The sequence below is a fragment of the Cibotium barometz genome, chromosome 55 (assembly GCF_041138505.1).
Source record: "Cibotium barometz isolate CiBa-2024 chromosome 55, ASM4113850v1, whole genome shotgun sequence".
Classification (NCBI taxonomy): domain Eukaryota; kingdom Viridiplantae; phylum Streptophyta; class Polypodiopsida; order Cyatheales; family Cibotiaceae; genus Cibotium; species Cibotium barometz.
In genome coordinates, this window is record NC_141100.1 from 38,209,273 (window position 1) to 38,281,361 (window position 72,089).

The 72,089-nt window shown below is 43.7% G+C and overlaps 1 protein-coding gene across 1 annotated transcript; it reads right to left on the reverse strand.

The window, feature by feature from the left end:
* Nucleotides 1-3,260: 3,260 nt before the first annotated feature.
* On the reverse strand, nt 3,261-56,210 carry LOC147607723 (serpin-ZXA-like). Its single transcript, XM_086790362.1, has 2 exons — nt 55,689-56,210; nt 3,261-4,256 (listed from the first exon to the last, which is right to left on the reverse strand). The coding sequence occupies exons 1-2, from the start codon at nt 56,085-56,087 to the stop codon at nt 3,477-3,479; spliced, it is 1,179 nt and encodes a 392-aa protein (XP_086646488.1). The 5' UTR covers nt 56,088-56,210; the 3' UTR covers nt 3,261-3,476.
* Nucleotides 56,211-72,089: the final 15,879 nt, after the last annotated feature.

A 72,089-nucleotide genomic window follows, 5' to 3' on the forward strand; every position in this document is an offset into this window, starting at 1 on the left:
TTGTACTTCGTGACTTTCATTGATGATTACTCAAGGCATGCATGGGTATATCCACTGAAGGCAAAGTCTGAAGTGTTTTTATGTTTCAATGCTTATGGTTGAAAATGTATCCAATTGTAATGTGGGCACCCTCCATTCTGATCGAGGGAGGAAGTACATGTCTAAAGAGTTTGATGCATTTCGGGCTAGTAGTGGGATAAAACACCAATGTACAATGCCGTATACCCCTCAGCAAAATGGTGTTGCTGAGAGGAAAAATAGGTCACTTATGGAGATGGCACGATGTATGGTCAAGAGCCAAGCTTTGCCACATGCGTTTTGGCTTGAGGCTGTCATGTGTGCTGCATATGTACTCAATAGGTGTCCCACTAAGGCCTTGCAATCTGTTACTCCATACGAAGCTTGGCATGGCGGGAAGCCTTCTATTGATCACTTGCGTGTCTTTGGTTCCTTGCCCTATCCTTTAGTGCCTGTGCAACAACGTAGAAAATTGGATGACAAGGCTGTCAAATGCAGTTTTGTTGGTTACAGTGTTGAGAGCAAGGGTTACAGATTGTATCATCTGCAGTCAAAGCGTATCTTGATTAGTCGAGATGTTGTTTTTGTGGAAGATGCTGTGTAGCCTTTGTTATCATGTACCAAAGAGACAGGTGTGAGCTCACGGGATGTATTTGATACGTTGTTGCCTCTGTTAAAAGGTGGGAATTCAAATGTAAGTCCTAATGAGGTAAATATTCAGCCTATGCAGATTTCAAACGATATCATAGATCAGCCTATTTCTGATGCAGATTTACAGGATGCAATTTATGAGGATAGGGCAAAAAATGAGCAAGCTAGAGGTATGCCTAAATGGCTGGTGTAAACCTTGCGTGATAGTAAAATTGATGCACCTATTTCTAGTCGTACTCGTTCAGGTTTTTAGCATGCCTCTTATGCATCAAATTGTTATGCTTTGGCTGTATCTAGTATGTGTGAAGAGAAAGAACCTCTTTCATTTGATGAGGCACAAAAATCAAAAAATTGGTTGGCTGCAATGCAAAGTGAATATGATGCTATAATGAAGAATGGTACATGGTCTTTGTGTGATTTGCCTATTGGTAAAAAGGTGATTGAATGTAAGTGGATTTTTAAGTTGAAACGAAAGCCAGATGAAAGTGTTGATCGCCATAAGGCTAGACTTGTTGTTGCAAAGGGTTATGCTCATGAAAAGGGCATTGATTTTGATGAGACCTTTACTCCCACTTGTCGTAAGACTACCATTCGTAGCATTTGTGCATTGGTAGCTCATAATGGTTGGAATGTACATCAGTTGGACATAAAGACTGCGTTCTTAAATGGAGATTTGCATGAGGAGGTGTATGTATCGCAGCCTCGTGGTTTTGTTCAAAGAGGGCAAGAAAACAAAGTGTGCAGGTTGAAAAAAGCTTTGTATGGTTTAAAGCAAGCTCCACGAGCTTGGTATGAAAAGATACATGCATATTTGACTACACATGGTTTTCAGAATAGTCCAACAGAAAGCACTATGTATGTTAAACGTGTGGATGATATACATCTAATCATTGCTCTCCATGTTGATGACATGCTGCTCACAGGACCAAATGAAAGTCATATTGCTGATTTTAAGGTTGATTTGAATACCTCTTTTGAGATGTCAGATTTGGGGCATTTGCATCATTATTTGGGGATACAATTTAAGCAGTGTGATGGAGGTATTGCTTTGTGTCAGACAAAGTATATTGAGACATTGTTGCGGAGATTTGGCCTTGAAGACTGCAAGCCTATTGCTACTCCAATGGAGATAGGTTTGAAGTTGAGTCTTCATGATACTGGAGATCACTTTGATGTCACACTCTATCAGACAGCTGTTGGTTGCCTCATTTATGTATGCATTACGAGGCCGGACATTCAGTTTGCACTCACAGGTGAGCAGGTTTATGCATAGCCCAGGGTCTCAGCATTGGAAGGCAGTTAAACGCATCTTTCGCTACTTGAGTGGCACCATACATCTTGGGCTGTTTTATCCCAAGGGAGATCATTGCCGCCAGATTTACATGCTTTTTCGGACTCAGATTGGGCTGGTTGCTATGACACAAGAGTGTCCACAAGTGGTTTTTGTTTCATGCTCGATAGCTCATGCATATCTTGGTTGAGCAAGAAGCAACCTACTGTGGCCACTTCTAGTTGTGAAGCTGAGTACATGTGGCAGCTTTCACAGCTACGGTTGAGTGTGTGTGGCTCAGATGGCTTATGGTGGCTGACTTGGGTGTTGGACAGGAGTCTGCCATCTCTATCTACACTGACAGTCACAGCGCATTGGTAGTTCCGAGAAACCCAGTTTTTTATGCTCGCACAAAGCACATTGAGGTGCATCATCACTATGTCAGGGAGAGACTCTTAGCAGGAGAGATTAGCTTGGCATATGTGCCAACACACGACAACCTCACCGATCTTTTCACAAAGGCGCTTCCTCGTCGTGAGAAGTTTGAAGCTTTCCACAAAGCTTTGGGCTTGCTCCCCTTTGTGGACTGATCTACTTCGGGCATGGCACTTCCCCATACATGAGTGCCAGCTCTCGTTCACACCATCACTCCTAGGGGAGATTTGTTGCCATATATATAGGCAGTGATGTGTGTGAACACACTTAGGACCGCCGGGACACTTTTTCCCTCTTTAGCACGTTTTTTTCCCCCGGCTTGTATATATCCATTATTCTATCTATTTTCGAGCTTTTCCCCGCCTTCCTACGCTACCCAAATAAAAACACTAAGCACAACATCCTTCTCTTGAGACATTTCACATGTGTGTATGAGAGAGAGAGAGAGAGAGAGAGAGAGAAAGCGGGAGGGGAGGGTAGGGAAGAGGAGGGGGAAGGTATGCAGAATTCTACACATCCAAAAATGAAATTTCCTTGTATCCTTTGAAAGGAAAGGACTCGAGGAAGAAGAGAACACGAAGACAATACTAAGGAGATGCCAAACCATAAAAGGATTTGAAAAAAAAGAAATGGAAATTTTGCAAAGCCAAAAATGCCCTTTTAAAAAGCACGACAAATAAGTTGACTTGGGTTTGAGTTGTAAGTTCATAAGCCCTATACAATATATTAAGTTGTACTCCCACTTGATGACCTTGTGGAGCAGATTAATCCTCCAAATCAAGACAATTTTAATCAAAATCTTCTTTGGCTAAAATTTGTCATAAGATGCAAACCATCAAATACACAATTCTTAGAGATATTACATGAGAGATCAGAGAGCCCAACATGCCGAGAACAACTAAGTGCGCTCTTTTCTTAATTATGTTAGGACTTTACACACCATGTTACCGAGTTTTTAGGCATACAATCACTTAGGGCAAGTAAACTTTGTACGACACAAGGCCTTGAAAGGCTCTTGTAAGTCTATCAAGGGTTTTTGCAAAGAAGATAATAGCCAGCTCTACAGATGTTGTAGGGCCAGCAGTGTAGCAGCAGTTAATGTCTAATTAACAAGAGGATTCACAACATGCCCAATAAATACAACAATTCCTGTCATATCTTCCTTTAAGACGAAGAGAAAGGGATGATCAACTATGAAATCTTCAGGTGATCCGAGGTTAATGGACCTAAGCATGACAACAGCCGCAGTTGCAGCTGCCGCCTCTGTTCCTTCCTCATTGACTTCCACAAATGCCTTGTGAAATACATTGCTGATAGAAAGCGACTGACCCCCAGGTAAATCCGCCATGTCAGAAAAGTCCGCTTGATTTGAAAATGGTAGCTCGAGGCCAAGCTTTGAGAGCGCTTTTGGCACTTCATACCCTGCTGACACTTTGAACCTTGGGAGCTTGAATGAACCTACCTCTACCTCATTCCTCTTCACCAAGGTCCGTTCAAGAAAATTAGAACTCAAGGTTCTTTCTAGGTCGACAAGGCCTGTCCTGTTATTGGGTAGGACAACATACATAGAAAAGGACCTTCCATCCTCTCCCTTGCTGTATGGTAATCGGAGAACTTTGAAAGAATCATGAGTAGAAATTTCTTGTTTCTTCTTAGTGGTCATCATGGGGATGCTAACAGTCCCCCCATTCAAAAGATAAAAATTCCCCTGCGATGTATCAGAGACTTTAAACTTTTTCTGCCAAGCACCTTTAAAGTACAGGGCATTTGCAAGGACCAGTTTGCTGTGCTGATCTAGTACACCCACAGGAAGGATTTCCTCGATTTTGCCCTTTGTTTCATCCGTCACCCATGTGTTGATCTCCACTCTAGCATTTTCTGCCTGCATGGAAGCCAAACAAATAGATTGTATTGGTAAGTTCATACAGTTCCCTTATTTTCTGCTCATCATTAGATTTGATTTTAACCAATATCATGTTTTACAGTACCAAACTCCCTCAAAGATAACGTCATCATGAATTTTCCAATGCTTTATACTCAGCATTTTTTAATCTGATCTATCTATTCATGGTCAGTGTTTGAGCTATATATTAAATGATGGAAGATTGCTCATGAGGTTGATGGCAACATGGTAGGCTTGTATGTGAAGCTGATGGCTTATCTTCAACAATTTAGTAGTGATTCGACCCTACATACCTTGTTTTACATGAAGGATCCCAAGGAAATATATGTACTAAATATGTATTGGTTGTGAGAATGAAATGTTACAATGTAATACCATTTGTATGTATGATAAATACCTTAATATGGAAGATAATGTTACTGCTTTATGAACTTAGTGAATGCGAGTGCTCAGTGAACCTTATGCCTACATGGGTTGGTAACTATTGCTTAATAACATGACAAACACATGCCAAGGGTGAAGACTTGTGGATGTGAAGAGCATGTGAAAGAGAGTGCAAAATTCGATACTCAGTGGGAACATGCATTGGACGCCACAAGACCATGTCATTTCTTGATACGGAATGGTTGGCTTTACTACAAAAGTCGACTCTCTGTCTTGAAGTAGTTAAGGGCCATGATTCTCCATGACACCATCATTGGTGGCCATAGGAGCATGAACTCAACATTGGAGAAGACCGAGAAGTAATTTTACTGGCCCAAAATGAGGCGGAAAGTGTTCACGTATGTGCAACATTGTCCAATTTGTCAAAAGGTGAAAGCGTCACATGGAAAGAAAGCAGGTTTGTTACAACCATTGCCAATTCTCGATGGCCCTTTCCAAGATATCTTCATGGATTTTGTGACAAATTTGCCTCCTAGTCGAACGTGGTTGATCGTTTTAGCAAATTCATTATGCTTATTCCTTGCACAGCTAATGTGACTACCGAAGATGTTGCAGAACTGTTTATCCACCATTAGTACCCAATTGGTGGCATACCTAGAACCATTTTATCAAATCACGATACCAAGTTTACCTATCGTTTTTTACAACCATTGTTAGACAATTTTGGAATTAAGATTAATTTTTCCAGTGCATTCATTCCACTCCTAGACGAACGGCCAAACAAAGATTTACAATCGATTGGCATTCGACGTGCTGAAGTTGTTACAAGTATGAAATTTATTATATTTTTTATGCTCAATATTTTAGAAAGAATATATGCTCGAGTAATATTTATGTAGGAACCAACCCTTAAATCGAATGTGCGGACAACTTAATTAAAGGTTGCACCTTAATTAAAGGTTGCACAAGGTGCAAATGGTAAATGTGCACAAGGAGCACTTTAGTTTGATTAATTTATTTAAAGGTTACACAAGGTGCAAATGGTGAGTGTGTGTGTGTGTGTGTGTGTGTGTGTGATAATTATTGAGGTGTGATAATTAATTGGAACAACTAATATGTTTACATTTGTGAGATAGGTGATGAGCAATGCAAGTGTGTCGCACGTGGAGGATCCTATTTTGTGCCATCTCAAATGTTTATGATGGAAGCCACAAAAGTATAAATAGGATAAGTGTCTTGCCAATTTTAGTAAAAGCAAATCCCAATTATATATGTGCACTCTATTATTGGCTCAAGGACTAAATTTTCAAATATGATTAAAATATTCATGTTGTGAAGAGAGCCTCATGCATGGGAGGGAGATTGAACCCAATCTTGTGTCGTATTCTTATGGTTTCTGTCTCTTATTTCCATCTATGGCAATTGGCAATTGAAAGGTATTTATTAAGCTAAACTATATGGCAAATTGACTTGAAATAAAGATCCGTTTCAGTGGTATCAGTGCACAAGGCCAAGTACAAAGGAAGGACAAGCTTGGACAAATAAACAAGCCTACAAGCTTGCCAAAGCCAACCATGAGGAGCACTTGAAAATCACTATCAAAGCAAGGAAAAAGCCCACGCTGAAGCCTGGTGAAGCCTGGAGGCTTAAGGAATTTAAGACTATATATACCTAGATAAATCCAAGAACATGTCCAAATTTAAGACTATGTTCTTTTAACCATTGGATAATACCCAAAGGTCAAAACTAGGTGGAAAACTACTAGTTGTTTTCGAAAACTATAAAACCACTTTCTTCATCACTAATCCTCTCCCAAATCAAAGACCATAGATGCAATTAGCATAAGGAGCAACTCAAGTTCGACCTTCAGGGTTTTCAAAGGCTTTAATCCATCTCTCTCCATACGAACGGCGACGGGAGATTTTCTTCTTTTCTCTCTTCTTCTTTCTCACAGTTGGCGGCGACGGTAGCTTTTGATTAAAATCGTCATTTAGTTTGATTTTTTTTTAGTGTAAGCTATAAGGCTTTAAGCTTTTAATAGCTTCAAACTTAAAAGCTTAGAGCTTAACAAGATAAAAGCTTTAAAAAGCTTAATACCCAACTTTGAATTTTATTGCCGTACGCAGCAGCAATGACGGCCAATCCAAAAAAAAAAACTTACTACACTTTAAACTTTACATAATGAAGCTTATTTATATATATATGTGTATATATATATATATATATATATATATATATATATATATACTTTCCAAAGCTTATAAACAAGCTTAAATTTTTTAATCTTTATTATTATTATTATTTTATATTTTAAGATAATAATAGTAATAATAATAATCACCATCATGGATTTTTTGTCACATGCAATCTGCACTGTAGTGCAGATTATTATTTTAAGATAATAATAGTAATAATAATAATCACCATCATGGATTTTTTGTCACATGCAATCTGCACTGTAGTGCATGGTGACAAGCTAGCTCATCATCATCAGTGCAACATTATACAGTATTAGTACCTTTCAAGATGATATTTGTCATACCCCGTAACCCCATTGTAATCCTCAATGCAAGATAAGTCAGGCACAAGCTACGTAGGTCATCCTCAACCTTGAACAGTCAGTCAATCAATCCAAGTCCCTTAACCCACTTGAAGAGATGCATTCATGCATGTAGAGTCAATAGAAACCTTAGGGTTTGCATTAGAAAGCACTCTACATATTGCATATCATTCATCCATTTCATCTAGACCATTGCATAACCCCTTAGATATCATCTAGTATTTATTAGAATATTTATTAGGATTTATCTAGTATTTTTCCCACAATTTTCAACATTTCAATACCATTTATCAATCGTGTAGCATTTTATGTCCAGTCGACCAACATTTAATGCCAACCGACCAGCCCTTAGTGTAGTATAAATAGGCATGCTTTGCTCATTCCTGCATATCATCTCATATCTCAACAATCAGCCTCAAGCGCTTCAACGTTTCAATCTTCAGCCCATAGTTCACTTCAGCAACCTGCGTTTTGGAGAAGCGTTTCATCCTACAGCCATAGGAGCATCAATGCATGTGCATCCAGCCCTCCACCAGCAAAACGCAACAGTTTTCAGCATTCAGCCATCAGTAAACCTTGCATTTTCTGCATACATACAGTTTTCAATATTCATATCTTCATCGTTTTGCTACAGCCACTTAGTGAACGTAAAACTCAGCATTCATATTCATTTACAGCATTCATACATAGCCTAGAACAGTCCCAAACAGCCCCTATCTCAATCTCAGATTTGCAGTGATGGGAGAGAATTAGGGTTTCATGTGGGAGACACACACACACAGAGAAGAAGGGAGAGAGAGAGAGAGAGAGAGAGAGAGAGAGACATGTGGGGATAAGTCAACTCATAGTGTGAGTGTGTGACTCCTCTATCACACATGTATATTTGCACTAGTACACATAGTGCACTTAGTACATTAAGAGTACTAAGTATACTATGTACTATAAAACACATGGGCTTGAACACACTATAAGGGTGGGCATAATGCCTTTACCCCAACAACCTCCCACTTAAAGGCAAAGTACCCTTAAATGAAGGAAAAGAAAAATCAGCATGTACATGATAATATACAAGGCCATATCAAGGCTGAAACTGGCCTCATCCAATGCCCATCAAGTGTCTGCAATGAGCAAACCGCTCTGGAGGCAAACTCTTTGTCAACAGATCAGCCAGGTTGTCATCCGTATGAATCTTGACAAGCTGAATTTGCTTGTTCTCTATCACACCTCTGATGAAGTGATACTTCACATCCACATGCTTCGTCTTTGCATGAAAGACAGGGTTCTTTGCCAACTGGATGGCACTCTGACTGTCACAATGCAACAATGGAATATCCCCTGTATAACCCAAATCAACCACTAACCGAGATAGCCATAATGCCTACTTGCAAGCCTCTGTGGCTGCAATATACTTGGCCTCCGTAGTAGATAAAGCAGTGCACTTCTGCATCCTGGATATCCATGACACAGCACCTCCTGTGAATGTAAACACATAACCGGTAGTAGACTTCCGGTTATCTGGATGACCGGCATAATCCGAATCCGTGTAACCATGCACTAATGCATCCTGTTTGCCAAAGCATATGCACATATCCTGTGTGCCCTTCAAGTATCTCATGACACCTTTCACTGCTTCCCAATGCTTCTTGCCAGGTTTGGCCATGTATCTAGAAACCACTCCCACTGCAAATGCAATGTCCGGCCTGGTAGCACCATGGCATACATAAGACTGCCATAAGCTGAAGCATACGGAATCTTGGCCATATCAGCCCTGTCATTATCCGACTGTGGGCTGTCCATAGCACTGAGTTTTACCTATGGAGGCAAAGTACTAAGTGTACTATGTACTATAAAACACATGGACTTGTACACACTATAAGGGTGGGCATAATGCCTTTACCCCAACATGCAGCCCTTCCTCATTCCATTGGGAAGAGTGCATAGGCTCGAGATTGGACATCATTGGTGTTTCTACAGCCGTGTACAATTCAGCCCGACTCTTGGTCTTCCGGGATCTTGCGTTTGGCTTATCGTCAGTCTCTTCAAAGTAATAAAGCAAATACTATTCCGGTAACGAGATAGGGAGCCCTTCAGTGGGTAATTCGAGACCCCGTACGGTGTACAGTTTCCATCTCTCTCTCTCTCTCTCTCTCTCTCTCTCTCTCTCAAATCTCTTAAAGTTTGAAGTCTTAAAGTGGATTGCTAAACTCATGAAACTCAGGATACAGAAGATGGTGTGAGCATTTGTGTGACACGATCCTCAATTACGAATACTTCCACTGCATGTTACATGTTTACACTGTCAATGACTTCTTTTTTGAAAAAGAGCTTAGATTAAGCTTAGTTTTCTAATGCTTAATTATTATTATTATTACTATTTTCTCCTTCTCCCTTGGGCTCCAATGAAACAATCGAAGTCGACGAAGTTCCAACTTAAATTAGTAAAGTCTTACCTCAAAGATTACAAGAACTTATAGCCCTCAAAGATTACTTATGAACTTACAAATATTATAATCTCAAAGGTTTTAAATTTTGAAGCTTTTAAAGCTTACAAACTTCAAAAGGAATTCCTTTTAATGCTTAATACCTTTTAAACCTAATAATTTTAAAAGCTTAAGCAAGTTTAATTGATTAATAGATTAAGCTTCATTTACTTACTCTCAATTGAAAGTACAAGTCACATTCAAGAATTTAAACTTCCCTTTTGACTATTTGATTTTAAAAAATGATAATTTTTAGTCTCATCATTTGGCCATTTATATGGTTTTCCCTAGTTTCTCGTGCCCAAATGTGGCCAGTTTCTCGTGCCCAAATGTGGCCAGTTTCTCGCACCCAAATGTGGCCAATGTGTGGATTCGAGAGTTCTGGATCCGAGTTATGTGCTTTCCGATGTGCCAGATTCCTGCACAGATATGCCAGTGTTGTACATGTTCCATGACCGGGAGATTTGTCCATAAATCAAGTGCACATGCACACATGTTCGCATGCATGACATTGTTTTCGCATGATGTGTATTCGTGTGTTTGCTTGCTATGAATGTCCAGTTCATGGGTAGGCATCGAGTGCCTTGTATTCTAACGTGTTTTGTGGCCTGTGAACAGGTGATAAGTACGTCCGAAACCTTTGTTTATTTCATTAAATTTTATATGTACACCCTCTTGTTTACCTAGGTGACCATAGGGAGTGGGCTGGGCACCTAGTAAGTAGCCCAAGCCCACCCATGTGGCACAAGGTTGGTGTGGAGACTAGCAAGCTCATGCATGCTTCCTTCTCTCTCACGTATCATTTTCAAGCGCCCATCCTTGTGCAAGCTCTCTTCATCATTTTTGCTTGTACCAGCATCCTTTTGCAAAACAGAGCACATCTGAAGGCGTCTCATCTCATCCCTTGCGGCTGCAAATCGTCATCTTTCATTGCTACCCACCTTATCATCGTTTTTTCTCATGGAGGGCTGAATTTTCATCTATTGGTGAAACTAAGCATATATAGTCAGATCAGGGAAAAAGACTGTACTTGGATCATAGAGACCAATGCTTTTTTCCTCATTGTTGAGAGGCACAGCCGTTGATTCTTTTCCATAGAACAATTTTTGTCCGGAATTTACTTCATCTATCGAACTAAACAGAAATTGAGTTCTCAATTTACGGATCCATCGGTCCAACCTAAACCCATCCAGTCCCATGGGTTAGCCAATCGCCTAACCACTGTAGTGATGGGATCCAATTAGGAATTTGGCTAGGTTTTGTCCCGGGTACCAGGGAAAAGACTTCCCTGGCCCCCTAGTTGGATGTTCATGCAAACATAAACTAGTAACACCACTTACCCACCCAATATGAAATTGCCTTTTTCTCAGCATCAGCTATCTTTAAAACATTCCTTCTATAGGCTGGGGGCATCCCATTCCATGCCTCAAACATCAGTTTTTTGCAAACCCTAAATTTGGTCATGTGCAAGCTGCCACATCAGCAACCAGCCTGTAGGGGCTGTCCATTCAGCTTGTGTGAAGAGTCTGTTGTGGCTGGAGGGTGTATTGCTGCTGGTCGACGACATCTACAGTGCTGAATTCTATTTTGGTGCTGTTTCGGGCAGCCAACGTGCCCGATTGAGTCTGTGAGCGGCGCCGGTGACAGCCAGGGAGACTCTAGCGTGGTCGGAATAGTCTAAGGACTAGCTGCTATTGGAAATTGGTCCCATGAATGTTCTCCGGTGTCAAGAATTGAGCTTTCAGCCTAGATCTCGTTGTGTGGAGCGTAGGTTGTGCTAGTACGGGCACACCAGACCAGTGTGTGGACCCGGAACACCAGGGAAACTTGAAAGGCTAGCATCACTTCCGGAATTGACAAGGTCTGCTGGAAGGTGGCTATGACTATGGAAACCATCTCCGACAAACTCTGGTTTGATGATTATTGCATTATGACAAATCTGGCTTAAAAGCCTGTGGACCATTGTACCACTAAAATACTCCAATAATATACTTAGTATTGAGGGGGGGGGGGGGGGTCGGCCTAGGATTCCGGCCCCGGTGTAGTGTTACTGAGCATTTTCTCTTTCCAGTTTCGTCTATGTCTTGCACGTATCATTTTCAGGTGACCATCCTTGTGCAGGCTCTCTTCATATCGTTTTTGTTCCTACCAAGTGCTACAGGCATCCTTTTGCAAAACTGAGCACATTGGTCCCTTGCGGGGGCGATAAATCCGACAGAGGAAGCTTTTACTTGGAGAGATAGCCGAGTAGATACCTAGGGGATAGCCAGCTATTCATTAGCGTTCCAAAATACGGTACACCATGGGTAGAATCCGTGTGGAATAAAAGACGCAGTAGTAGATAGCATGTTTCAATGAGTTCTTGCCAGTAACCACGCCTCATTTCATCCCTTGCTGGTGCAAATCATCGTCTTTCACTGCTACCCAGCTGATCATCATTTTTGCTCATGGGGGGCTGAATTTTCATCTGTTGGTGAAACCGAGCATACACAGACTGAGGGCGTCCCATTCCATGTCTCAAACATCAGTTTTTTGCAAACCCTGAATTTGGTCCTACGCAGGCTGCCACATCAGCAACCAGCATGTAGGGGCTGTCCAGGCAGCTTGTGTGAAGAATCTGTTCCGGCCGGAAGGTGTATTGCTGCTGGTCAACGACATCTACAGTGCTGAATTCTGTTTTGGAGCTGTTTCAGGCGGCCAAAGTGCCAAATTGAGTCCTTGAGTGGCGCCCGTGATAGCCAGGGAGACTCTAGCATGGTCGGAATAGTCTAAGGACTAGCTACTCCCGGGAATGTTCTCCAGTACCAAGAATTGAGCTTTCAGCCAAGATTTGGTTGTGAGGCGTGTAGGTTGTGCTAGTACAGGCACACCAAACTAGTGTGTAGATGCAGAACACCAAGGAAAGGCTTGCATCACTCCAGGAACTGACGAGGTTTGTTGGAAGGCACAAATACGGAAATCATCTCCGACAAACTCTAGTTTGATGATTATTTCATTATGGCAAATCTGGCTTAAAAGCCCGTGGAACATTGTACCACTAAAATACTCCACTAATATACTTGATATTGATGGGAGAGTTGACCCGAGATTCCGGCCCCGGTGTGGTGTTACTGAGCATTTTCTCTTTTCACTTTCGTCTATGTTTTGAGCTGTCATAAAGATCTTAAGTGTCTAAGTGTTGCTAAACCACGATACGGTGCCCAATACGAGCTTACACATTGAAGGGTTTATAACATTTTCACCCTCCTTCCTCATGGTGTCTTGGGAAAAGAGAAAGCTTAATTAAGCTTATGAGATAAGAATTTGTTACATTTTTTTTCCATAAAGACCCTTAAGTTGTCACATCACTTCTCTTACAAAACCAACATTTGAAATAGGTTCTCGCCTCTCAAGTTTCACATGAATTTATGGACTTAAAATATGAGACCCATAAAGTAAACTTGACTATCAATGAACTACTAGTCAAAGTAAACTTAACTATCAATGAACTACTAGTCAAAGTACCCCTTGGGCATTTTCTTGTATATATATTATATATATACCTAGATGAATCCAAGAACATGCCCAAATTCACCTTTCAGGAACGTGCATGTTAATTAATTAATTCAAGGACAATCTTCTTGCTTTATTTTTGCTCGACAAATATACTTTTAGTGTATTAAGCTAATTTGGCAAGAAGTTTCGGTCAGGAATAGTTTTTTCCATGGAGTTATCATACCACACGACACGTAACTTTTACTCTCTCTTTCTATTTTAGTCTTTCTTTTTGGTTCAAAACCTCAAGCATAGGTGAATATCTACTCCATCCATGATCCTACTGTCTAGCAACAATTTGATTCCCTTCGTGTGCTCCCGAATCAAGAACGACAGTATTGAGAGGACTTTGAGAGACAAGTTTTCGACGTCTTCTTGACATAATTTGGCTTTGACTGTAACTACAATGGCTAACCAGTCTTCAATCCAACCACTCCTCTTGGCTCTTAGAAACACTTCAAGGCCACACATTCATAACTTGGGGGAAAAGCTCATCGACTATGAACCTTCTCCCAGATATTTTCTTGACAGATGGAGACCCTTCATGCTTTGGGTTCATGGAACTATTTGGGACTCGGCAACAAAAGTGATGGACTTTGACAACACTTCCCTAACTCGAAATGCCTACCCAGACACCTTATCTAAACTTTAGATTTTGTTTTTCTCCAACATGGTTACGGAAATACGACTCCATATCCCAAAGACCAAAGATGAATTTCCGATTGTAACCATTACCCTTCTCATGAATACTTTTCCTTGCCAACTCTTTTAAATGTATGAATGTGGCGTATGACATCCTTGACCATAGACAACTTCTTTGTGCATTTCTCACTTCAAAAAATTATACTATTCTATAGCTTCATGTACCTTTTATATGTTTTGTACTACGTCTATTTTCAAACCAATTAGTTACTATAAGTTTAAATTTACTAATTTGGAATCATAATTCGACATCGACCAAGATTAATTGAATTTTAAAGGCAAGGTTCCCCTCATTTAATACTGTTTCGATTTCACACCGCATAATATTTTTAAACATTATTCTTTTACCAATTATTAATATTTGTGTCACGTGCACATCTGAATCCAGTGCCACATAGACATGACTATTCCTTACAACCGCCGTAAGGGCAAAGTTAGAGGTCATATATGGGTAGTTTGGAGCCAATTTGGTGGCCCTATAGGTGCCCGGAGGTGCCCAAGACATGCACCAATGGTTGGGACATATTATGGACACAATATGAACACATTTTTTATGACTTTTAATGGCCTGAAAAGTGAAAACTGACTTGATTACGACTTGTTATCACTTTACTATATGAAGGCAGCTCACGGGTCATTTATAATCGACAAAGATTGCAGAGCCAACATGCAGTCTAACAGTTTGGATCAACCAAGTACATCTCCAAATCAGCATTTTCCATTAACGACAGTAAGCATAAGTTCATTCATATGGGTCCACGCAATGGGCTAGCGCATGGATAGTGCACACTTCCACCTATATGACCTCATTGGGCGCCTGTGGCCGGAACTCAAGCATACCAGAGTCAAGCTCGCACATAGAGAGGATTGACGCCTCGGAGTGTGGGCTAGATCCGCCAAAATAGACAATTACAATCGATAAGATGGCATGACCAATTAAAGTCTATGTTAGAGTGATTGCTTGATTTTCATTTTACATGAGTTAGATGCATCAGATTGAAAATCCATTACTGTTTTGTGAATGTGGACGGAAAGAGCTTTCATTTGACTCCCATATTGGGGTGTCCCTAAAATCTAGGGTCGGGTCCTAAAAAATAGGAACCTCGGTTTAACCTAAGAAGGCTAACCCTAAAAAATAAAGATTTTCTAAATTTTAGAAATCACTTACTATATTTAGTAGTTTTTGCATTTAACTATGCTTACTAAATTTGGACGTTTCTATTCCTTTGGCAGTTGACACCTCACCACAGAAAGTTCTAGAAGAATGAACAAGTGTCCCAACACTTGTCACTTGAGCTCCAAGTGTTCTAGAAGAATGGACAAGCGTCCCAACACTTGTCACTTGAGTTTCCAAGTGTCCCTCTACTTGTCCCACCTTCTAACATGTGTCTGGACACTTGTCTTTTTCAGCCTTACTTTCCCTCTTAAGCCTTGAAGCTCTCTTTTCCTATAAATACAACTCTTTTCCTCTCATTCTACACACAACTCCCTTGCTGTAAATCAGTTCCTACTCACCCTAAAGCAACCCACACCACTTGGGTACAACCTCTACCTCTCCATCAACGCTTCCACATGATGTAACTACTCCATCTTCCACATTTTCCATGCCGTCCATTATTGCAGCAAGTCTATAAATGAGGTTTCAACTCTCTTAGTACTCCAATTTTAGCTTTATAAAGTCTCTTTTCCCTTCATCTTTGGATCAAGTACAAAGTTGCAACTATTGTACAGCTCTACATCAACAAGAAGGCTAATTACTCACTCTCCCATTCGGGCTTCTCACTATCTACGTATTGTAAGAAAATGCATTTGTATACTTGCTTGTTTTTGTATGTTCATTAGCATAGACTTTTGCATGGTCTGTGAGAGTGAAGATTGCTTCTTCTTCACTCTCAGGTTGATTGTAACTGAACTCAATCCTAAAGTACTTGGATTGAGCAAAAACAAATTCCCATCTTGGGGGGTTGTCCATCTTCAACCCTCAATCTGGCTCCATTATGTCTCTCAACTTTACTTCCAATATGTATCGCTATCTTATGCACATGTGTTGTAATTAATTTCAGCATTGAGCTATTTGGAGTTAGTTTTGTTATTCATCTATTTTAAGTGTGAAATAACCATCGAAAATAAACGAAAATATTAATTGTTAAGCATATCACGTTGTATGGGACGCTTACAATGGTATCAGAGCTTTAGCTTGATCCTATGCCCCCTACACTGGTAGCGCTTGCAATTAGTATTTTCTTTAGTTACATGCTAGTACGACTTTACTCTTTGCATTTTCTTGTTTTCATAATCATACTCATCCACTGGAGACTCAAGCTACCCACGAAAACCATGTGGGAGAGCAAAGCACTCTTTTGAAAGCAATAAAAAGCCTTCGGGAGGAAAATCAATTAATTCATCAACAACTCTCAAATATGGAGGCTACTGAGAAGAATAGTGTGAAGAAGGAAAGAGGTCGATCAGTCTCAAAGAGGCATCATCGAAGTTCTTCTTCATTAAGAACGTTTTCTTCTTCTTCCTCCTCATCTTCATCAGATGGGAGTTCACACAATTCTCGTGGGCGAAGCTATCAAAGACGGTCTCATCAACATCCTCGCAAACATCGTCGATTACCATCTTCTTCTCCATCTTCGTCTTCGACTTCTTCAGCATTAAGTTCTGGACATAGAAGAAGGCAATCAAAGAGGACCAAATCCTTATTCCAGCTTGAAAAGAACAAATTCAGAACATATGATGGTTCTCGTAACACCGATCTTCTTCTTAAGTTTATTAGTCAATTTCAAATTTTATATGGTCATGATAACTATAAAGAAAAAGAAAAGATCAAGTTTACAGCTCTTCATTTAACCGACTTAGCTCACACTTGGTGGACGGGGTTGGAATGCGACCATGCTTCCCCAAAATCTTGGAGGTCTTTTATTCGAATGCTGAAGGCCCAGTTTCTTCCCGTTCATTTCAAAAGAGATGTGAAGATGGAGTGGAATCGGTTTTGGCAAAGAAAGATTGAGTCTCTTGATGATTATACGAAGAGATTTTGGGGAAGCATTTCAAAAGAGATGAGGAAGTTCCAAGGTGGCCTACACTTCAGACTTCGTACTGCTCCAATTTGAGAGAACTCATAGATCATGCAAAGACATGGAAAATGGAGCATGGCAACAACAAGGTGCTTCAAAAGAATGAAAAGAAGAGGCCCTTTGACAAGGAGGATAATTCAGCCACTAAAGGAGGAAAACAGCAACAAAGGCAGCTACCAACTCAAAAAAAGATAAGGCCTTATGGACCTTCCAATGCCCCTCAATTCCGCTCCAATATGTATTCCCAAACAAAGCAGATCTTTGAAGAAGAAAAGCAACGCTGAAGGGAAGTCCTTCAAGTGTGGACAGCCAGGTCACATCTCCAAACATTGTCCCAACAAAGGACAAAACAAACCCTCCAACAACTCCATACCACAAGTCGCAATCAATGAGATAGGAGATGTGGTGGAGAACACAACTCACACACCAGAGATGCACCAACCATTGAAGGCTTGGGGTCAAATGCAAGGAAAGCAAGCTCTTTTCTTGATAGACCCTGCAGTCAATGAGAACTTCATCTCTTGGCAATTAGCAAAAGAGCTTGGCCTAAGGAATGAAGATATGGATACTCCATTGGAACTACACCAAGTTGTTCATCCTGATGATGGAGATGCGGAGAAGACAGTTGTACCTTACATCAACAAGCTGAAATTCCAACTACAAGGCTACAGTGATCAAGATACCTTTTGCATCGCCAATCTTGATGGTTCTGATGTGATTCTCGGCATGCCTTGGAATCACAGGGTAGATTCAGCTCTCTACTCCCAGAAAAAGAAGGTGGAATTCAAGCATAGAGACAAGAAGTACGAAATCCAAGTTGGAGTAAGTAGAGATACCATACCAATGGTAAGCCATATGCAAGTCTCTCGAGCCATTAAAGATTGTGTGCAATGTTGTTTGATTTATGTGAATGATGTCCATAATAGAAAAGAAAATATGAATGTTCAAAACCAAGAGAAAATAAAGCTTTTGGAAAAGTATGTGGGAGAAACAAGAATTAGGGTTAGGTTAATTCATGTGTGTGAGACATACACAGAGAAGAACAAGGGAGAGAGAGAGAGAGAGAGTTGTGGGGATAAGTCAACTCATGCATTGAGTGTGTGACTCCCCTATCACACATGTATATTGCACTAGTACACATAGTGCACTTAGTACATTAAAAGTACTAAGTGTACTATGTACTATAACTTATGGGCTTGACAGGCACCAAGGGAATGGTATCATAAATTTGATACATTCATGAAATCACAGGATTTCAGGAGAAGTGACATAGATCACTGCTTGTACACTAAGAAAGCTTTGGATGGCAGTCTATTGATCCTCATCTTGTATGTTGATGATATGTTGATTGCCGGGAAATCTCGTAAAGAGATGGATGCCTTGAAGAAGAGGCTGCATCAAACCTTTGATATGAAGGATTTGGGTGATGCAAATCACATCTTGGGTATGCGGATACTTCGGGACAGAAATCAGCATGTGTTGTATTTGTCTCAGAAGGAATACATTGGCAAAGTTTTGCAGAGGTTCAATATGGACGGGGGGAAGAAGACTAGTACTCCTTTGCCTCCATATGTGAAACTCAGTGCTATGGACAGCCCACAGTCAGATAGTGGCAGGGCTGATATGGCCAAGATTCCGTATGCTTCAGCTTGTGGCAGTCTCATGTATGCCATGGTTGCTACTAGGCCAGACATTGCATTTGCAGTGGGAGTGGTTTCTAGATACATGGCCAAACCTGGCAAGAAGCATTGGGAAGCAGTGAAAGGTGTCATGAGATACCTGAAGGGCACACAGGATATGTGCATATGCTTTGGCAAACAGGATGCATTAGTGCATGGTTACACGGATTCGGATTATGCCGGTCATCCAGATAACCGGAAGTCTGGTACCGGTTATGTGTTTACATTCACAGGAGGTGCTGTGTCATGGATATCCAGGATGCAGAAGTGCACAGCCCTATCTACTACAGAGGCCGAGTATATTGCAGCCACAAAGGCTTGCAAGGAGGCATTATGGCTATCTCGGTTAGTGGTTGATTTGGGTTATACAGGGGATATTCCATTGTTGCATTGTGATAGTCAGAGTGCCATCCAGTTGGCAAAGAACCCTGTCTTTCATGCAAAGACGAAGCATGTGGATGTGAAGTATCACTTCATCAGAGAGGTGATAGAGAACAAGCAAATTCAGCTTGTTAAGATTCATACGGATGACAACCCGGCTGATCTGTTGACAAAGAGTTTGCCTCCGGAGCGGTTTGCTCATTGCAGACACTTGATGGGCATTGGATGAGGCCAGTTTCAGCCTTGATATGGCCTTGTATATTATCATGTACATGCTGATTTTTTTTCTTTTCCTTCATTTAAGGGCACTTTGCCTTTAAGTGGGAGGTTGTTGGGGTAAAGGCATTATGCCCACCCTTATAGTGTGTACAAGCCCATAAGTTATAGTACATAGTACACTTAGTACTTTTAATGTACTAAGTATCTCCTCATGGAGATCACCGTGCAGAAAAGCAGTCTTCACATCCGTCTGAATCAAGTCCAGATCATCATGTGCAACCAAAGCTAATACAGCTCTAAGTGTGGTCATTTTGACCACTGGAGAGAAGATCTCATCAAAGTCCACACCATATTCCTGCTTGAAGCCCTTAGCCACTAACCTGGCTTTGTATCTTGGCTTTGCATCTGGTGCAACTTTGAGCCTGTAAACCCATTTGCATGGCAAAACCTTCTTGCCTGCAGGCAAATGCACCAACTTCCATGTTCCATTTTTGTGCAGAGAATCCATCTCTGACTTCATGGCACGCTCCCAAAGAGCCTTGTCTGCCCTCTGTAAAGCCTCCTTATAACATGAGGGCTCCCCACAGTCAGTGAGCATCAAGTAGTCAACCCCTGGAACAAACCTGTCAGGGGCTCTGGAGGGTCTTGTGGACCTCCGTACCCAATGACCATCATTTGCAGGTTGCTGTCCAGCCTGCATATCACCCATTGGTGGCTCCTGTTCCATGCCATAAGGCTGAAAAATCATGCCCGGTATCTCCTCTAACTGTGGTATATCCATAGGGATATCTTCTGCCATCTCTGGCTGTCCATTTGGACCATTTTCAGCACCATTTAAGGGCTGGTTTTCCTGCTGTAATGGCTGATTTACAGCCCTTTGTTGTTGTCCATGATGTCCATCATCATCAAAGATGACTCTGCTAGGCTCCTGTTGCCTTGCAGGCTCCTTATACATGCATGTTTCATCAAAAATGACATCATTGCTGCGTATGATCTTTCTATTCACGGGATCCCAAAGTCTATGCCCCATTTCACCTCTGTCACCATATCCTAGGAATATGCATTTGTGAGACTTAGGATCAAGTTTGGTGCGCATTTCCCTGCGTATGTGCACGTACGCAACGCAACCAAACACTCTCAAGTGCTTGTATGACGGAGGCTTCCCTATCCATACTTCCTCTGGCACTTTTCCACCAAGCCTCGTGTTAGGTGACCTGTTTATAAGGTGAACGGCTGTCATAACAGCTTCAGTCCAAAAACCATGAGGTAATGTAGCATGTGACAACATAGAACGGACCTTCTCCTGAATGGTCCTGTTCATCCTCTCTGCTGTCCCGTTTTGTGGAGGATCATAAGGAGTAGAGAGCTCCCTCTTGATGCCTTTAGCATCACAAAAGTCCTGAAACTGTTTGGACATATACTCTCCACCATTGTCGGAACGCAAAGCTTTCAGTGTTTTGCCAGTTTGATTCTCAACAAGAGCAACAAACTTCTGAAACACTGAGAATGTATCACTCTTCAAACGAAGAGGATAGACCTACCATATATACAATGCTCACAAAACTGAAAACTTGAAAACTTTAGAGAAGGCAAGTAACCCAAACAAGACAATTGCTCCATTCCTTTGACACTTATGTGTCCCAACCGGCTATGCCACATAGAAATTTCCGGCAACTCGGTTGCATTTACATTAGCATGGTGACAAACACTTGCATGCATGAAGTAAAGAGTGTCCACCTTAGAGCCTCTGGCAACAACCAGTGAGCCCTTACTAATCTTCCACTTTCCACGACCAAATGTGGTAACATAATCAGCATCATCAAGCTGTCCAGTAGAAAGCAGATTCTTCTTGATCTCAGGCACATGCCTGACATCATGGAGCATAAGCTGTGAGCCATCTGAAAACACAAGCCTCACATCACCTCTGCCAAGAATCTTGCATGCATGGTTATCACCCAAATAAACTACTCCTTCATTGCCAGCAGTATACCTGACAAACAAGTCTCTGCAACCTGTGACATGAAAGGAGGCACCTGAATCAATGATCCATGAGTGGATACCATGACCACCTGTAAGAAGTGAATGGGCATCAAGTGAAGACGTAAATAGGACCTCATCCTCACTGTCACTTGCATGTGACACATTAATTTCTTCAATCTTGACTCCACTTTTGCCCTTTGGCTTTACATCTTTAGCTTCATCTTTGTCTTTGTCTTTGCCTTTTCCCTTTTCCTTTTGATCATTTTTCCATTTGTAGCATTGCTTTTTGATGTGTCCCTTTTTGCCACAATAATGGCATTCCAAGTCCTTTTTGGAGCGGGACTTGCTCCTTCCCCGTTCTTGGCTTTTACCCCTTTGCTGGGATCTCCCACGTGCATTCATTGCATTGAACTTTCCAACAGAGTTGTTTTTCCTGTTCATCTCTTCTTGAAGAAGAGCACCCTCAACATCTGCATATGACAGCATAGCATGCGAATTGCTAGTGGCTGTCCTGAATGTGTCCCAACTCTCTGGCAAAGTGCATAACAGAAAAGTGGCTTTGAACTCATCGTCCATTGCCAATTTTTGATTTATAACTTGGCTGACAATACCATTAAACTCATTTAAATGGGCTGCCATAGATGCCCCTTCCTTCATCTGAAGACCTATGAGTTTCTTCAACCAATACACTTTGCTTGAGGCACTTTGTTGGGCATACAAGTCCTGCAATCTCTGCCACATTCCCCAAGCTGTCTTCTCTTCACGAATGCTGAAAAGTAATGAGTCTGACACAGACAACATGATAGTAGATCTTGCCAGCTCATCCATATCTTCCCACTCTTCAGCAGTAAGAGAAGCGGGCATCACACCCCTTTCTTTGATAGGCTTGTGCTGCTTTTTCTGGAGCAACACATTGTAGCACTGGGTTTGCCAAATATCATAATTATGCGAGCCTTCAAGCTTCTTGATGTGAAGCAATGAAGAGCTCTCACCTGTGGTTGCCATAGCAATATGCAACCTGTCAATGCCTGACTCCCTGCAAAATGTGCAAACACTGCACCAAAAGCACACAAAGTGCTCACAATTGTTCTCCCAAGCTTTATCTCCCACTGCGGAAGCACAAATGCAACTCTACTCCCACTGTATGTGATGAAAACACCAAAATCTGGTTGCTGCAGATTTAGGACAGCACCTTAAATGTGCTCTGTTCCCCTTCCAAAGTACTGTACAACAGTACCAAGTGCTCACCAATGATGTACCAAACCTGTACCGGCAAGTACAGCAGCTGAAATTGAGATTTTTACTCACTCAAATCAATGTGCAGCCATGCCAAAACTTGTACAAAGCTGTACCAAAGCTGTACCGACAAGTACAGTAGCAATAAATGCTCTCTTGGCTGTCCAAATGAGTGAAAAACAGACTTTTACAGTCCCGAACACTGCATACAACAGTTCCGAACAGAAATTGGGCAAAAGCTCCTTGACTGCAAGCTGATTTCTGAGGATTCAAGGCATAAAAGTCTTGCCTGCTGCTTTGCCGAGCTCAACAAGCATACGAACTTGAAAAGCCCCTTGATTTAAGATCAATTTCTGATCATACATGGTACATTGACGCACATGAAGGCATCCAGAGTGTTCATGATGCTTCCCCCTGGCCACATATACATCCAAATAATGAAAGTCCCTTGATTTACAGGCACATTGAGTGCTTGTAAGGCATCAACACATTATCCACAGCATCAAATGCGATTGCCTGCATGCAAATCAACCCAATCAGCACAAAAGCCCCTTGATTTGCACTGCAATTTGCTGCAATTTTGTCCAAATGTGCGATTTCTCACATCATACAACATGTATGAGTGCTTAATTGCACAATTACATCAAAAGCCCCAAATTTCAACATCCAATTTCCTGCAAATTGATCCTGATTGTGACCAATTTCCTGCAAATTGATCCTGATTGTGACCAATGTCACCCAATTTTGCCAATTTTGCTCAAAATTGAGCAATTCGACACCTGTACCTGCTCAATTGTTGATTGTACTTGCTCAATTGCAAATCCCAAAAAAAATTTGAGGAAAATACCTTGTAATTTCTGATTTTTCTTCAATTTGCAGGCTGAATTTTGTTGTTGCAGGAAAAAAGGGGTTGATGATGCTGCTGCTGTTCTGTGCAGGTGGGCAATAGTTGAGGAGCTCAGTTCCAAAGCCCCGCTTTGAATGCATTGGAGCGCCTGAAGGAGAAAGGAGCCAAGCTGTCGATTTTCATATTTCTATGCGCGAGCTCCTGCACTGGTGAGGCGGATAGACCTGCGCTGGTCAAAGCGTAACAAGCTGGCCAAAAGCGTAACGCTGGCCAAGGCGTAACAAGCAACGCTGGCCAAGGCGTAACGTTGGCCAAAGCGTAACAAGCTACCCAACTTTACACGTAGCAACCGAATTGCTGTACGCCGCTGCACTCCGTGTCCGCCTGCTGTGCGCTGGAATTCCACGATTACACGCACCAGGTATACGCCTAGTTCTGGTTCGCCTGGTTCTGGTTCGCAGCGTGGCTGTGCCTGGGCAGCAGCCGATGCCTTCTTGCCTGGCACCCTGCCCTATGTGCAGTACTGTGCGCTGCTCAGCACTCTCTTTCCTTACAAGAAGCTCAAATCTCAAACGTTGCTGCGCTTCACTGCCAGCTCGACTGTGTGCTCTAGTGGAAGGCTCTGATACCAGTTGAATGGGAGAGTTAGTTAGGGTTAGAGTTCATGTGGGAGACATACACAGAGAAGCAAGAGAGAGAGAGAGAGTTGTGGGGATAAGTCAACTCATAGGAATATGAGTGTGTGACTCCCCTATCACACATGTATATTGCACTAGTACACATAGTGCACTTAGTACATTAAAAGTACTAAGTGTACTATGTACTATAACTTATGGGCTTGTACACACTATAAGGGTGGGCATAATGCCTTTACCCCAACAAAAAGTACAAAGATTGTTTTTCAGAAGATCTTCCTTATCAACTTCCGCCAGAAAGACCGGAAGACTATACCGTGTAAGCCGCCTCAACAAGAAGAAATAAGAAAACAAGTGGAGGACCTACTTAGCCATGGCTTGATTAGGCCAAGCAGTTCTCCTTATTGCTCCCCAGTTCTCCTTGTTCAGAAGAAGGATGGCACATTTAGAATGTGCATTGATTAGCAAGCTCTCCACAAGATACTGTGAAGAACCGCTTCCCAATTCCAAGAATCGATGACATTCTCGATCGATTAGGAGGCTCCAAGATCTTTAGTCGGATAGACTTAAAGAGCGGCTATCATCAAATCAAGGTGGTACCACAAGATGTCCATAAGACCGCCTTACACACTTCATTTGTTCTTGGTGGTTCCTTTTGGATTGACCAATGCACCGGCTACCTTCAACCGAATGATGGAACGCATCTTTTGAATATGTCGGTACATTCTTTGATGACATTCTTGTGCTCAGCAAGAATGAAGAGCAACACCAACACTTGAAAGAGGTTTTGCAACTTCTTCAAGAACACCAGCTTCTAATCAATGGTAAAAAGAGTGAGTTCTTTATGGATAAGATAAATTATCTTGGACATGTCATCTCTTCTGAAGGCATTCAAATGGATCCTGAATTATTCAAGGATGGGCAGATCTTCAAGATGTGCATGAGGTACGATCTTTTCTTGGATTGTGCTCATACTACCGCCGATTCATCAAGCATTTTGCACACATAGCTTCTCCTCTACATGACTTGACAAAGAAAAGCTCTTTTCGGTGGATGGAAGCTGAGAAGGCAGCCTTCACAAAGCTGAAAATAGCGCACACTTCAAGACCCGTACTCATCATTCTTGATTTGCTAAAACCATTTGTGGTGGAGGCAGATGCTTGCGGAGATTGCATTGGAGCAGTTCTCAATCAAGAAGGCCATGCTATGGCTTTTGAAAGTCATCAGCTAAATGATGTAGAGAAAAGGTATGACATTTATGAAAAGGAATTATTAGTTGTGGTACATGCCTTAAAGATTTGGAAGCATTATTTGTTAGGCAATGAGTTTCTAGTTAGAATTGATCATCATAGCTTGAAGTATTTCAAAACTCAAAGGCATCTACAAGACAAACATGCGAAATGGGAAAACTTCCTATCCATGTTTCATTTTCAGATTATGTATACTCCTGGAAAGCATCATAATGTAGTGGTAGATACACTTTCTAGAGTGCCTCAAATTTCAACCATGACAATGGCCCATCATGAAGAGTTTCAGGAGATGCAGAACACATATGAGAAACATGCTGATTTTGCAACTGTTTGGGAAAATTTACAACAAGGAGGGTCTCATACAGATTACCTTATGAGAGATGGTTATCTCTTGATGAATTGTCACGTGCATCCCACACTTGGATGCCACGTAGACATATCTGTACAGAAGGTGCAGGACCTGGGATGGTGAACTGGTCCCATGTGAGCCCAGTCCGGGACGAGTCAGCCAGGGGCGTGACGGCATGGCCTCGAGGGGGGGGGGCGTGACGGCACGGCACGAGGGGGGGCTGCGGGCTGCGGGGCATGACGGCACCGCACGGCACGAGGCAAGGGGCTGCCGGGGGGGGGGGGGGGCGCGGCAGGGCGTGACGGCACGGCACGGCACCGGGGGGGGGGGGGGGGGCTGCGAGGGACGTGATGGCACGGCCCCGGAGGGGGGGGTTCGGGGCGTGACGGCACCACACGGCACGAGGGGGGGGGCTGCGGGGGCGTGATGGCACGGCCCTGGAGGGGGGGGGCTGCGGGGCGTGACGGCACGGCCCTGGAGGGGGGGGCTGCGGGCTGCGGGGCATGACGTCGTCCGAGGTCAGGTGTGCATTGTCCTGCACATGAGTCCAAGGTCAAGTGTGCATTGTCCTGCACATGAAACAGTGCCAGTCCGCGCTGTGAGTCTGCCTCTGGAATGATGTCAGTGATTCTGTGTATCTGGTATGGTACCGGATGCCAGATCCCTGTGTAGTTAGTTAGAGTTTGCTTTTAGAACAAGGGGCCAGTCCATAGGGCTACCCCGAGTCTTAGTGTGGGCATGGGGATGGTGTGAAACCACCCCCATGAGGGCCACGAAGGCCCTAGCTGAACACACCAACCATGGAGGGGCTGTAGGACAGCCCTAGGGGCAGGCTAAAGGCAGACATGCACGAGATGTAGCCTTTGTATCGCTGTAGGGCAGGTATGGGGCAGCCCATACAAGCTGCCCAGCCCTCAAATTGTTTGCAAAAGCATTGTCCAGCCCATCCAGAATCAGGCGCATGATGGCCAGCCATATATGGAACAATGCGCAGCATTTTATGGAATTTATGTGATTTTTTTCAGCATTAAATGCTGAAATATTCAGTCGTGGGACATTTAATGCTGGCTGCCTGGACTTCAGCTGGCCAACTGCTCTAGGTGGAGTAGTATAAATAGGAGAGTCCATAATCCCATCAGTTCATCTCATTTCTCACCAAGAGCTCAAGCATAAAGGGGCTAGACAAGCCAAGAAGGTGCTAAGCAAAGGGGTGAAGGACTGAAGGTCAAGGGCAGGGAATTCCCAGCCAAGAAAGATCAAGGATTTCTGTATTTTCTTTTAGATTTACATCATTCTAATAAAGCAAAGACACCATCCGTGGTGGGGGCCCTATAGAGGGTATTTGGGACCCAATACTGTGTCCTCTCTCTCTCTCTCTCTCTCTATTTTCTGGACATCTTCATTCAGTTTGTGCGTTAATTCCGTCGCGAAAAGAGTGCTGATTTTTGAGCATTGAAGTTACCGATTCTTCTCCGAAGCTTCCGCATGTTATAGTGGTATCAAAGCCTACTTCAAGTGCAAAGATTCAGCAAAGAAACCAGAATTTTTTCTCGCTCGTGTGGTTGGTTTTCAAACGCAGGTGGACTACCCCTTTCTGTCCCTCGAAGGACGGTTGGTTTTCAGCCTCCGGAAGCCCTCGGACGTCTCCCACATAGATAGTGGATGGTCAGATTGCATTCTGGAAAGGAAGTGCATTTTCCTGCTATGGCGAGCTTCAACGACGAGAGAGACCAAGAACCATGGGACCAGAGTGCATGAGGCTTGAGTGTTACAGACATGTTCCAGCAGATGATGCGAGCAATCGCAGAACAAACAACCAAGTTGGACGAGCAGAAGGCGCAGATCATGGCTCTGGGAGAGCGTACCCGTTCTCCAGCGTCGTGTTTTCCATCTCCTTCTCCCTCTCCTTACGTATCCCAAATTCCAGATCCTCGACACAGGGACCCTTTTGCGGGGTCACAATCGCAGCCGAGCTCTTTGCTTGAGTTGCAGATGCGTGCATTGGAGATCCGACAACGAGAAGACGAAGCCATGCGACGCGTGGAACACGAGCGTTACCTCAAAGCTTTGGACGCCAAATTGACACCAGGGCGCCCTCGAATCATTTTCCCAAGAAAATGAACTTCAGTAAGTAGAATGGTAAACTCGACCCCACAACTCTCTATTCATGGTTGCATCAGTTTGAAGCTTACTTTGCCGCAGTTAGAAAAACAGATACTGACAGAGTGATCTTAGCCAGTTGGTACTTGGAAGGTGAGGCCATGACTCAGTGGGCTCATGCCCACACCAGAGTAGGTATGGCAGCTTATGTGTGGGACGAGTTTGTCCGCGACCTTAAGCAGCGGTTTCTACCACCCCACTATCTTGAGCGACTCGAAGACAAGTTCAGGGGAGTGCGTCAGAACGCGCAACCAGTCCTTCAGTTTGCCAATAGAATTTTGACTTTATGTCTACAATTAGGCTTATCTGATACGGACAAGAAAGGGCAGTTTTTGTATGGCCTTGACACGCAAATCCAATGGGAGGTGCGTATGTTTAGTCCAACCATCTTTGAAGATGCGCTCTCGCTTGCGCAGAGTGCAAAAATGAAACATAATGGTGGCAAGCCCAAGACTTCCCAGCCGGGGCTACCGCCTCGGGGGGCAAAAGCCAGAACCAGATGGGGTCTTCCGCAGGACAGAGCCCTGGAGCCTCTAGCTCCAAGAACTCGAACAATGCGTCTAAGCTTACTCCAAACCAGAAAGCGGAGGCACGCAAGACAGGTGGCAAGTTAAGTGCTGAGAAGCTTTCTCAGTACAAGAAGAAGGGTAGATATTTCTTTTGTCATACAAAAGGACATACTTATCGGGATTGTCCGAAGAAGCCTCCAAAGCCCGCCACCGCCGCTTCCACAGCTTCCGTGGTGAGCTCAGCTCCCACACAGACCCCAGCGGCTACCCCTAGTTCTTCAAACCCCGGTGCTTCAGTTGGAGCAATTATTAGCCAGGAGCTCGAAGATAAGCAGAAGGGCGCCCATGACCAGGATGTCAGAATACGCAGCGGAGATGATGACCAGATATGGGGGAACACGAGCAAAAAACGCATGCAGAAAAACAGCACAAGAGAGAGAGAGATGTAGGCGTGTAACTCTACTCTGATATACACAAGAAGATCCCGGGTATGATACACTGAGTGGTATGGGGGTGGAGGCCTATTTATATGCCCCCACATGTGCAGTCAGCCTGCTGAAAAAGGCTCCACGACTGCATATGCAGTCGGCCAGCTCTGAGGGTCCACGACTGCATCAGATACAGTCGGCCAGCTCCAATACACACATCTGATGTAGTCGGCCAGCAAATGGATCCTCCTGCCAACTCAGGGCTGCCTCCCAAGCCACAGAAAAATGGAAAAAATAGGAAAAAAATACGGGGAGTGAGGAAAAATGATAAAACACCTGATAAGGGCGGGCACACCCACAACAAAGGCCCTGGTGTATAAAACCAGACAGAATACGCAGCGGAGATGATGACCAGATCTGGGAACACGAGCAAAAAACGCACGCAGAAAAACAGCACAAGAGAGAGGGAGAGAGAGATGTAGGCGTGTAACTCTGCTCTGATATACACAAGAAGATCCCGGGTATGATACATTGAGTGGTATGGGGGTGGGGGCCTATTTATATGCCCCACATGTGCAGTCGGCCTGCTGAAAAAGGCTCCACGACTGCATATGCAGTCGGCCAGCAGCATGCAGCTAGTCGGCCAGCTCTGAGGGTCCACGACTGCATCAGATACAGTCGGCCAGCTCCAATACACACATCTGATGTAGTCGGCCAACAAATGGATCCTCCTGCCAACTCAGGGCTGCCTCCCAAGCCACAGAAAAATGAAAAAAATAGGGAAAAAATACGAGGAGTGAGGAAAAATGATAAAACACCTGATAAGGGCGGACACACCCACAACAAAGGCCCTGGTGTATAAAACTAGACAAGAGATGACTTCTAACACAGGAGTATGAGCGCAACAAATTGTTCAAGTCCTTTGGCTACATAGGTGGCCAGAGAGGAGTCGTCTTGTTTGACAACGGCAGCACGGAGGATGTGGTCATGGAACAGGCCGCTAGGCGTGCCCGTTTCGATCTAACTTCGGTGGACAAACAAGTTGAGGGTTTTAGCACAGGCATGACAACGAGCGTCAAGTATGAAGCTCTAGGTGCTAAGTTAGTTATTCAGGGCATAGAATTTGTGCGTGATTTTATGGTTGCCCCTCTTGTAGAAGCAGATATAATTTTGGGCATTCATTGGTTTCACAAGTTTCTTCCTGATGTCAAGTGGGACAAGCACACGTTCCGGATCAATCAGAATGTGTCAAACGCCCCAGTGACCATCAAGTGTGAGCCAGGAATTCCGAACTTTCCACTCATAAGCCACTTACAGGCTAAGCGAGCAGTCTCAGGAAAGGCGCACAGTGTGCGATGATGTACATCCAGACAGCCTAGACGGTGGCCAGTACTTCCGAGAAGTACTCGGTTCTCCATGAAAAGTTCCAGAAGATTTTTCTTCGGGACAGCCTCCCTCCCTAGCTCCCCCCCGTCCAAACTGGAGGACCACAAGATTGACCTCCTCCCACGCTCGGAACCCCCGAGCAAGTTTCCGTATCGCCTTTCCAAGGCAATGGAATCGAAGTTGGAACACCAACTCCAAGAATTGTTGCAATCTGGTTTCATCCGCCCCAGCGTGTCGCCATTTGCAGCATCGATCTTATTTGTCAAGAAGAAAGATGGGTCTTCCCGTTTGTGTGTTGATTATCGTGCACTCAATAAGCTAACTATCAAGAGCAAATTCCCGATGCCTCGAATTGATTATATTCTCTTCCCAGCCAAGAAAGGTCAAGGATTTTTGTATTTTCTTTCAGATTTACATCATTCTAATAAAGCAAATACACCATCTATGGTGGGGACCCTACAGAGGGTATTTGGGACCCAATACTGTGTCCTCTCTCTCTCTCTCTCTCTCTCTCTCTCTCTCTCTCTCTCTCTCTCTCTATATATATATATATATATATATATATATATATATATTTTCTGCACATCTTCATTCAGTTTGTGCATTAATTCCGTCGCGAAAAGAGTGCTGATTTATGAGCATTGAAGTTACCGATTCTTCTCCGAAACTTCCGCATGTTACATGAATAATCGCCTCTGTATCACTCTTCCTCTTCGAGAAAAAGTGTTGAGAGAAGACCATCAACCTCCATATGCAAATCATCGAGGAAGGACAACCACTTTGAGTGCACTAGAGCATTTCTTCTACTGGCCCACACTTCGGAGAGACACCCATGACTTCATAGAGTCATGCTTGGTTTGTCAAAAATCCAAGTATGACAGACAAAAGACTTCTGGTTTACTGCAATCCTTACCAGTTCCAAATGCTCCTTGGGAATCCATAACTATGGATTTCATCTCAAGTATTCCAAGAACTCCACAAGGTCATGACATGATTTCGGTTATTATTGATAGATTCAGCAAGCAATCGCATTTTATTCCTTGTCAAAAAACACTGAAGTCTGCACAAGCTGCACGGCTCTTTATCCAGCACATTTTTAGATTACATGAGATGCCTTCTGAAATAATATCTGATAAAGATTCTAAGTTCACAAGCAATTTTTGGCAAGCTTTATTTGAAAACTTGGAGACTACCTTGAAGTTTTCTTCTTCTTTCCATCCTCAAACTGATGGGCAAACAGAGGTCATGAATCTCACACTCCTTGATATGCTCAAAGCTTATGTTAGTGAACATAAGACCCAATGGGAGAAATACCTCCCTTTGCTGGAGTTTGCCTACAACAATGTCTCTCTTTCACAAGAGGTGCTGAGCTTGTTGGATACTCTGATGCTGAGGCAGGTGACCAAGATACCACGCGGTCCACTTCTAGTTATTGCTTCAACTTTCACTTTCGGTTCCGGCCTCATTTTCTGGCAATCCAAGAAGCAAGATACAATCTCCATTTCTTCTACTGTGTAGTAATTAAGGGGAGGAGTGAATCCATTTGTCTTGAATGCATTGACATAGAATGCAAGATCCTCCTCTCATATCCAATCTGGAAGAGGCAGCTCCTCACTTCCCTCCCAAACATCGAAGTTTTGAGAGAATGTAGAGCAAAACAATTTCTTGAAAAATAGCTCTAAGAACATTCTCGCGATCATTGCTTGGTCTTTTCCTAGCTCCTCAACAGTAAATATCAAATTTATTACCAAGGAAATAATATACATCAATGGAATAAACCCTAGTTTAAAATAATTATTGAATCGTATGCATATGCATCCAAAGGTACACTAAATGTTAAACCCACCAAGATGAACATTGCATTATGTATACACGGTCCAATTTTCTTTTGTAATCTAATGATCTTTAAATATCGTCTTTGTCTTTGAGTGCTTGCTTGGATATGGACTTGGGTTTTCTTTGATTGGGCCTTTAGTGTGTCCTTGAGCTCCTTGGCTACCTTGGTCACCTCCTCTTCCAAAATACACTTGTGCATTCCAGTTATGTAACATCATTGGCCCTTAGGTGATCCTATGCTTCGATTAGCTTGGGTGTAAGATCTTCCTTCTAAGCCTCTTTCTCCTGAAGTTCCATTTCCTTATTCCTGAGTAGGTCTTCCAGGGATGTGGTTTGCACCCTAATGACTTTAAGGTCTTAATGGCTACACTCCTCCTGTTATCATTATCCACTTTGAGGAGTTGGATCATTGTTGGCTACTCCAAGTCTCTCCTCTACTTCTACTTACTACTTTCAGCCATTCTCTAACCTTTTTGGGAAAGCAAACATAAAAAAACGTTTTTTTTCCAAAAGCAAGCGTCCATATCGTTTTTGAGACACGTGTGTTGTTTTTGGGAAAAAAGCAAGGCAGCTGTTTTTTTAAAGGCATATCGACAGAGCTTTCCAAAACCAAGACAAGCTTTTGACGGGGGAAAAAAAACAAAAAGCATACACAGCCTATATATAAAGAGCAAGTTTGTTCTTTCCATCATCACGCATACACAAACCTTGCAAGCTTGCTTTGCTTCCGCTTCTGCGATTAGGATGGCTCTGATACCAAGTGTAAGATCCTCCCATAGATCAACCCTAATACACATGCCAAAACAAGATTAGTACAAACTAGATAGAAGGGGTACAGGCACAATCACCACCCAACCCCAAGCCAAGGGCTAAGGTTGCACTCCCACACGTCCATGCTAGTCAGACCTGGTGTCCCAATGCCTACCCACATGAAGCCCTCGACAAGATACCCATGATCTGCCACATCCATGGTAGGAGTAAGCCTCTTGGTCCAAGTCCAGACCTTGAATCAATAATAACCCAAGACTCACTTATATATTGCTTATTGCTGCTGTAAATATATAGTGCTTGTTGCTGCTGTAAATAACAATCTAGTCATAAAAAGCCAATAACATTAGATTTATTAATTTTGAACCTTAGCCACCCATCCAAGCTCGCTTTCCCTAATCCCAGGGCTCCCCTTGTCAAAATACGCAGCGGAGATGATGACCAGATCTGGGAACACGAGAGCAAAAACGCATGCAGAAAAAACAGCACAAGAGAGAGAGAGATGTAGGCGTGTAACTCTGCTCTGATATACACAAGAAGATCCCGAATATGATACAAAGGTAGTGGGGAGCATGGGGCATATTTATATGCCCCATAGATGTAGTCGGCCTGTGCTAGAGGCTCTCCACGACTGCATAAAGCAGTCGGCCACCAGCAGTAGTAGCCTCCACGACTGAAGGACCAAGTCGGCCAGCCACCAGCACCTACACGATTGTGTAAAACAGGTCGGCCAGCCATGGGGTACAATCGGCCAGCACCATAGGCTCCTGCCAACCATCTGGCATCCATCCACACCACGAAAAAATGGGAAAAAATAGGGAAAAAATGCGGGGAGTGAGGAAAAATGATAAACACCTCATAAGGGCGGGCACACCCACAACAAAGGCCCTGGTGTATAAATCTAGACAGGAGATGACTTCTAACACCCCCTCTCAGCTCCTGGTTGTGTAACCAACCACTGGGAGCTGGGGTGCCGCCTGAGCAAATCCTGAGATAGGGACTTCGTGAAGAGGTCCACCGTACTGTCCTCCGTCGAACAGAACTCCAGCAAGATGTCATCAGCAACGATCTGTTCACGAACAAAGTGCCTCTGGATGACCATGGGTTACGCCAGTGGAAACCCAAACCTGCCATGCAACCTCTGCATCTTCTCCACCTCACAAGCAGCATCACAAACAGCCCGGTACTCAGCCTCTGTTTTCGACAAGGCAAAAGATGACTGTCTCTTACTGCTCCAGAAAACTGCTCCTGGGCCTGAAGTAGATCCCCTCGTGTCCGGATCTCCTCCCCAAACTGAGTCACTCCAACCGTGGAGTCGGACTCCATCCAACAATCCCCCTCCTGTGTACAAGAGTCCATGATCCTTCGCATGCCGCAGAAACCACAGGAAACGCAATCCTGCCTCCCAAAGAGACATCTGCAACCATGAGCTCAACCGCCTCATAAGGAAGCTCCCGTCCAATCTGGTGTCCATCAACCAGATCAATGAACCATACAGCTTCTGAGTCAAAAAGGCATCACACCGCTCACAAGGATCAACACCTGTTACGGTGCAAAAACAAGTCCTCGAAACCTCCTGAAGACCAAGCAAGGCCTTCTGAAACCTGTCAACCACCCCCTCTGAATCCGGAACCACAAAGCCCGGAGAAACCACCTCCTTCTGCAAGTAAGCACCTGCCACTTGCCTGGCTTTCCAAAAGGTCCCCGTGGAAAGAACATCCTCAACTACTGGAGGTTCTTTGTCCCGAATACTACGAGACATCAGAGCATAAGTGACCTGTTCAGCTTCCTCTGACTCACGAACACAAGAACTACCAACATCAGTACTAGAAAGTTCCTGCCAACTGCTGCCATCTACTGGCAAGCTATCAACCACCTGGTCTCGGAAGGCCCGCACCTGCAGCGTATCCACACTTAAGTGGCCATTACCAGACTGCCACTCATCACAAACCTGAGGACCTAGGAGAGAGAGTGCTGAAAGCTTGTAAACTCCATTCTCCACAACGCCTTTCCAAACCACTTGGCCTGTTGCTTTGTCCCGGAGAGCAACAAAATGCTCATCAAACTCCACCTGTACGCCAGTCTTGCAAACCTGATGCACTGACAACAGATGAAAACCAAGTGCCGGAACATACAACACCTGGGAGGAATGCTTCCCCCCTCTGCCATCGGGAACTATCTCCATCCTGCCCTCACTGTTAACTGGGATAGTGGACATATCCCCATTAAGAATATGACCAAAAAGCCTGCAGAGATCCTGTAAACCGGAACGGGAAGGAGTCATGTGCCTGGAAGCACCACTATCGAGAATCCATGCCCGAGTATCCGTTGCGGAGAGTCCTCCAATCTCCTCCCTGCCTGAAGAAAATGAAACATCGGTGTCCATCACCTCTAGGTGCACAAAAGCCGGAGTCTTCATGATTGCTACTGAGGAATCTTCACCCTTCTCGGTCTTCCGCTTGGGACACTGCCTCCAATAGTGGCCTTTCTTGCCACAATCATTACAGGTCCTCTCTGCCTTCAGTTTCTCGCGGTCAGCGTCGGACTTCTTCTCAGAAGACTTCTCCGATGAAGCCTTCCCTTTGCCCGAGTTACGGCCTTTCGACCGTTGGCCAATTAAGGCCTCCGAACCTCCACCCTGAGGAGGGTTCGTGAATCGTTCCTCCTGGTCAAGGACCATGGGCACAAGCTCCTCCCACGTGATGGTGCTGAGCCTGCCACTGGTAATCAAAGACGAGTAAAATGCTGAGTACGAAGAGGGCAAGTGCGACAGCAACGTTATGGCCATGTCCTCTGACGATATCTCCTTCCCAGCCTAAAGAACTTCCTGCTGAAGAGCCTGCAGCTTGTTAATATGCTCCCGTATCGTCGACGACTTTGCAGGGCTCATAACCCGCATCTGTACTTTCAAGGAAATCCTCTTCATGGGCGATACCCTGTTGTAAAGAGAGGCCAAATGCTGCCAAAGGTAGTGGGGAGCATGGGGCATATTTATATGCCCCTTAGATGCAGTCGGCCTGTGCTAGAGGCTCTCCACGACTGCATAAAGCAGTCGGCCAGCAGTAGTAGCCTCCACGACTGAAGGACCAAGTCGGCCAGCCACCAGCACCTACACGACTGTGTAAAACAGGTCGGCCAGCCATGGGGTGCAGTCGGCCAGCACCATAGGCTCCTGCCAACCATCTGGCATCCATCCACACCACGAAAAAAGGGGAAAAAATAGGGGAAAAATGCGGGGAGTGAGGAAAAATGATAAAACACCTCATAAGGGCGGGCACACCCACAACAAAGGCCCTGGTGTATAAATCTAGACAGGAGATGACTTCTAACACCCCTAACCTTGTTGAATTCGTCCCTAACCCCATGCAAGAAAGAGCAAACACAAGTTGTAGGCCCAAAGCACGAACTATAGAAAGCTGTGAACAGTTGATTATTGCAAAAATGAGCACGAGGGAAGCTCGTAGGTGCTTACAAGCATAAGAGATTCTTGCTACAGCCAATGACCTCGAGCAGATATGCAAGAATAAGATGAAAAATGAGGGGAAGGGTGTGCTCCCTTATATATCCCTCATATGAGCTGGTCAGCCAATAACATTAGATTTATTAATTTTGAACCTTAGACACTCATCCAAGCTCGCTTTCCCTAATCCCAGGGCTCCCCTAACCTTGTTGAATTCGTCCCTAACCCCATGCAAGGAAGACCAAACACAAGTTGTAGGTCCAAAGCACAAACTATAGAAGGCTGTGAAGAGTTGATTATTGCTGAAAATGAGCACGAGGGAACCTCGTAGGTGATTCCAAGCATAAGAGATTGTTGCTACAGCCAGTGACCTCTAGCAGATATGCAAGAATGAGATGAAAAATGAGAGGAAGGGTGCACTCCCTTATATATCCCTCATATGAGCTGGTCGGCTGTCCCATCTCCAGATTTGTCTCTCGTTCACTTGAGGCCAGGCCGGTGTCTCATGTGAAGGCGCTAGTATTTTTGCTTAACATAAACGGGAGCCAGACTGGTGCCACCCGTGTGTTAGCAAGATGGTGTCGTATGGACGGGAGCCAGACTGGTGCCACCCGTGTATGACCTGGACTGTGTTCTATCCATGGGATTGTCACGCCATGGAAGAACCAGTATTTGTGCCGTGTCTTGCCTATGGGACTGTCACTCCATACGGAGGCTCGTGCCTGAAACTATGTTTTACGTATGGGACTGTCACTCCATAGGAAGACTTGGGATTTATGTTTTCTGTCGTGCCATTTTTGTGTCGACAGATGTTTTGTACTTGTTCCATGAATGGGAGATATGTCCATGATACTATTTGCACATGCACTCATGTTTTGCATGTTTGAAACTGTTTTCGCATGACTTGTATTTTCGTGTTTGCCTGTTTGACGTGCCACTTACTGAGCGGGGACACCTGCCAGTGAGTCGTGAAGTTTGCTCTGTCTTCTGACAAGTTTTGTTGCGTGTGAACAGGTGGTAAGTGTTTTGCACTTGTTGGTTTAATAGTTTTATTTCTAACCTTTCATTTTATAAGGTTATAAGTTCACATTCATTTAAAAGTGGGCACCCATTATGGGCACCCACATATGGGCCAAGGTGGGGAGGGAAACCCCTACACTTAACCCTTTATGTGTGTGGGGGTGGGTGCATGGCCACCTACCTACACCACACCTTGAAGCTGGCCGCCCCCATGCAAGCTTGGCGAGCCGGCCAGCTGTGGTCGTGTAACTCCTCTCCAATCTCTACAAAAGAGAGCGACCACCCCACCCGTAAAGGCATAGGGCCGGCGATCATCTCCTCCTCGTTGGCTCTCAGGCGGCTGCACCACCAAGCGGCTGCAGCCAGGCGGTTACTACTCTCTTCAGGCTGCGCTACCTCCACCTCTTCAGTTGGCGGCTGTGTTTGTTCTCCAGCAGGCTGCCCTCTCCTCTGCAAGCGACCATAGCAGGCGGCTGTGCTCCTGCAGCCAGGCGGTTTCACCATCTCCTCAGGCGGCTACGCCTCCTTCAAGCGACTGCGCCTCTCTCCCACTCGCAGCCACAGGCGGTTGCACCTGTTTACTGCGGGCGGTTGTGCCTCCTCCCCACGGGCGGCTGCAACCGGGTGTCTCTTGCCCATACAGGCGGCTGCGCCACCCTACAAGCAGCTGCAGCAGGCGACTTCTGCACTTTCCAGGTGACAACGCCTCCCACAGCAGGCTGCCCTCCTCATCCTCCCCTTGCAGGCGGCTACGCTTCCTCCTCCTCCACAGCAGGCGGCTGTGTCCTGCACAGCAATCGGCTGTGCTCCTTTGCAGGCGGTTGCACCTCCCTTCCATAGGCGGCTACAGGCGGCCCTACACCTCCTAGGTGGTTACACCTACTACACAGGCAGCTCCTCCTCCTCCTCGACAGGCTGCTGTGCCCTGGTGTCCCTCTCAAGTAGCTCCACACAAACACCTCGGGTATTTGTCTTCCATTTGCGAGCTACAAGTAAGTGAATTCAGATTTAAGTAAAGAACTTTGTTGTAAATCTGATAAAGGATTCTCTCTACCGCTAACACCGGTTCAGTGCCGGGTAGTCCAAGCTTTTGGAGAACCACAGTCCAAAGGTGCCCAGATCGGGAGAGCCAGGCGTTAGTACGGGAGCGCCTGTTTGTGCGTGGTCCTGGAACACCACTGGGGTGCCTCTCCGCGGATTCTAGTGAAGGCACAGGACCGTAGAGACTCGACCACTCAAGTGGTCGCTCTCCTTCGAACATCTACTTCGAGCCTTTTGTTTGGTACTGTATTCATCTCAGTTGTACACGGACATCATCTCGTTCATTGAACCCATGGAGCATTGTATTTGTTAAATACTCCCAATAATATATCATATATTGAGGGGGGGGTCGGCCCGTCCCGGCCCCAATGCTGGTGTCCATCTATCAACATTTCATTTCATTTCAATTTTCAGCTGTTATTAAGTTGTCCATTTCAAATTGTGATATTTAAGTTGTGCTATTACGCGTGTGGGTGTCCAACGGAGTCTATTCCCACTTGACGGGATCGGTTTCATTGGTATCAGAGCACAGTTATTTCCCTCTTCTTAGCGGGGAAACGAACCTGTGTATTGGACACCCCGCTTCTAGCACACTTAACACAATGGACAACCAAGGCCACCCTTTGGAAGTGCCAAATTCAACGGGCCCATCAAGTGCCTCGCATGGTTCTGATGCTCTACGAGGAAGGCACAAGCCCCTTGAGAGGGTAAATGATAGTGATTCAAAGGGACAACTGTCTCGAGGAAAGACAGTCATGCAAGAAGAAGAGCCAGATGCAATGAGGGCTGAAATGGAGCATATGAGAAAGCTTTTGCAGGCACAAGAGCAACAGCTGAAATTTTTGCATGAAGATCCCCATGTGCATCGTGCCATTGAAGCAAGGAAAGCCGATGCAATGGTAGATGTGACTTTTGAGTCCATGGCACGGGAAGTGGGCAAGAAACCAAGGGAGTTGGCACTTTCTTACCTCCTCCGCAAAGGTGACATCAAAGAGGGGAAAGATGGAGAGCTGAAATTCAAAAATCCACTTCGCTTGAAGCATGGAGATCCCGCATCTCAAAGGTTGAGGTCATTTATGCAAAAGGAAGAGGTGACAGTCACCTCTCGTCATGCATCTTCTCCACAAGGCACAAAGCCTGACAGGTATATGTATGCTAGTGCTCATGGAGGGCATGATGGTCACATGCATTCAAGACATGTATCCCATGGTAGGGGTGACAGGTCTGCCACTAGAAGAGCTTTGCCTACTGAGTTGTCTCATGGAGAGACATTGCCTTATGCAGGAAAGTCACATGCATCTGATTCTCAAGTTCGTGGAGCACATGCCACCGTGCTTCATGAAACTTCCATGATGGACCATGGACCCCAGGCAAATAGGGCTACCCCATTGGATAAGGGGAAAAGAAAAAGAGAGGACCATGAGCCTCATGCCAAAAAGCTCAAGGAATTTAAAGCACGTGACAAGTCCGTTAAGTTTGATGTTTTTGAAAGGGACCGCTGCTCATTCGTGGATCACTGAAAAGATCACCAAAAGACCCCATTTGCACCTGGAAGGAGTTTAAGGACAGATTCTATGCTCAGTTTTTGCCACCAAATGCGGAGCAAACTCTCACCCAAAAGTGGGATAGACTTGAGCAAAGAGATAATGAAAGTGTGCAACAGTATGTCAACAAGTTTCGGAAAGTGTTGCTGGAGGTAACTCCTTTTATGCAAATCACTGAGGATGAAAGAAAGAGGAAGTTTCGCTCCGGATTGCAACCAGCTTATCTTATCGTTCGGGCACTGAATTGCACCCGAAACATACTTTGCAACAGCTTACAGCCTCTACTCTTGCTACGGAGCAATTGGTGCTCAAAATTAAGCAAGATCAAGGCGGTTCAAAGGGGAAAGACAAGGCTGTCCCAAATCTGCAAAAAGGTGGACAGCCACCTAAAAAGAACTTCCGGGAGACCCACAACGGAGGTAGAGCTGAAAATATCTCATCTAAAGATCAGGGCCCAAAGAAGAACAAATTTGGCTTGACCTCGGAGCAAAGAGAGCAATATGCCAAGGAGGGAAAAAAATTTTCTTGTGGCACCAAAGAGCACATGTTTCCACAATGCCCTGACCGCAAACCAAAGCACGAGGACAAGCAGACCAAGGCTAGTGTACATGCAGTTTCCGATGTGCAGGGAAACACAAATCATATGCAAAAGAGTGGATGGTATGCAAGGCTTGGGGTCAAATCAAGAATCAGCCCGCCTTATTCATGTTTGATGACTGTGCAACCGATAACTTCATCTCTATACAAACGGCAGCTGCCTTGGGTATTGAGGTTGAAAACATGGGACCTCAGATTGAAGCCGAAGCTACTTTTGTTGGTAAAGAGGTGCTGGTTACCCCATTGATAGGGAAGTTGCGCATACATATCCAGGGCTACCTTGATAATGAACATTTCTTAGTTGCACCATTAAATGGATGTGCTGTATTGCTGGGTAAGCCATGACATCATAGGCTTGAGCCCCGCAAAGAGTACAAGACCAACATGATTTCTTTCATGCATAGAGGCCGCATGCATTTCATTGATGTTGGCAAAGAAGGAGATTCCATCCCACTTGTATCTCACATCCAAATTAATAAAGCTTTGAAAAAGAGTCTTTCTGTGTACTTGGTTTTTGTTCGTGATAGGATTATACCAAGTTATCAAAATGTGGATGCTATGACTTACGATAGGCTGAATTTTCTTCATGCATTCAACGATTGTTTTGCTGATATCAACATTGCCAGGTGAATTACCTCCCCAAAGGCCCGAAGATCATCGCATAGATCTTGTGCCAGGTAGGTCTCCACCTAACAAATCCGCATATCGTATGAGTGCCGCACAACAAGAGAAGATCATGAAACAGATAAATGAGCTTTTAGAGAAAGGTTTGGTTCAACCTAGTTCCTCACCTTATTGCTCTCCTCTGCTTCTAGTTCAAAAGAAAGACGGCTCATTTCGCGTGTGTGTGGACTATAGAGCTTTAAATAAGCTACCATCAAGAATAGATTCCCAATTCCGCGTATTGATGACATTTTGGATAAGCTTGATGGTTCGGCTTGTTTCAGCCGTCTTGATTTGAAGAGTGGTTATCACCAAACACGAATGGTGCCACAAGATGTCCATAAAACTCCATTCAGGACAGCCTTTGGATTATATGAATTTTTGGTGATGCCCTTTGGTCTCACCAATGCTCCTGCCACGTTTAATCGAATGATGGATATATCATGCCCACTACACGCATGATTGAGAGAGATTTCTTTTGGCCAAGCATGCGTAAAGACATTGAGGCTTATGTATGTGCATGTATTACTTGCCAGAAGGTGAAATTTGACAGGCAAAAACCTTCAGGTTTGCTTCAGCCATTGCCTATTCCCTCGCAACCTTGGGAAAGTATTACTATGGATTTTATTATGGACTTGCCTAGATCCGAGCTTGGGAATAATGCTATTTGGACCATTGTGGACAGGTTTAGCAAGCAAGCTCATTTCTTGCCCGTCAAGAAAACCATTAAAGTTGATCATATGGTAAAGCTTTTTCTTGCTAATATCTTTAAGCCAGAGTCACACGGGGACGCGGGGACGGCCCTTAGGGACGCGAGACGCGGGGGGACGCGCAGGGGACGCCGTGCAGAATGGGGACGCATACAGTCGTCCCGGGGACGCGTTCCCGAAACGCGGGACGAGCAGGGGACGCAGACAGGGGACGCAGACAGGGGACGCAGACAGGGGTCATAAACGGCCAGAAACGGCTAGAAACGGGCAAATTTCCAGCTATAAAAGAAGGCACACTTTAGGACTTTTCTCCACACTCAAGTTTGAAGCTTCAAGCCTCATTGCTCAAGCCTCAAGCTTCCAAAGTTCCATGTTCCATTGTCCAAGCCTCAAGGCCCAAGTGGCAAGTTAGCCCTCTCTCTCTCTATATACTATCTACATTGTGCCAACTTCCAAGCCATCTCTCTCTCTCTCTCTCTCTCTCTCTCCAAGTTCCATGATCCATCCCTCTTGAGACTTGCAAGCCTCAAGAGTCAAGCGGCAACTTGCAACTCTCTATTGCACCCTTCTTCCCTCTCTCTCACACTATCATCATTCATGGCATCTCAAGGTGAAGGCGCCGCCGCCACATCTTCCGTTGCGGGCTCTTCACGAAGGAGGCCGGCGGTGCACACATGGTCATGGTGGGATGAGGTCCACTACACTAGTCGTGGAGTGGGCAGTGGTTCAAGGGCATGGAATTGCATGATCTATTGTGATCTATCATCTAGTATCTCTATTTTGTACCCACTCTTTTTTGTAACCCTCACTGCCCATGAGGCATGTACTTATCTCTTTGTATCTATCAGACTATCAATCACATAATCGGTGTGCCATCGATGTTTTATTAGCGCATTTTGCTCAAAATGACTCTTGTTTTTTTGTCTATTCGGTGTAAAATTTTGTTCAAAGTGTGTCTCTATATGTATGTCATGCATACAACTCCTAAATTGCTTTTAAAAAAGAGGTTTTTTTTTGCCGTTCCCGACCCCGTCCCCGGGACGGCCCGTCCCCGTCCCCGTCCCCATGTGACTCTGCTTTAAGCATCATGGTATGCCTAAATCCATTGTTGGGGATAGAGATTCCAAGACTACGAGCCTCTTTTGGAGGGCTTTATTTGATAATATGGGTACTAAACTTGAGTTTTCATTAGCTTATCATCCCCAAACGGATGGCCAAAGTGAAGGTGCAAATTCAGTCGTGTTGGATTTGTTGAAGTGTTATGTGGCAGATCAAAAGATTGCATGGGAGAAGTATCTTCCACTTGTTGAGTTTGCCTAAAACAACACGATCCATGCCTCCACGGGAAAGGCCCCGTTTGAGATTATTTATGGCAGAGTGGTTTTGCCACCCATCCTTCGTACAAAGGATGAGATTTTTGCAGCTGATGAATATGTTCGTGACTTGGATGTAGCCTTTGCTCACGTGCGGACAACCATTGCAAGGTCTCAAGATAAGCATAAAATGGCTACTGACAAGCATAGAAGGGACATGCAAGTCAAAGAAGGTGATTGGGTTTTGCTGAAATTTGAGAAGGCTAGGCTTCGGAAGAGGCCAGGACGAGAAGGATCATATCCTAAGCTTTCTCCTTGCTATTATGGACCCTTCAAGGTGATTCAAAAGATCAATGAAGTGTCATACAGGCTTGCTTTACCTAGTCATTGGAAGATTCACAACGCATTTCATGTGAGTCTTTTTCGGAAATATGTGGGATCAGACCGACCATTTGGTCCATCTCCAGATTTGTGTCTCGTTCACTTAAGGCCACGCCGGTGTCTCATGTGAATGGCTACTATTTTTGCTTAACATGGACGGGAGCCAGACTGGTGCCACCCGTGTTAGCAAGATGGTGTCGTATAGACGGAAGCCAGACTGGTGCCACCCGTGTATGACCTGGACTGTGTTCTATCCATGGGATTGTCACGCCATGGAAAAGCCAGTATTTGTGCCGTGTCTTGCCTATGGGACTGTCACTCCATAGGGAGGCTCGTGCCTGGAACTGTGTTTTACCTATGGGACTGTCACTCCATAGGAAGACCGAGATTTACGTTTTCGGTCGTGCCATTTTTGTGCCGACAGATGTTTTGTACTTGTTCCATGAATGGGAGATATGTCCATGACACTATTTGCACATGCACTCATGTTTTGCATGTTTGTTTTCGCATGACTTGTATTTTTGTGTTTGCCTGTTTGACGTGCCACTTACTGAGCGGGGACGCCTGCCAGTGAGTCGTGAAGTTTGCTCTGTCTTCTGACGAGTTTTGTTGCGTGTGAACAGGTGGTAAGTGTATTGCACTTGTTGGTTTAATAGTTTTATTTCTAACCTTTCATTTTATAAGGTTATAAGTTCACATTCATTTAAAAGTGGGCACCCATTATGGGCACCCACATATGGGCCAAGGTGGGGAGGGAAACCCCCACACTTAACCCTTTATGTGTGTGGGGGTGGGTGCATGGCCACCTACCCACACCACACCTTGAAGCTGGCCGCCCCCATGCAAGCTTGGGGAGCCGGCCAGCTGTGGTCGTGTAACTCCTCTCCAATCTCTACAAAAGAGAGCGACCACCCCACCCGTAAAGGCATAGGGCCGGCGATTATCTCCTCCTCGTTGGCTCTCAAGCGGCTGCACCACCAAGCGGCTGCAGCCAGGTGGTTACTACTCTCTTCAGGCTGCGCTACCTCCACCTCTTCAGTTGGCGGCTGTGTTTGTTCTCCAACAGGCTGCCCTCTCCTCTGCAAGCGACCATAGCAGGCGGCTGTGCTCCTGCAGCCACGCGGTTTCACCATCTCCTCAGGCGGCTACGCCTCCTTCAGGCGACTGTGCCTCTCTCCCACTCGCAGCCACAGGCGGCTGCACCTGTTTACTGCGGGCGGTTGTGCCTCCTCCCCACGGGCGGCTGCAGCCGGGTGTCTCTTGCCCATACAGGCAGCTGCAGCAAGCGACTTCTGCACTTTCTAGGTGACAGCGCCTCCCACAGCAGGCTGCCCTCCTCATCCTCCCCTTGCGAGCAGCTACGCTTCCTCCTCCTCCACAGCAGGCGGCTGTGTCTTGCACAGCAATCGGCTGTGCTCCTTTGCAAGCGGTTGCACCTCCCTTCCATAGGCGGCTACTACAGGCGGCCCTGCACCTCCTAGGTGGTTACACCTTCTACACAAGCAGCTCCTTCTCCTCGACAGGCTGCTGCGCCCTGGTGTCCCTCTCAAGTAGCTCCACACAAACACCTCGGGTATTTGTCTTCCATTTGCGAGCTACAAGTAAGTGAATTCAGATTTAAGTACAGAACTTTGTTGTAAATCTGATAAAGGATTCCCTCTACCGCTAACACCGGTTCAGTGCCGGGTAGTCCAAGCTTTTGGAGAACCACGGTCCAAAGGTGCCCAGATCGGGAGAGCCAGGCGTTAGTACGGGAGCGCCTGTTTGTGCGTGGTCCTGGAACACTAGTGGGGCGCTCTCCGCGGATTCTAGTGAAGGCACAGGACCGTAGAGACTCGACCACTCAAGTGGTCGCTCTCCTTCGAACATCTACTTTGAACCTTTTGTTTGGTACTGTATTCATCTCAGTTGTACACGGACATCATCTCGTTCATTGAACCCATGGAGCATTGTATTTGTTAAATACTCCCAATAATATATCATATATTGAGGGGGGGGTCGGCCCGTTCCGGCCCCAATGCTGGTGTCCATCTATCAACATTTCATTTCATTTCAATTTTCAGCTGTTATTAAGTTGTCCATTTCAAATTGTGATATTTAAGTTGTGCTATTACGCGTGTGGGTGTCCAACGGAGTCTATTCCCACTTGACGGGATCGGTTTCATTGGTATCAGAGCACAGTTATTTCCCTCTTCTTAGCGGGGAAACGAACCTGTGTATTGGACACCCCGCTTCTAGCACACTTAACACAATGGACAACCAAGGCCACCCTTTGGAAGTGCCAAATTCAAGGGGCCCATCAAGTGCCTCGCGTGGTTCTGATGCTCTACGAGGAAGGCACAAGCCCCTTGAGAGGGTAAATGATAGTGATTCAAAGGGACAACTGTCTGGAGGAAAGACAGTCATGCAAGAAGAAGAGCCAGATGCAATGAGGGCTGAAATGGAGCATATGAGAAAGCTTTTGCAAGCACAAGAGCAACAGCTGAAATTTTTGCATGAAGATCCCCATGTGCATCGTGCCATTGAAGCAAGGAAAGCCGATGCAATGGTAGATGTGACTTTTGAGTCCATGGCACGGGAAGTGGGCAAGAAACCAAGGGAGTTGGCACTTTCTTACCTCCTCCGCAAAGGTGACATCAAAGAGGGGAAAGATGGAGAGCTGAAATTCAGAAATCCACTTCGCTTGAAGCATGGAGATCCCGCATCTCAAAGGTTGAGGTCATTTATGCAAAAGGAAGAGGTGACAGTCACCTCTCGTCATGCATCTTCTCCACAAGGCACAAAGCCTGACAGGTATATGTATGCTAGTGCTCATGGAGGGCATGATGGTCACATGCATTCAAGACATGTATCCCATGGTAGGGGTGACAGGTCTGCCACTAGAAGAGCTTTGCCTACTGAGTTGTCTCATGGAGAGACATTGCCTTATGCAGGAAAGTCACATGCATCTGATTCTCAAGTTCGTGGAGCACATGCCACCGTGCTTCATGAAACTTCCATGATGGACCATGGACCCCAGGCAAATAGGGCTACCCCATTGGATAAGGGGAAAAGAAAAAGAGAGGACCATGAGCCTCATGCCAAAAAGCTCAAGGAATTTAAAGCACGTGACAAGTCCGTTAAGTTTGATGTTTTTGAAAGGGACCGCTGCTCATTCGTGGATCACTGAAAAGATCACCAAAAGACCCCATTTGCACCTGGAAGGAGTTTAAGGACAGATTCTATGCTCAGTTTTTGCCACCAAATGCGGAGCAAACTCTCACCCAAAAGTGGGATAGACTTGAGCAAAGAGATAATGAAAGTGTGCAACAGTATGTCAACAAGTTTCGGAAAATGTTGCTGGAGGTAACTCCTTTTATGCAAATCACTGAGGATGAAAGAAAGAGGAAGTTTCGCTCCGGATTGCAACCAGCTTATCTTATCGTTCGGGCACTGAATTGCACCCGAAACATACTTTGCAACAGCTTACAGTCTCTACTCTTGCTACGGAGCAATTGGTGCTCAAAATTAAGCAAGATCAAGGCGGTTCAAAGGGGAAAGACAAGGCTGTCCCAAATCTGCAAAAAGGTGGACAGCCACCTAAAAAGAACTTCCGGGAGACCCACAACGGAGGTAGAGCTGAAAATATCTCATCTAAAGATCAGGGCCCAAAGAAGAACAAATTTGGCTTGACCTCGGAGCAAAGAGAGCAACATGCCAAGGAGGGAAAAAATTTTTCTTGTGGCACCAAAGAGCACATGTTTCCACAATGCCCTGACCGCAAACCAAAGCACGAGGACAAGCAGACCAAGGCTAGTGTACATGCAGTTTCCGATGTGCAGGGAAACACAAATCATATGCAAAAGAGTGGATGGTATGCAAGGCTTGGGGTCAAATCAAGAATCAGCCCGCCTTATTCATGTTTGATGACTGTGCAACCGATAACTTCATCTCTATACAAACGGCAGCTGCCTTGGGTATTGAGGTTGAAAACATGGGACCTCAGATTGAAGCCGAAGCTACTTTTGTTGGTAAAGAGGTGCTGGTTACCCCATTGATAGGGAAGTTGCGCATACATATCCAGGGCTACCTTGATAATGAACATTTCTTAGTTGCACCATTAAATGGATGTGCTGTATTGCTGGGTAAGCCATGACATCATAGGCTTGAGCCCCGCAAAGAGTACAAGACCAACATGATTTCTTTCATGCATAGAGGCCGCATGCATTTCATTGATGTTGGCAAAGAAGGAGATTCCATCCCACTTGTATCTCACATCTAAATTAATAAAGCAATGAAAAAGAGTCTTTCTGTGTACTTGGTTTTTGTTCGTGATAGGATTATACCAAGTTATCAAAATGTGGATGCTATGACTTACGATAGGCTGAATTTTCTTCATGCATTCAACGATTGTTTTGCTGATATCAACATTGCCAGGTGAATTACCTCCCCATAGGCCCGAAGATCATCGCATAGATCTTGTGCCAGGTAGGTCTCCACCTAACAAATCCGCATACCGTGTGAGTGCCGCACAACAAGAGATCATGAAACAGGTAAATGAGCTTTTAGAGAAAGGTTTGGTTCAACCTAGTTCCTCACCTTATTGCTCTCCTCTGCTTCTAGTTCAAAAGAAAGACGGCTCATTTCGCGTGTGTGTGGACTATAGAACTTTAAATAAGCTTACCATCAAGAATAGATTCCCAATTCCGCGTATTGATGACATTTTGGATAAGCTTGATGGTTCGGCTTGTTTCAGCCGTCTTGATTTGAAGAGTGGTTATCACCAAATACGAGTGGTGCCACAAGATGTCCATAAAACTCCATTCAGGACAGCCTTTGGATTATATGAATTTTTGGTGATGCCCTTTGGTCTCACCAATGCTCCTGCCACGTTTAATCGAATGATGGATAGGATATTCCGAAATCGCAAATTCAGAGGTGTATTCTTTGATGATATCTTGGTTTTCTCCAAGAATGAGCAGGAACACAGAACTCATTTGGTCACAGTGTTCGAAGAGTTGCGGAAGCATAAACTTTTCATTAATGCCAAGAAAAGTGAGTTCTTCCTTTCAGTGATACATTATTTGGGTCACATTGTATCCAAGCATGGAGTAACAATGAATCCTGCATAGATAGAGACCATTCGAAATTGGCCAGAATTGCAAAACGTACATCAAGTACGTAGTTTTCTCGGATTATGTTCATATTATAGGCGTTTCATAAGGCATTTTGCTATGATAGCCACCCCTTTACATGATCTCACAAAGAAGAAAACCACTTTCATATGGACTTCAAAAGAACAGGATGCTTTCTTGCAACTCAAGCATGCCATCATATATGGACCCGTATTGATTGTTCCTGACTTGCAAAGATCATTCGTAGTAGAATGCGATGCTTGTGGCGATTGTATAGGGGCTGTCCTAAATCAAGAAGGGCATACAGTTGCATACGAGAGCCGTCGTTTGCATGATGCTGAGCTTCATATGGATATCTATGAGAAAGAGCTCTTGGCTATAATTCATGCCTTAAAGATATGGAAACATTATCTTCTTGGGGCTGAATTTGTAGTCAAGACAGATCATCAAAGCTTGAGATACTTTCTATCTCAAACAAAGCTTTCGGAGAAACAGATGAGAATGGCAAACTTTCTTTCCGTGTTTCATTTTCAGATTATGCATACTCTGGGAAAGAAAAATGTGGTGGCAGATGCATTATCCAGGAGGCCTTATGTGGCTGCAGTCTCACTGGCCTCTCATGGGGACTTATCTGCTATGCGTGATTTGTATCATTTGGATGCTGATTTTTGCCATATATGGACTGATTTGATGGCTGGTCACTCACATGCCTCTTATGTTATCAACGAGGGTTATCTTATAAAGAATAATTGCCTATGTGTGGTAAAGGATTTGCGTCCAAAGGTTATGGAGGAATGTCACGCTCCACCTTATGCTGGTCATAGAGGTATCATGCCCACTACACGCATGATTGAGAGAGATTTCTTTTGGCCAAGCATGCGTAAAGACATTGAGGCTTATGTACGTGCATGTATTACTTGCCAGAAGGTGAAATTTGACAGGCAAAAACCTCCAGGTTTGCTTCAGCCATTGCCTATTCCCTTGCAACCTTGGGAAAGTATTACTATGGATTTTATTATGGACTTGCCTAGATCCGAGCTTGGGAATAATGCTATTTGGACCATTGTGGACAGGTTTAGCAAGCAAGCTCATTTCTTGCCCGTCAAGAAAACCATTAAAGTTGATCATATGGTAAAACTTTTTCTTGCTAATATCTTCAAGCATCATGGTATGCCTAAATCCATATAACAAAACTAAGCATACGAGTACAGGATTTAGTCCTTTCATGCTTATGTACGGTTTTCAACCAAGATCACCTGTTACAGTAGGATTCTCAGGACTTCAGCATGATGCAGCACGTAATTTTTTGCAAGATATGCAAGAAATGTTACAAGTTGCAAAGGAATCTATTAGAAGTGCTCAAGACCGAGACAAGTTTTATTCTAATAGACATCGTTCACCTAGAGAGTTCTCTGAAGGAACGATGGTGTATTTGCGAGTTCCGAAAGATTCTGAGACTTTACGAACAGGTAGATCTCCGAAATTATCCCCTAGATACTGTGGACCATTTCGTGTTTCACGACAGATTGGTTCAGTTGCATATGAATTGGATTTGCCTTCTCATGTGAAAGTTCATCCTGTATTTCATGTCAGTAGACTTAAGGAAGTACTGGGTGGAGCAGATCAGTTAGTTACTCCTCAAGAAATTATAGATGTCCAGGACATGACATTTGTTCCGCACGAACCTGAAAAGATTCTTGGCTTTCGTGAACAAAGATTGCGTCATACGCTTATCACGGAATACAAGATCAAGTGGAAGGATCGTGTTGAGGAGGACGCTACATGGGAGACATTGACTTCTCTTCAGAGAGATTACCCTGGCTTTTTAGTGAGCTCAGGAGTGAGCTCTTAGAGGAAGGGGAGTATGTCATGTGCACAGTGGGTATCTACCGTGTGCTATATGCATGCAAGACTAGTTTCGAGGCTTGGGAAAGCTTGGAACTAGGCAGGCTGATTGACGAGCTGAGTTAGGGAAATACCAACGGGCGGGCACCCAAGTATGGACGGCCGGGAACCCAAGTGTGGATGCCCGATGACCGGCCAAGAGCCTATAAAAGGGTGGCCAAGGTTAGTTATTGGAGGATAGAGAGTCTCGCGAGTTTGTGAGAGCTCTATGGTCTTGGAGCCTGGATCTAGTGCAGACGTGCACCTTCTTTATGCAGCCGAGGCCGACAGCAGTCTCGAGGCCCGCGAGGGCAGCTTCGTGGTGGTATGGGACGTCGCGAGGAGGAGATTGGTCGGTACGTCATCCTAGTTAGCTCAGCTCGTGGCTCGGTGGGGACAGCCAAGACTATGGGCTCGCCCACGGCTGTCATGGTTGGGAGGTGAGTCAGGCCTGCACCCCCTTGCTTGTTTGTTTGTTTGTTTGTTTGTTTGTTTGCAGGATTCGAGTTTCGAACCGAGATCGATCACGAGGGGATCCGTGGGGATTTGACAATAACAAAGCATTAGCTCTCTTTATTATATACAATATTCGTAGAATGGTACTTTGTTCCATATGAAAGACTTGAAGACTAACCTAGCGAAGTTAGGATGATCAAGGTCATTTGGACATCCTATTTAGAAATGATGATATGTCCATTCAGCCACAAATGCTTGCAGACGCAGTGTACCTATCACCAGCCTGGACATTTTCCAGTATGAAAGGGGTCTAGTGGACTCCAAGATGTCTAAATATTTGGAAAGTACAAGCTTTGGGAATGGGAGATTATCCTGGAATACAAAGGACCACACTCCTAAAATTTAGGAGAGTTGCTATTTTTGGCCCAACTCCGATGGAAATTCTGTTCGCGTCATTACATCTGGAATTGAGCGGATACCAAGAGTTGGCAAAGTGTCTATGACAGAATGTCTAATAGTTGGGATATTTTTAGAGGAAAGGTTTATGAAAGGACCCATCTCTTAGATTGGGACATGTGGCAAGAAAGTGGACCAAAGTGAGACAAGTGGCCTGACACTTGTTAGAAAGTGGATCAAAGTGAGACAAGTGGCCTCACACTTGTCACTTCACCTATTGTGTGGCTCTCCACTTGTCATTGTAGCCTTCTCTTGCCATTTTAGCTCATGGGAGGCCCAAATCTATAAATTGGAGCCCTCTCTCTTCATTAATGGAGGCTCTCTTGCTGCACACTAGCCTCTACCACCGTTACAGGCTGCCCTAAGGATGGCTACTCTCTTTCTCTCTCTCTTGAAGGCTGCCCATGAAGAATACCGGCTCTTGGGGACTGTTTTGGAGACTTCCATCGCGAAGAAATACTAAAGGCAAGGGTATTTTATCATTTATTATGATTTCTAGCCATTGTACTTGTTGTACCAACCTTTGTACCTGCTGTATCAGCCATTGTACTGGTTGTACCAGCCATTGTACTTGTACTTGCTGTACCACCCATTGTACCGGCTGTACCAACCTCTATACTTGCTGTACCAACCACTATACCTGTTGTACCAGCCACTGTACATGCTGTACCAACATTTCTACTTACTGTACCTGCTGTACCAGCCATTATACTTATTGTACTAGCCTATGTACCTACTGTATCAGCCATTGTACTTGTACTTGCTGTACAAGTACAATGGCAAGGGTATTTAATCATTTATTATGATTTCTAGCCATTATACTTATTGTACTAGCCTATGTACCTGCTGTATCAACCATTGTACTTGTACTTGTTGTACCACCCATTGTACCGGCTGTACCAACCTCTATACTTGCTGTACCAACCACTGTACCTGTTGTACCAGCCACTGTACATGCTGTACCAACATTTCTACTTATTGTACATGCTGTACCAGCCATCGTACCAGCTATACCAACCACTGTACCTGCTGTACCAGCCATTGTACCTACTGAATGGAGAGTTGTACTTGTTGTACCAGCTCTATTGCATGAAGACCCGTGGTTTTTGGGAAAGAATCAGTACCCACACGGAGGTATATGGATTATATTGTTGGCTCGGCATTTCTACAGTCTATGTTCCGGCTTGGTTGCCTCGTGTTGGGCTGTGTTATGGCATTTGTATATGGATAATCCGGGAGAGTAAGACCCTCAAAGCTTGTACATGATATTGGGTAATAAAATACACCAAGGGGGGAGTCGGCCCATTCCGGCCTCTATGTGGTGTCACATGTGCAAGATCCATTTTCAGCATTTGTGGCTATTTTGTCCAGCTTTTATGTTTTATGCAAAGTGATGATGGATGTGTTAAGGCTATGGCCATGTTTAAGTGTTTTGATATGCATTGATGGTAAGTGTGGTCCCCACTTGAGATCTTTTCTCTTCCTTATTGATAAAAGGAAGCCTTCGCTTCCAAGAAAGCCTATGCTCTGATACCAATGTAACTCGTGGCGGGTGCCCGGGGGACTAGGGTCTTTGAGTAAGTGTGGTCCGCACTTGAGATCTTTTCTCTTCCTTATTGATAAGAGGAAGCCTCCGCTTCCAAGAAAGCCTATGCTCTGATACCAATGTAATTCACGGCGGGTGCCCGGGGGACTAGGATCTTTGACACACTTGTTGATACCATCAATGCATATTAAAACACTTAAACATGGCCATAGCCTTAACACATCCATCATCACTTTGCATAGAACATAAAAGCTGGACAAAACATCCACAAATGCTGAAAATGGATCTTGCACATGTGACACCATATAGCGGCCGGAATGGGCCGACTTCCCCCTTGGAGAATTTTATTACCCAAGGAGAATAATATCATGTACAAGCTTTGAGGGTCTTACTCTCCCCACGGGAGATGCCAGATTATCCATATACAAATGCCATAGCACAGCCCAACACGAGGCACCAAGCCGGAACATAGGCTGTAGAAATGCCGAGCCAACAATATAATCCATATACCTCCATGTGGGTACTGATTCTTCCCCAAAAGCCACGGGTCTTCATGCAATAGAGCTGGTACAACAAGTACAACTCTCCATTCAGTCGGTACAGTAGGTACAATGGCTGGTACAACAAGTACAGTGGTTGGTACAGCCAATACGATGGCTGGTACAACAGGTACAGTAAGTAGAAATGTTGGTACAGCATGTACAGTGGCTGGTACAACAGGTACAGTGGTTGGTACAACAAGTATAGAGGTTGGTACAACCGGTACAATGGGTGGTACAGCAAGTACAAGTACAATGGCTGGTACAACCAGTACAATGGCTGATACAGCAGGTACAAAGGTTGGTACAACAAGTACAATGGCTAGAAATCATAATAAATGATAAAATACCCTTGCCTTCAGTATTTCTTCCCGATGGAAGCCTCCAAAACAGTCCCCAACAGCCGGTATTCTTCATGGACAGCCTTCAAGAGAGAGAGAAAGAGAGTAGCCATCCTTAGGGCAGCCTGTAACGGTGGTAGAGGCTAGTGTGCAGCAAGAGAGCCTCCATTAATGAAGAGAGAGGGCTCCAATTTATAGATTTGGGCCTCCCATGAGCTAAAATAGCAAGAGAAGGCTACAATGACAAGTGGAGAGCCACACAATAGGTGAAGTGACAAGTGTGAGGCCACTTGTCTCACTTTGATCCACTTTCTAACAAGTGTCAGGCCACTTGTCTCACTTTGGTCCACTTTCTTGCCACATGTCCCAATCTAAGAGATGGGTCCTTCCATAAACCTTTCCTCTAAAAATATCCCAACTAGTAGACATTCGGTCATAGACACTTTGCCAACTCTTGGTATCCGCTCAATTCCAAATGTAATGACGCGAACTGAATTTCCATCGGAGTTGGGTCAAAAATAGCAACTCTCCTAAATTTTAGAAGTGTGGTCCTTTGTATTCTAGGATAATCTCCCATTCCCAAAGCTTGTACTTTCCAAATATTTAGACATCTTGGAGTCCACTAGACCCCTTTCATACTGGGAAATGTCCAGGCTGGTGACGGTACCTGAGAGGCGAAGAAGTGGAGGGTGCAAGGCAAGCACACGCACCCAAGGATCTCAAATGCAACCAAGGAATGTTCTGGGGGAACTACTAGCTATGGCTGTGATAGAGGTCTCCTCTTCTTCTTTCAATATCCCCATTGTCTCTGTATGCAACCTGGTGTTGCAAAAGCTAAATAAACAAGATCCATTGGTTGGGACCACTATTATCTAGAATGATAGTAGTTCTCAGCAAGCTCACCTTACATCCTATTAAAGATGCATCTTGTAGTTCATTTGTGCTCATGCTATGCCTTTTGGGTTTAAAAACAGAAAAGACTTTCAGTAAATGGATGCTACAAAGTTTTCAACAATATTTCACCAGGCCTGGTATTGTCTTTTTAAAATGCATATCAGTGCTTAGCCAGTCAAAACATAATCACGATTCATCACTCACACACTATAGTATTTTGGTCTATCGGCTTTTCGATTACCAAGGAGTGTTCAAATTCATGTAAATACGTAATAAAATCACTTCTGACAATCTTATTATTATATGAAGAGGCTACGACAAGTAGGGTTGTTCCTAAAAGGTGCTTTTTCTAAGCGTTCCTCAATTACATCAAAGCTTGTGGCCAATATACATGAGTAGGTGAGTAGGTGAGTAGGTGTTCCATTAGAAATCACACCAGCAACCTTGTTTCAAACAGTTGTAGTGTTGATGTGACAAATGTACTCTTCACCAATATTCCCACTTCCAAGCTGAACATGTGTTTATTCCTATTTGTGATGCAAAATCAGAGCAACCTAAGAGGAACTATACAGCAGAATCCCTTTTGTGCCAGAGTGCAAGTACACGTTGCACTCTGGAAGTTCAATAATGATGTCAATGCATGCAGATCTGAGAGTGGCTTCCCTCATAAAAAATATCTGCAGCGCAATCATCCAGTAATATAATGATGTCAATTCCTGCAGATCTGGTAGTTTCTTCCGTCAAATTCCTTCACCTTTAGGGGCACAAGGAGGAGGAGTGAATGTGAGGCACTTGACCGTCCACTAGTAGGAAAGGGGAACCCTGACATCGACATTTCTAGATCATTCATACCACATGTAGCCCTTTGTTGTTCCTATTATCCATCTTTATTATGAATTGAAGAGACAATTAGAGCTTATTTTCCGTCATCAAAAGGGCACACAAAATATATGAGGCCAATTTCGTACACATTATGCTAGTTATGTGGCCCTAAAGGTCTAAGGGTTAAAAGGCAGTTGTCTTAAAACTCATATGAGAGAGAGAGAGACCTGATGCAGGAAATCAGCGGCGCGGGCAGCTACACCGTACTTGTTCTGAACGGTCTCTTTGAAGGCGGGCTTGAGGGGCAGCGTTTGCTCGACCCAGACGCCGTTGGCGAAAGAGAGCAGGGGCCCGCCTTTGAGGCTAGCGTCGGCCAGAACCAGCGCCCGAATCTGCGAGGCGAAGTCGTGGAAGGAGCTGGGCAGGCGCAGGCAGGAGACCATTTGGTCCAGCGTGGGGCCCTTAGCACCCGCCGCCACCATGGCGAGCGTGACGGAAATGCTGATGGGCGACGCGGCCGCGTTGTCAATGCCACCAACATCGTTGATACTGTCCGGAAGGGCGATCTGCTGAAAGAAGCGCACCAGAAAATCGGAGTGCTCGTGGATGAGAACCTTCATATCCATCTCTCTCTCTATGTATATACTTAAGCAAGTGTCAGCTACTGTGTCCGCGCAAGCTCTCTTCAAACTCTCGAGCTTACAAGGTCTGTGACTCGTTAAACACTGGCGTGCTGCTAAGAGACCTAGACAGGTGTCGGGAAAGCTAGCTTAAATTTGACGCGCCCTTCGGCAAAAAAACATTTACATTTTTCTGAACGGATAATAAAATTTATGACCTCTAAGACCTCTAAAATGTTTCTAGTTGCATATTCACACTTTTGTGTGGTGTGCTATTAATTAATACCACCCCCCCCTCCCCGAGCTCCAACCTTAGCACCACCACCCACCACTCCTTTCTATATAGAGCACACAAGTCCTTCTATGTCATTTCCTTGCCTCACCCTTAGCAAGGTCAGCTATCTCCAAGGTGAGAGCCAAACAAGACCCTCGTGTGTGCTCAAACAAAGAGAAAGAAAGACCTTTACCTCCCTAATAAAGACCGCCCATTACTTTGTCCAACCGTGCACAGATCTTTTAACTTGTTATCCTAAGGATTCTTATAGACAAGGTTATGGTACGTGTTCCTATTCTCAAGGGTGCACTAGGTTTTTGCCTAATTTGAGCATAAATTAACCTACTTCTAAGCTTAACCTAGATTCTTTTTCCCACCAAGGGTGCGCCAAGTTATGCTTATTCTCAAGGGCGCGCTAAGTTTTTGCCTAATTTGAGCAAAATTTAACCTATTTCTAATCTTAAGCTAGATTCTTTTTCTCACCAATCTTGCTAGAGTTAGGGTTAATTTCAAGACTCTTTTTAATACATGATTTACACACTTCAACTAGGAAAAAGATCTAAAAGTGCACATGAAAGGGGATAAAAGTTACCTTTGTGTGCACATTTTATGGTGTATAAACTATTTAATCCCTATATAAACTAATTAAATAAAAGATCTAAAAGTGCACATGAAAGGGGATAAAAGTTACCTTTGTGTGCACATTTTATGGTGTATAAACTATTTAATCCCTATATAAACTAATTAAATAAATCAATCCCTATATAACCTTCTAAATTTTAATTTTCTAGGTCACCCTATCTTTAGCTTAAATCTAAGAATAATTTACTCATTTTTGGAATAGGTCCTAGGCCTAGCATCTGCGGATGGGTAGGCATATAGGATTGATTCATAAAGTGGCGGGGTGCCTTGTCCACCCAGACATAGGGTTTCAGCAGGAATGCTCGACGCACCAGACGGGTTGCTCGCCTATAAGGTCGAATGTGATGGGCCGAGCGTCGGAGGGGGGTCGGTGGTAACCTCCATGTTGGTGGTGCGGATGTTGGTGTTTCCATGCTTTGTGTTTGGCATCGAGGTAAGGTCGGAGGACATTTATGTCCAGGTGGTTTGTAAACTTGGTGATGGGCATTTTTTAGAGTTGTCACGGCCGAGCAAGATATTGATGGCCTGCTCAAACTCCATGCGATCCAAGGGGTCATGCCAATTAAGCGGGTTTAGGAGTGGATTCACCTCTTCATGTTCCTGTAGGGGTGGTGGTGGAATCTCACCTTCCTCCAAGGGTGTGGGGAAGGGAGGTTAGCAGGGAATTGTGACAGAGGTGGAGGAGCAAGTGAAGTAGAGGTAGTGGTGGCAAGGAAAGGGGGTGGCCTTGCCAATGTTGAGGGTATATCTTTGATGTGTTTGGGGTGGCCCAAGTTGAGATGGAGGGATGGAGGGGTGACGGTGGTGTGGGTGAGGGATGTGGAGAGGGAATTGGAGGTGGTGTGATGGATGGTGAGGGGAGAATTTGTAGGGTGGCAGTTGAAGAGGTGGGGGGAGCTGAGGAGCGGTTATGGGTACCAGTGTGGGGTGGGTGGGGTGGGGATTGAGAGCTAGGTCATGGCTGGGATTATTGATGTAGCGGGGACGGAGGGTAATGAGGAGGAGACTGGGAGGCAGGGGGATCGTCTCCTGTGGAGGGCATGTTGGTGTCGTCCCCGCCATCATTATTGTCATTGTCGTCTAAGTCACGACTGGGGCATTTGGCACATGAGTTCATCGAATTGCATAATACCGGTGGTATTGAGGACTTGCCAGCTGAAGGTAGCACCTTTGGTAAAGGACTAAAAGCCCATAAGGAGAATAAGGTGGGAGATCCTAGCGGGGCGAAGAGATTTGTAATAAGCACAGTACAGATGGTTTGCCAATCGAGGTTTTCCAAGAAGTTGAGGTCTACTATGGATTTAGAGGCTGTATAAGGGTATGGACAGAGGCCATGTGGAACAGAAAGGTCAATTGTGGCACCTTCATCTTAGTGGCATGCCCATACCTTGGAAGTTTTGCCCAGTTGCGGCAAGGGGGTGGATGGGGAGTGTGAAGAGGTAAGTGGGGTCAAAGAAAGAGATTTGATGTTGGAAGAAAAGCTTGAATAGAACAGTTATGGAGTGGGAGGGGAGTTTGTTGAGGAGATAGGAGAGGATCTGATACCCTCAGAGTATGCGGCTTGGGAGCGAAAATAGCTAGCGTGGGACCAAGCACAAGGTATCTATGGTGTGCCTTTGAGAGGGGTGATGAGAATCCTTCCTCTCGAAAAATTGAGGGTGGGGAGGTTTGGCAACTCGGTGGGCTGAGTCCATGAGTGCATCAACCTTGTGCTTAACTGCCCTTGGTATCAACTCGGAGGGTGAGGCTGGAGGCTAGAAAGTGCGAGCTTCTATGCCCAACAGCTGGGCATCCTTCTGGATTAATGTTGTTTCTACCACCAATCGGTATTGGTCAAAGGAAGGCCAAAGGCGGTTGCATTCATCTTCAGCTTTTGCGGCTTTGCGCTAGAGCACTTGGGTTTCATTGTGGGTGAGGAAAAGGGCATGTTTGATGTTGCGGGTATCCTCTTGAGCTACTTGGAGTTGAATTTGGAGCTGTGTGACACTGGCAAGGGTGGTGGAGAGGGTTGCTTCTCTATTCTTTAGGGCCACATGCAGGCGTTCATTGGCAAGGGTGGCTTCCTGGAGGTTTTCCTAGGTTTGCTTGCTGGTTCGCTTTGGCCAGGAGAATTTACTGTTGGTGTGCGCGATTATCACTTGTTCGTGTTGGCGTATATAATTTATTATTAAGGTGACTAGCTTGACGAGGTTGGAAAATCCTTGCGCAAAATCTAGAATGGCGCCATGGGTTGATCTGATGCCCTCAGAGTATGCAGCTTGGGATCGAAAACAGCCAGTGTGGACTCATCACAAGGTATCCATGGTGTGCCTTTGAGGAGGAGGATGACGAGGGTCATTCCTCCGAATAAATTGGGGGTGGGTGGGGAAGTGTTGGCTTTTGGGGCTAGGGGTTTCGATGAGGTTTTCATCAAAAATTGGGTTGTGCGCGAATGTCTTCTTCTTCTTGCGCTTTGTGTTGGGCTTCTTCCTCCTTTGCAACTTTTAGTCAAGCCTCTTTCTCTATGATAGCTTGTCTGCAGACTTCCTCCCATTTTGTTAGGTATCCATGTGGTGGCGTTTGGAGAGAGAGGTTGGAGAGAGGGTCCGGGCTCCAGGATAGGGCTTCTTCTTGCGCTTTGTGTTGGGCTTCTTCCTCCTTTGCAACTTTTAGTCAAGCCTCTTTCTCTATGATAGCTTGTCTGCAGACTTCCTCCCATTTTGTTAGGTATCCATGTGGTGGCGTTTGGAGGTAGAGAGGTTGGAGAGAGGGTCCGGGCTCCGGGATAGGGGGCGGAAAGGTGGTTGTGCTTTGTATGCGTACTGGTTGTGGTAGGTCCCCCCAACCCGCTAGCATGATAGATGACCTTGGTTAGGAGATAGGATGTTGCAAGCTTTCCCTAGGTGTTCGAGCAGACCGAATGAAGCTCTTTGTGTAAATATTCTGCCCAATTAATCGAGACACCATGGTGGACACGGGTTAATGTGGCATGTTACATCTATTGAACCTGTCGGTTTAGTGGGTGTCAGTGACTTTCATGAAGGTCATCGAAAGTTAAGGCAGTGCTGCATTAAGTTCATCTCCTTCAAAGTATTGCCCTAACTTGTTTACTTGGACCGTGGGAACGTCGGTGATTCCATCTGGTTCTACGAATCCGTCCTCATCGGTCTCGTCAGAACTTCCTAGTTCTACAAGCTCTTCCATTCCAACTCCAAGTCATCATTCCATCCAATCTCTTAAATCTTTTCATTAACTCGAGTTGCCCTTGGAGTAAGGTGCCAATGGGGATTTGGATTTGAGAAGAAAGGAAGAAGAAAGACCTGCAATGTCTCTCTCAAAACACATGTGGTTTCCTAAGTTGGATCATCCTTGTTTGTGTGATTAAGCTTTTATGGGTGTAGGGTATCGCAACATGAGCTTCTGTGTCCGTTCTTTTTTGGGTGATCATTTCTCAAGTTTTTGAGATACTCTACAATAGGGTCTACCTAGTGTGGGATTGCCATGGCTATTGGTTCTATCTTTTGAGGATGCCTCTGAGGGAGTGCTTGGTTCAGGACCTCTGTTACACTCTTGGGTTTCCTCAGTTGGTTGTATATTTGGCATAGGGGGACATTATGCAAGGTTTGCTATGTGAGGTTCCTCCTCTAATTGAGCTCGACATTCCTTGATCAACTCTTAAGCAACCTTCAGCCTTTCGTTCTCTTCAATGAGGTTTGGATATTAAGCTTTTCGGGGTAGCTGATTGGGATCTATTTGCCCTCTTGCTTGAGGGATTGAGGGTAGCATCTTCTCCTCATCAGATGAGGAAGATGACACCTTGGTGGTTATCCCATCATCGAACCTACTCTTTATGACCACACGGCTATCCCCTTTGTCGATCTCTTCCTCGAATGCCTCATTGTTGCATTTTCAGAGACTGCTTTAGGGAATAAGGTCCTGGTATGTCCTGGTTTTCCCTGATTTTTCAATGTAGATACTTCTGTGGTCGTGTGAGCGACAGCTCTTCTTCTGCTTTACATTCTGGTGACCATGTTTTTAGAGGTACCATGTGAATGAAGCCATCTCGTACGCTCAACAAGTTAAGGCTGGTGCTAGGTTTAGCTTCATTTCCCTTCCTAGGTGTACTCATCCTCAATGGAAAATCCTTGTATATATAATCTATTCCACATTCTGTGCATAAGGGAGTTAAGGTGGATGCACCCGCCTTAACTCCCTTTCTTAACAAGACACTTAGCTATTCCACATCATGTGCATGATTGCAAATGTACTTGCATGAGTACTAGCCATCCCTTTCTTGACCCGCCTTAACTCCCTTTCTTGACAAAACACTTAGCTATTCCACATCCTGTGCATAATGGCGGATGTACTCACATGAGTACTAGCCATCCCTTTCTTGACATGACACTCATCTATTTGATGAGGTCCCACACAATGAAGCATTGCATAGGTGGTCGTTTAGCCATATTATTCAAGTCTCGTCCCCGTGGGGTTGGGGCTACTAGGTATATAGGGTATATATATTCACCCTCCATCACATAGTGACTTAGGATCTTCGAGGGTGGACTACTTGACTCAATGGGCTCAAAGGTGGTATTGTTGGCTTCTCCCTCCTCCCCTTCTTCAAAGATCTCTATTAAGGTCAATTGGTGAATAAGGGTAGTTCGAGGTAATGGAGGTTGTGGTGGTAGGACTAGGGGTGGTAAGGGTACCTCGAGCACCCGTAGGATCACTCTTGAGGCCACTGCATGGCCTGGTTAAGGTGCATTGTGTTGCGCAGGGGCTAGTAAAGCTAGAGGCAGTTACCTAGAATTTGGATGCAAGTCCTGGGGTTAATTGAGCGACCTTTTCGTGGTAACAATTTGAGGTCTTGTGATTTCCCCACCTCTAGCAGCAGTAAGCATAGTAGAGACTACATCGGGGTCTTAAATGTGGACACTCTGTAGTACTGGTGTGGTTAGCTCAACAAATCGGGCACCATATCAGTTCCCTCTTTGGGTAAAGATGGGGTTGCCCAACTTGGTCCTGGCCTTGGCTTGTTCTCTAGTGTTGGGTCATTTGCTTCATTAGTGCAGCTGCTAACTACTCCACTTGTTGTCCTAAAGAGGATTCTTTTCCTTTTCCTTTAGATTTCGTGCTAATAGTTTTGAAGGATGCCTCAGATGACGTGTCCCCATGTAATTCTAGGGAACGAATTCCCTTGAAATTATCCTCGAAATCCATGGCACTCCTACAGCATTGCCCAAAGGAAGTCTGGGCAAGAGCATACAGGGAGTTGTGCAAGGCTATATTTTCAAGGCCCTTTAGGAATCGCCAAATCAGTCTTTTGTCAAAGAACTTGTCTCTATCAGTATAGCAAGAATGGAGATATCTCACCCAATTGATATGATCCCAAATGGATTCTCCATCCTTCAGCCTCACGTTGTGTAACTACTTGATAAGACTCCATCAAGTTCCTTGTTGTGAATATCCCACTATGAAAGCCCCCTTCAAGGCATAGGTAGCCTTGTCTTCTACCTTCAGTGACTGTCCTGCTTTTCCATCTAGGGTGAGGCCAAAGGCACTCACCTTAACTTGATCATCTACATGATTGAATGCCTCACAAATATGGTTGAACATTTCCAAATGGGGTATGGGATTGCCAGTCCCATCAAACTTAGTAATTAGTTTAGAAATGTGGGGAGGTTTATTTCTCTCTTGTCTTAGCCCTTACACCAGCTGAACTGGTGTCAGTGGTAACATTCCTGCAACTACCCCCTCCCTATTTTGATGGCTATCCTCAACATTTCTGGTGTAAGTCTTGCCATGGCTGGTACTGGTGGTGCAGGTTGGGGTATGACGGGCGGGGGAGCTAGGCCAAGAGGATAGTATCCCATATGTGGTCCTTGCCTTAGTGGTGGGCTAATATGTGCTTCGTAGGGATCCATATGGTATGCGAGAAACATTCCACTAAGGGGGATAAAATGGATGGGATAGCCTCTACACCCCAGCCACCTCCTTGACTCACTAAGGGCTACAAGGGGAAGGGCTTCCCTAGAAACCAAGGAGAAGGGGGCACCACCTAGCCAAACGAAGGTGGGCTATGACACCTACACAAGGACGTGATTATTCATAATGAGAATAAATGAGCAATAAAGTGGGGCATGACCCTGAATGACATTAACTCTAATACATAACTCAAAACTCTTCCGACAAAAAAGAATGCTAAAAACACATGAGAGTTATGAAGAGGGAAGGAGTGATCTTATTTAAAAGGATTTCTCATGTACAAGGGTTATCATAGGGAAAAGAGGATGGGAGAGAGTGAGAGTAAGGGTGCATGAAATGATAAGAACATTGGTGCTAGGTGCAAGGCTTCCATGGAGTTTTTATTCACATCCTAGTGAGCCATTTGATGAATCCATAAGAACAAAGAGGGTGGAACCTAATTGGGTGCTTACACTATATGGGATTGTGTTTGATGGATGCTCCATGAGATGCAAAGTGCAAAAGAGTGGATGCTTGGGTGTGCTAGGGATTGAATTGGGTATGAGATGTGATTTGGGGTGAGATAGGGTGGTATTCGGAGTGGTATTTGGTGCTTGAGGGCCACTTTGGAGTGTGCTTAGGGGGGGTTGAGATTATGGGTTATGGGGTTCCTTTTGAAGGGAAAGAGGGGGTATTTATAATTCCATGAAACCATGGGTTAGGGATTGGGTTGAGCTCCTAACCCCATGGTTGGGGAAGTTATGAAGGGGGGCCATAGAGGTAGACTTTAGGATGAGTACAAGTGCCCCACCCTAAGCCCTCAAGATAGAGCTAAGGGTGGTAAGGACAAAGTTAGAGAGAAGGATTGAAATGCAATTTACAAAGGTGATGCTATAATTCAAACCTTTTTCCTTGAGGGTCTCATTGAATTTGTCTCTCTTTTTAGTAGCCTACTCCATGTAAAGATCAATTGCTCAATCTCTAAACTCAAGCCTTTGTAGGTATAGTTTGTAGGTATAGTAGGCACTCCTTAAACTTCTCTTACGGCTCAACTTGGCTCCTAACCAAAACTATGAGGCTTGGAATCTCTACTTCTAGAGACAATAAGGCCTCTTGGCCATACTCTAGATGGAAAGGTGTAAATTGCATCACTGCTTTGAATGAAGTCCTGTAAGCCCATAAGGCTGCTATCAAGTGTTTGTCCCAATACTTAGGTCTATTCTCCACCTGCTTGTTGGTGATTTCACAAAACCCCATTAACTTTATCCACCAAACCATTGCATTGAGGATTATAGGGGGTGGAATACCTATGTTTGATCTTCAGTCTATAAGTTCTTGAAGAACATTTACCTTGAATCCTGGTCTATGATTTGATACTAGCTCCAAGGGTGTTCCAAACCTACAACAAATATTATCAAACCTGAACCTACCAACATCTTCAGTCGTTATTCTCCTAGTGCTAACTGCTTATACCCATTTGGTCGTCAACAGCCACAATAATGTAAACCTTTCCTGACTGGGTTCTTGGGAGGACCAATGGCATCAATTCTCCATTTCTCAAATGGACCATAAGAAAAAATTGGATTTCGTGGCTTATAAGTGAGCCTCTTATCTCCTGCAAGCTGGCAAGCTTCACAAGCCTTGCACCAGTGCTGAACATCCCTGTGTAGGACTAGGCCAAGTGTAACTTGCCATTAAAATCTTTCTGCTTGTGATTTCCTGTGCAAAATGGCCGCCACATACTGCATCATGGCAAGATTGGAGAATGTGACAAACTTCATCGGATGATGGAATCCTTCTTATCACCAAATCCTTCCCTTTGTGATACAAGTCTTCCCTAGTCAGCTGGATAAGGCAAAGCTTTCCGAACCAACTTGTGTTTTTGCACCTTAGTGAGATTTCCTAGAGGTTCTCCTAAAAGCAAGAAGTGGATGACCTCTTGTAAGTGTTCCCGGCCTTGGGACTTGGGTTCTTAGAATTTTGCTACTCCAATCATAATATCCAGCTGTTAATTTACCAATGCATCTACACCCCTATTTTGCATCTAGACATATGCTCAATTTTAATCATTTCAAATTCCTACATTAGACTTTTGATTTACCTCAACCAACTCAAGAGGTTAGAATTCTTACATGCCCAAACACCCTGGATCTGTTTTACTAGCAACATGGCATCTCCTTTTACAACCAACCTTGTAATTTTCTATCCTAAACAAGCTTCCAATCCCATCTTAATGGTGGCATACTCTACTTCATTTTTTTAATGGACATCATATAGAATTTTACCTTCCTGAAGGACTACCTCTTGCTTAGGGCTTAGAATGATGAACCCTACTCCTTCAGAGTCGGTCTTCCTCCTATAAGCTCCATCAAAATACAATGTGAATGCATTAGTAAAAGTTTTCTCTACATTTGGATCTTCTATCTCTTTTCTTGCTTTTGGGGCCACCTTCTTCTCATATGATAGCGGTATGTTAACACATCCGCTAAGCTTGCTCATGTACTATCCTCTACCAAAAAGGTGTACTCAAACTCTTACAATTCCAAGATTCATTTTGCAATCATTGGTGAAATATTCACATCTTGAACCACATAAGGAAATGTGTTCTTAATTGCCAAAACAACAAAGGGTTTAGGCAAAAGGTAAGACTTGAACTTCCTGACAAACATGAGGGCCAACATCATTTGCTTAACATTTGGAGAACTTCTCTCAGCCTGTGTCAACATGACTTTTACCTCATTAAATATTTTGTCACTCTCATTATCCCATGTAAAAGTACTCTCCTAAGCGAGCCTTTGCAATGGTGAAACTATTTGTGCAAGCAAGTGAATAAATTTGGTAAGGTACCTAAACTTTTGAAGAAATGTCACCAACTGCTTTTTATGGAGATGGGAGTGCTAAGAGATCTTGCACTTTTGACGGATTAGCCTCAGTACCTTGTGAAGAAACCAAGTGGCCCAAGAGCCTTACCTTAGCCCCGGTAATGTGGCATTTCTCTGGATTCAACTGTCCACCGAGCTGGAACAATCTTTTGAAGCCTTCTTCCACCTTTTAACAATGTAAAGACCTGTTGTGCTATATATGCAAAAATCATCTTTGAAAACTGTTATGGATAACGCTAAAAAGGTTGGAAAACATAATTCATGAACCTTTGAAACGTGGCAGGTGGACCTCAATGCATGGTGGTCCCCTTTGGCTACAATGGGAGCACACATATCCTTGGTGGGATTACCTTGGCACCAACCATGTGACCCTTGGGAATGTGAGTTGACACACTTTCCCATCCTTCTTTATGATGTCTTGGTGGTCATGATTCTCATGAACAATTATGTGGATTTTTTTTCTACTACATGGAGGCTTTTTCTTTGAGATAGCATGGGTGCCAACGTGGCTAATATCAAGGTCTATATGATTATTTCCTCAACATAGCATGGGCAGCAGCAACATGTCATTAAGGGTTCCATGTGGATTTTTTCATCGACTTGGTGTATGGAAATAGTTCTCCTAGGAAGGGTACCAACTTCAATTGAAGCGATATCTTACTCTTGGTGAACTTTGTGATAGCTCGTGCCAATGGTTATATCTTATGTTTTGTACTCCCTACCTTTCACATCCCTACTATATGTGAAGGAAGAGTTATGGTGTCTTCTAAACTATACAACACTTTTTGATGTAATCATTTATAGCTAGTGGGGATTTTGTACGAGTCCTTGATTAAGCACACCTTGTTGATGTGGATGCTTAGATCAAGAGAGGGTGTTGAAATATCTATGTCATCTAGCATCCATGTGTGCACACATGCACATTAGTCTAGGTGACATTAGGCCTTAGCATTTGATATAGACATTAGTCTAGGTGACATAAGGCCTAGGCATTTGATATAGACATTAGTCTAGGTGACATTAGGCCTAGGCATTTTATATAGACATTAGTCTAGGTGACATTAGGCCTAGGCATTTGATATGGACATTAAATCTAAGGTTGTTTCCCTTGGTCAAAAGGCTAATTATTAAAGGGAAGTTAACCTAGGATAGATCTAGACAAGGCTCTTATAGAGCCCTCATCCACTCCAATGGTAAGTAGATCTACTTTAGGTTATTTTTTAATGAATTATCCGACCTCGTATGTGAATGATTTATGTGATATCCCAATTTTTGCATATCCCTCCAAAATTGGACATGAACACATCATCTTTGGCTTATCATTAAAAATAGATCAAGAAATGTTTATACTTGAGTTGTCACATTGATTTTAGCTATTCACATGCACTTTCATGGCAAAGTGAATTTGCTAAAAAAAAATATGCTTTCTTGGGACTTCTTTCTTTACTTCAATAAATATAACTGAATTTAATTATTACTTATTTCTTATACATAATTTTATCAAAATTTTATCTAATGTTCTGATTCTCTCAAAGCATCTTTTACTAGTTAAGAATTGGATATATTGCTTTTTCTTCCCCTTCAAAATTTTTAATCCTAAATAATTACTTTTTTTATTCATATACTTATGAGAGCAATAACCAAGAATTGCTCTTTATCTCTCTTAAAAATATATGAGATATCTTGATTATCATTAAGTCTCTAAAGTATCTAACATAAACTTAATATCAAATTGAATTCCTTAAGACTGTAATTTAATGATGATTACTTATTTATTATACATAATTTCATTAAATTTTTATCTAATGTTCTAATTCTCTCAAAGCATCTTTGACTAATTAAGAATTGGATATATATTGCTTTTTCTTCCCCTTCAAAAATTCTTATCCTAAATAATTGCTTTTTTTTTTCTCAATACACTTATGAGAGCAACAAGCAAGAATTGCTCTTTATCTCTCTTGAAAATACATGAGATATGTTGACTTATCTTTAAGTTCTTAAAGTATATAACATAAACTTAATATCATAGTAAACTCCTTATCATTAAGTCTTTGTAACAAAGTGTGGTCTCATATAAGTAATGGGCCCAAGGCCAATAGACTGAGCCCATGGACAATATTAATGATAGTGTGAAAAGGGCGGTCATATATATATATACCAAAATAAGCCATAATTGGGGCTAATCACTTGAATATGAGAAATTACTCTTTCTCTCTAAACTTAGGCTAATCTCCCTAATCTAGAATAATCCAAGGTTAATCTAGTCTAATTATAGAATAATCTAGATGTTGCTTTCTTTCATTGGTCTTAGTTTTGATCCATCTTCATCCTTGTTTCAAGAAAAATTAAGAAATTCTTGGATTTCTTCATTTTCTTGATCTTTCTTAAGTTTCTTGATTTTTCCAAGATTTTCTTAGAGAGTTTGGTGCAAACATGGAAAAATCACTGAAGTCAATGACAAAAATCAAGGTAATGGTGATCTTGAGTGTTGGCCATGGCATTAGGACATGATTTGTTCCCAAATTTGAGCCATTTAGACCAATTTTTGACAGGAAGACAAGTTTTGGACAAAGTGAGTGAGTGTGCAATGGACAAGATTGTATGGTGTGGACTTGCACATCCTCTTCTCCATCTTCCCTCTTCATGTTTTTGGTTCCGCTTTTTGAGTCTTTGAGCGTACAAGCTCCTTCCAAAAATATAGCGAGCCTAATTTTATAGTCTTGGGCCTACCAAAAGCATAAAAATATTGTTTGGTATGTACAAAGGGTTGAGGCTAAGGCCTTCCAACAATATAAATGCCAAATATAAAAACCTAAGAGGTGATCACATATCTTCCAAGATATCTCATTGTGGTCCAATACATGTTCCACCTGCGACTATCACATAGTCAGCCACTCAATCATCGCCTATACCAAAATAATATTAGTGCACACAACCGATTCAACACATTAATCCTAACTATATCATACCACCGTACACAACTGATTAAATATATTAATCCTAAAAAATGATATAAATAAAAGGCGCATCCCATACACAAATACTAACCCGATCTACATACATTACATATGGAATTAAAATAATGGCATCACCCACATTCTTATGTGAAAGCAATGATTGCATGGGCGTCCCCACTTGACCATAGAGTTCATTACTAATATTCCATCTTGCTCAGGTTGCAATTGACCTCAATTGCGTTCATGGTATGAGTGGATGAGATTCTGGTAAGAACCAAAAAACCTTTCTGGCATCCATTTAGCATCTTCAATAGGATGGTTCTTGAAGGTCCCAAGATACTTGACATAAGTGTTCCTAGTTCGTGTAGTGGTGGTCTCATGGGGTCAATAATAGACTCAGGTTCCAAACGTTCTTCTTCATCTACTAATTTCGGAGGTTCTTCTAGCATAGGATGAGAAGGTAGAGGTCCTTGAATGGTATTAAAAGACTAACATGGAAAGAATCATGAATATGAGAATTAGAAGGTAGCTCCAATTTAAAGGCATTATCATATTAATCTTTTTAATGATCATGAAAGGTCCATAAAATATAGGAGCTAGCTTAACTAGAGGGTTGGTCTCTATAGACTTGAGTCTCCTTTTCTCAATGTGAAGTACATAGTCACCTTCGTTGTGAAGATGACATGCTTGCATTTACGATTCGCATATTTCATGTACTTTTCTTGTGCTTTTTGAATGTTCTCTTTCACTAAACTATGGATTTGGTCAAAGTCTCTAACAAATGAGTCTGTAGCCTCTGTAGAATGTGAAAGACGAGTTGTAGGAGTTGGCATAGCCTTTCCATAGACTATCTCAAAAGGTGCTTTCTTGGTAGCAGTGCGAGGATAGTTATTATATGCAAATTGTAACATGTGTAAATACTTGTCCCACGGCTTAGGCTAGGATGAAACATAGGACTAAGCAAATCAAGAATGATGCTATTTGTAACTTCAGTTTGACCATTTGACTCATGATGACTCAGGATGAAAAGCAGTAAAAAAATCAAGTTTTGTACTACCAAGATTGTTAAACAATGTAGTTCATAAATCACTACAAAACTTTCTATCTCTATCAAAGACAATAATCTTTAGTAATCCGTGATGCATAAAAAAATGCTTAATGAAGATATATATGTAGCTTAATAAGCAGTTAAGGAACAAAATAAGCATGTTTACTAAATCTATCAATAATAGTCCAAATCATATCATTCTTGCTAGAAGTCAAAGGAAAACTAGAAATGAAATCCATGATTATTTTTTCCCAAGGTTCATTTAGGAATAGGTAAAGGCATAAGCAATCCAAATTTCTTTCCTTTACGATTATTTATCTTTTGACATATGACACATTCAGAAATAAACTTTGCAATGTTTTGACACATGTTAGGCCAAAATAAATCTCTAACAACAATTTGAAAAGTAGAAGACAACTCTATGTTCAACATAAGGAGGTTAATGAGATTCTTCAATGATGACTTGCCTAAATGGTCAAGTGATGCACAATTTCTATTGAAAGAACATAAATCCATCATCATATGAGAAATCTAAATGCGACAACCAATGTAAATGCAACAACCAATCATTATCCTTCATTTTGTTATATGCATCAGAAAAGTCGGAATTATTTTCATAGGTTCCTTTCATGTTATCAAATGAAATACCCTCATTATTAGATATGTTATTAATGCTAGGTCTCCTACTCAAAGCAACAACTACAACATTTTCACATTCAAGAGTGTATTATTGAAAACTTTGAATAAAAGATGCCCACTTAATATATCTATCCGAAATTAAAGGTTGTGAAAGCAAATGTTTGATGCTTGATTAAATCAGTTTTAATAATAAATTCTAAACCCATGAGATAATGCTTCCAAATTTATAATGTGTGCATAACAACAATCAGTTCTTTGTCATAAGTGCTATAATTACTCTCAGATGGTTTTAATTTCCTACTTTCAAAGGTAATAGGATGATTGTCTTGCATAATTATAGCACCATTTCCATATCCACGCTACCACAAAGAATGGTCTAAGAAAATCAGGTAGTGTCAATACAGGTGCATGTGTAAGTGCGTACTTAAGAGAATTAAAATATTTCTCATGCATGTTAGTCCAATGGAAAACTTTGGCCTTTTTCAATAGTTCAGTAATGCACTTTGTAAGCAAAGTTTTTACAAATCTCCTATAATAATAACACAATCCAACAAAAGATCTCAATTCATGAATAAACTCTGGTCTTGGTGAAGTTCTAATGGTCTCTATCTTCTCAGGGTCAACACGAATTTCATCGGCAAAACACGATGTGCCCAAGGTATTCAATCTCTTTTTGGAAGAAATCACTCTTGTCTGGATTGGCATAGAGTTAATTCTCCTTCAAAGGTTGAACACTTTCTCTAAATGCTTTTCGTGCTCGTTTTCATCTTTGCTAAAGACTAAAATATCATCAAAGAAGATAATAACAAAATTATGATGCTTCAGGAATATATGATTCATCATATGACTAAATGTAATCGGAGCATTAGTAAGTCTGAATGGCATTACTAAAAACTCATAATGACCCATTTATGTGCGAAAGGCAGTCTTGTATACATCCTCTTCGGCCATTCTAACATGATGGTAACATGATTTAAGATCAATCTTGGAAAATACCTTAGCTCCTTTCAACTTGTCTAAGAGATTGTCTACATGAGGAATAGGATACCTATTCTTGACAGTATTCTTATTCAAAGCTTGGTAGTCTATACACATGCGAAACATTCCTCCGTATGGAGAACTACTAGGCTTGATAAGTTTCTTATCAAGTAAGTCCTCTATCTGATTCTGGATCTCTCTAAAAAATGTACCTTATAAGGAGTTCTACAAGGTGGGATGCTACCAGGGATAATGTCTATCCTATGTTCTTATGGTCTCGAATTAGGCAAAACTGGTGGTGGTAGGTCATGTATGAAACAATCTGAAAATTGTGAAATGAATTGTTTGTGCAATAAGTTCTTAGGAGTTGGTTTAGAAGTAGTAAGCTCATTAACAAAGGCTAAATAAGGCTTCTCCTTTTTCCTCATGGCTCGCTTAGCATGGGTGTAGCTAAGGAGTGCACATCCACTAGATTCCCTTAATCCTTTTAGACAAACGCACTCACCATAAAAAACAGATGATAAATCATGAGAGTTGTAATCAATGTGAGGGTTATGCTCATGTCTCCATGATGGCATACCAAGGACAACATCATATGAATGCAGGAGTGCAACGAGAAATGTGCGGGGGTTGTTCGTAGGGTGC

What these genes read in the sequence shown, in the direction of transcription:
- LOC147607723 (XM_086790362.1), bottom strand. Translation starts at nt 56,087, where the DNA reads ATGGATATGAAGGTTCTCATCCACGAGCACTCCGATTTTCTGGTGCGC. An exon ending in CCGCTGATTTCCTGCATCAG is followed by an intron (nt 4,257 to 55,688) that starts GTCTCTCTCTCT and finishes GCTTCCATGCAG; the next exon opens with GCAGAAAATGCTAGAGTGGA.